Raw genomic sequence first — 72,089 nt, 5'->3', positions numbered from 1 at the left:
AAAGCGAATAGAGTAGTCAGAAGTGCACTCTTCGCTAATTGGTGCATGGTAGAATACATATTTTTCGTAGAGACTCCTGTTATTATCTTGGGATATGCTCTCTATGCTTATTGTAATTTGGGGTTCAGGTATCATGACCCCCCCCCCCCAAATGTATTCTACAGTTTCAGTAATGATCAAGGCGTAAGGGCAGCCGTACTGGCCCTCTTTCAAAAAAAAAATAGATAGACCTTCTCTTTGCCACCTATTCTATAAACCAACTGTTTAACAACATGTCTTCCTCATAATAAATATTTCAGTTTACTTCTTGGACTCTTTCAATCTGCACTAACATTGTGATTGCCATCTTATCATTTCCAAGTCCTCTTTGCCTTCGTAAGCTTTCTCCAATTGAAATTTCTGGTGAGTTTTTTATTGATTGGATTTTGATTGAAGCACTAGCTGCACTTTAATATTGATTAGGTCTCTGGTTTTATTTTTCCAATGATACGAAACATGAATCAATTTCACATATCCTTACTAGTGAATTGTCAATGGGGGTAGCCTCGTATGTGGTTATCTAAACAATTCACCAACAATTTCAAATGGAAGCCTTCAAACACGTTCTTGATGGTGTAAATCCTTTTCTCCTCAAGACTAAAGAATCGGCAACTATTGTCTTCTTGATCAGTGCAAAGCACGAGTCATGGAGTCGATCTGAGGCAAGGATTGTAATATGGGGATGCAACATAAGATTTGCAGCTAACCTCCAAGAAGAGCAAACTGCTTCGAAGCGGAGGATGTCGATGGTTTTGGTTATCTAAACAACATAATTAATAAATTATATCCACATCACCAATTTTCAAAACAAAAACCGATGACATGGCATGTGCTACGTCATTTGGTATTGAAATTTTGTAATATTTTTTGGGGTATGTAGCAGTACTCTAATTTAAAACCCATTTTGGATATAATTTTTATTTCCATATTATTTTGGGTAGCCAGAAAAATAGAATGATCCATTATGTGATCCACTTGCTCTATGGAATATAACAAATTGAAGAGGAAAAAAAAAATGTATCATTACTACACAAATTTTTTATGCTAAACATTTCAAAACAGATTGTCTTGAATTAGTCCAAGCAGTGTTGAGTTCATCTTGGGATTTTCACCTCTGGGGTTGTTGAGAGAAAATTGCACACAGTGAGCGTAAATGTCACCCAACATAATTTCACTCGTATTCATTTAGTGAATAGAGTTTTTATTATTTCGGGTTCGACCCATTCAAGACAGAATGTGTCTCTTAATTACAATCCCTTGTTACAAGGAAACACCCTTTGATTCCATTTATGAAGAAACCAATTGATGGGATGTGTGTTTGTTTGTTTTTGCGGCTGCACCCGGATATTTGAATGGGTTGCCTACGTACCCTTGGAGAGGGATCAAGCCATTCGTAGTTCAAGAGTTCCAATAAGTGAATGACTCATTGGAGGGCTTTGATTTTGGAATGAGAGTAGTGTTTGGGACGAATTTGGTTTAAGTGGACCAGAGATTCGATTTTTGTGTTTAGGACGCGGTTGCATCTAGATAGATTTGGTTCTAGATTGCCTACATACCCTTTGCGGGATCAAACCACATGTAGTTCCGGCATTTGAGATTTAAATGGGTAGATGACCCATTTATTTTGGATTTGTGTTTGGGAGATTTGAAAGGTTTAGAGCCTTTGAATTTTGTGTGATTTGGGAATGATTTGATTTTCTAGTGCTGGGAGAATTTGACTGGAGTCAGTGATTCATTTGGGACTAGCTGAATTTGACTGGTGGAGTCAGGGATTCTGTATGGAGTTGCGGTTGCATCTAGTGGGTCGCTAGACTGCCTACATACCCTGTGAAGGGATCAAACCACTGTAGTTCATCGGAATTGGTATTTCGGTTTTGTACCGACTTTTTATCCGACGGATGTGTGTATATTTTTTTGAACCCGTCAAATGTATTTCTTTGGGACACCCAATTTGGTAGAGTGTCTATTGATTTGACCCAGACCCGATGTACTGAGATTTGCAGTGGGCCTTGTGATTTGGAATGGGCTTTAGGCTGCAAATTAATCGGGCTCGAGCTTTAAAGTGATCTGGACACCCATATTTATCCTCAGGCTTTAGTTTCATCAACGCCAGGTGAAAAAGTGATCTGGGCACCCGAACATGCCGAGCTTCATAATGGGCCTTGGATTTTGCAATGGGCTTTGTGTCGCCTTCTTCACTTATCGGCAAAAAATTTTGATCAGGCCCGAACTTCCGCGAAGTTATGCAACGGGCTCTTTTTTTTTTAAATTAATTTGAGCCCAGCAGCTTGCAACCCATGGATGGACACCCATAAGTTTTGATTTTATATCTGCACCCAATTTGAACCGACTTCATGTCTTGGACAAAATTGAAACCCAAAGAGGCCAGACCGTGGAGTGATTCTGTAATACCCCGAAAAATCCAAATTAATTTCCGTGGATTTTTAGAAATGATTTCACGATAGTGGGAGCGAGTACGAGGCTTGGAGAAGTTATGGAATTAGTTCGAACGATTAATTTTCGAAAACGAACGTTATTTAGGAGGTCTCAAAAAGTGACTTTTTATACATTGGGAATTTGGGAAAACTTCATTCATGAAAGTTGTAGAGCGCGTCGATACGAGTTCGTGGACATATGGAATGCGAAAATCGGAGTTCGTATGAGAAAGTTATAAGCGATTGAAAATCGGGAAAATTCTATAAATACAAAAAAAAGTTCCGGAAAATGCATTGGAGGACAGAAATTTCAGAAACCTATATTTTCTCCCCAATTCTCTCCCGAGCCCAGATTTGTTCCTCTCTCTTCCACCGGCCATATCTCCCTCCACAGACCTCCGATCGACTTGATTCCAAAAGTATTTTCATTCGCCTTGAAGTCAGTTAAAACTTCCTAGAAGACATCAAAGTGAGAAAAGAACCATGGAAGGTGCTAGGAGGCCGAGAAACTGCACAGCTCGAGCTGGAATTCGCCCGATGCTGCTCTTCCTTCACCGGCCGATATCTCTCTCATCCAACCTCGAATCGAGTTGATTCCAAAAGGGATTTTGCTGGGCCTGAGCTATATTACAACTTTGTAGAAGACATCGAGGGGAAATAACCAACGTGGTAGCCGCTACAAGTCGAAGAACACGGTGCAGTCGAGCTGGAAATCACCTTCTTTCCCCACCGTCGTTCTCCCTCCTCCGGCCACCTTTTGCCGTGATTCTTGAGAGGATTCTGCACTTCTGAGGATGTAGATCATTTCCCCTAAGGTGGATTGCATCGATTTCATCTGTGGAGATCGAATTGGAACGAATTCAAAACTAGGGTTCTTCGGGTTTCAAACCTTATAAGGTAAAATTCTACTTTTTGGCTTATAATCTGACTTTGGTGTAGTTATGAAAGTTTCAATTCGAGTTAAGATGAAGAACTTTCGTGTTGGGAGTTTTGTCTAATTTTGACTTTGGATGGGTGGCGGTGCCGCCACTGTGATGGTGGTTTCCGGCGACCTCCGGCCACCCCAAGGACAGTTTCTGTCCATTTTTGTGTTCTACGTGTCGATACGATCGTTTGCATATATAATTCATAATTTTTGGATATCGTATGATTAAGTTATGAATTTTTAAGTTTCGATCGATTTCGATCGTTCGATTTGTGATCTGTGAAGATCAGACCGTCTGATGGAATGGTAGATTCGATATGTTGATCGTATGACTGTCCCGATGACTTTGTGTGGTCACGGGCGAAGATCCGACCGTTGAATCTTCATATAATTGAGAAACAGTGATTAGGGAGGCGATTCGTGAGAATCCGTCCGTCGGATTTTTGTATAAATTTGTGAAGATGTTAGTAAGGACGATTCAGGAAGATCCGACCGTTGAATCTTCGTGATGATTTTTGGAGGTTGATCCTAAAGGCGATCCGTGAGGATCCGACCGTTGGATCATCATTTAATTTCGATCCGACCGTTGGATTGTCGTTTGAGTATGTTTTTGAGTTGTTGGCTAAGTTAAGGTCATGTTTGACTAGGTGATTGACGGTCTTCCTTGGGTGAGCGGTTTCGGTGTGTATTGTGTTGAATTGAAGACGCAGCGGGAATATCGAGGTGAGTAAATCGCACATGGTTCATTCACGAACCGAAATTCGGTGATTTTATTTAATTGGGAAATTGTGGAAATTGTTTTATGAAAATAAATATTTGTTTTAAATTATATGGACTTGATCGACTACGGTCCATAGGTAAGTAAAATGTATTTAAACTATAAAAATGAATTTCTAGATTTTATTGCATGTGAACTATAGTTGGTATTAGTGGTCACTCTTGTGTGGGTGACTACGTATATATATATTTACGTGGAATATATATTGGATGGTGTAATTTACTGAGTTATATTTTGAGCATTACCCTTTGGAATATGTGAATTATCTTAGATGTTGTGTTGTCTATGATAATGGGTAATTGAGTAAAGTGCGATAGTTGAGTCGTTGAGATGAATTAAATGAGGAGTCGAGTGAATTGAGAAAAGCAGTCATTCGTAAGGTGAACCTTGGCCCAGGTGACACTTTACGATACAGTTAGAGCTCTAGTCTGTCTGCCGTCATACTGCTTGGGGGATAAACGAGTTATCATATGCCCTTGGGTATGACATGACATACTGAATGGGGTGATTAATATAATTAATCATAAGCCTGTAAGTATGATATACTGAATGGGGTGATTAATATAATTAATCATAAGCCTGTAAGTATAATATACTGCATGGGATGATTTATATAAATAAATCATAAGCCTGTGAGTATATATTGAGTAAGAAGTTGTTTATTATTGAGTAGTCATGATGAGATGTGAGTTGATTGATGCTTGAAGTGATGTTGTACACTTCAATTCTTATGCAAAACAAAATTAAAATGTGCTTGAGTTGATTGTGTTACTTTAAATCGTGCAATCCTTTCATTTACTCATACGAGCTTTGCAAAAAGCTTACCGGGTTTGTATTGTTGCAATCCCGGTACACTATTCAAACGGTGTAGCGGGTAATCCTGCAGGTCAGGAGAATCAGGACGGTGATCGTGCGGGTTAGAGAATTTGTTTTAGTTTTACAGCAATTGTAATTGTGAGGTGAGTTATGCTCATTTGAGCCTTACAATATAATTTGGTGAGAGTGTGCTGTAATAAACAAATTTGAGATTTGGTTTATGTAATATCGAGCGATGTGAGGTGTGGTTGTTTTGAGAAAAAATTCAGGTTGTATTTATGTGAGTTGTATTAATTCATGTTTCGGATTTGGATTTAATTGTATTTAAAATTCGGGGCGTGACAGTTTGGTATCAGAGCGTAAGGTGCATATTTGGTGATGTGTCAATACTTTCCGAGTGATGGCCCGTCTGCAGCGGATCCCCATCGTGTACTCTTCGGTATTGGCTAAGTCATTGGGTATGCGTAAGTGTGAGAGTTGTTTAGGCCGCTAGGTCGTTTTAAGAACGTGAATACCTTACCTGTAGTATTGACTTGGTTAATATGGACTTGTATTTGACTTATACTGTTAGGTGTTATAGGCGTATTAGCCAAGCATACTATACTTCTTAGGTGATGGATATTCAAAGGGGTTGTATGTAGAACCTTAAAGTTGTCTTGTAGGTTCGTATTGGAATAAGTTCAGTTGCCGCGAGTTACAATCCTTGAGGAATAGGAACCTCCGGATTTAACTCTGTTGAGTCAATGAGAATTGTTTTATGGAAGTGCAGTTCTTTTGGATGTTGAAGTGTTTGGTAATTGGCATGTGATAGGTGTTTAAAGTGACTCTGAGGCAGCTATGCTGACCTTGTGTGAGATTGAATTCTCAGTATGGATTGAGAAGGTTGTGTGGTGATTCTATGTTCACTTGGCGTTGGATTTTTAGACGGAGGAATTATGAGTAAAAGCATGGGTTCCGTTCAGGAGAAGTTCAATTTTGTGGAGGAGGTAGTACAACTTGTTTGGGTTATTGTTGAAACAGTTGATACTACTTAACTATCTAGGCTGAATGTTTCGCTTTTGCATGATGTAACCATTGATAGAACTCACTTTGGTTAGGGTGTTAGCCATTGAACAGGATTCTTGACTCTTTGGTTTGGGAAGAGATTGATGTAAATTTTGAGTGTAGTGAGGTAATTTGGAGATACTTAGGTTACCTATAAGGAGGGTAGTGGAGTTTGTTATCGAGGTGATACCAGGTTAGATACCTATATTAATGTCGCCTTATTGGATGAAACTGAACTTAAGGAGTTGAAGGTTCAAGGTGAGAGTTACTTGAGTAGAGATTCATTAGAGCTAGTATTTTTCCATGATGGTACTGTATTGAGAAAGAAGAAGAATTTGGCTATGTTCCTTCTTTAAGGTGAAGCATGACCATGATTAGATTTGGTACTAAGGATATGAATTATCGATAATGACTTGGAGCGAATTTGTAGCATTCTTTTGAGACATGTACCTTCCTGCCAGTGAATGATATGTTAGTGTTCTAGTTCTAAAGATCACGAGCGTAAGAGGTGTTAAGTTTGACGCTCTATAGGTGTTTCTGAATGGGAAGTGTTTAGCTTTATTAATCCCTGACTCTAGCGACAAAATTGTTTTGTGTTTGGTTTGACTCAGATGATGCTAGCTAGACCTCTGTGTGACTTAATTGATTGTTAGGTTGAATGATTGTTTGTGATACATCATTGTGAAAGATGTGTGTAGCAGAGTTGGCTAAGGTTTTGAAAGAGCAATGGGTGACCAAGGTTCGATCCTTGGTGTCGTCGTAGGATTAACACAAAGGAGACGACATACATTCAATCTTATTGATTTAGTTAATTTACAAAAAAAAAAAAAAAATTTTTTAAAAAAAAAAAAAGGGAACTACACTATACTAAGCCAAGTCACCAGCTCCGGATGGGTTGAGGCTGAGCTCAAGAGAAACGTGAGAGCCACCGTTGTAGCCGCCTGAGCCACCGGAATAGTAGCCATAGCCGCTACCTCCCTCCGAAGTAGTCTTCAGGCCACCAAGGACGTCCTCACCGTGCATGGGGAACAGAGGAAGAGTTTGAACCTCCTGGTGATCTCCTCCTCGTTGTTGCAGGGATGTTTGTCCTCCTGTTGTGCCAAAAGAGTTGTACTGGTATTAGTGTTGAAGTGTGAGGAAGAATATGAAACAAAATTTAAATCAAGAAATCCTTCATTACCAGTAGAATAGGTGGAACCAAAGTTGAGATCAATGGATCTACCATCATCAGTAGAACTAGTGGACCCAAAATTGATGTCAATGGATCCACCAGCTGGCCCAAAATTGATGTCGATGGATCCACCAGCACCAGTAGAACCAGTGGACCCAAAATTGAGATCAATGGATCCACCAGTACCAAGAGAACTAGTTCCCATGGGCACTGGAGCAGCCTGATTACACCTATTCATCTGCTTCTCTCGAGCCCTGACGTTCTGGAACCAAAAGTAAATGTTCTTACCCTCAACATGTCCATACTGGTTCAGCTGGAGGCAGATCTCGTGAATGTGCTCTGTAGTTGGGCACTTAAATCCCTTGACGTAGTAAAGATCCTTGAGGATTCTTATTTGTTCTGGAGTAGGAATCCACCTGGTACGGCTTCGCCAGAAATCCATGTTGGCACTACTTCCAGCTGCTTGGGTGTTTCCTCCCTCCTCTGTTGGTTGCTGTTGTTGTGGTTCCATTTGTTGCGGGGTTTGGAGCTCCATTAGTTGCAGAGTTCGTGGCTCTTGGGTCATGGAGTGAGAGGATGTGAAAATCGAGGAATACATGGTTTAGTGTTTGAGGGAGATTTTGTTAGAAGGATTGGAGTTGTTGAACTGGTGATTGGAGATCTGAGATTCTCAGAGGAAAGATGAGATCGAATCTTCAAATGGAAGAAAAGATCTGAGAAAGAAGGATTGAAGATTTGGAGGAAAAGATTGAAGATCTGAAAGTTCAGAGGAAAGATGGGATTGAATCAACTAGATGGGAGAGAAGATCAGAAGAGAAGGATCGAAATTGATGAAGAAAGGATTTGAGAAGAGAAAGGCTGAAGAGTTGAGAGAGAAAGACTTGAGCTCGGAAGAAAATTTCTTTTCTTTTGGAGTGAACAGTTTTTCTCCAGAATGCACCTATTTATAGAACAAGGTGAGCAGATCTCCACCGTTGGATGAACGATCTCAGAATTTGAATCCACGCGTTGGATTAAAGTCGCCCCGAAACCCGGAAAAGCTGTTGGCGCGTGTTGAGCGTGTAAGGGGACAGGCCGAACCTCGAGACGCTGTGGCAGACAGCTTTAGCCGAAAGTGATTTGCTTTCCGTAAATCACGGAAGAGACGTGTCGTGGCACGTGGAGTGTACCGACAGTTTGTTGTTATTCTATCGCTTATGATAGAATAAATAAAAGAAGTTGCATGGATAGTAACGAGAGCAGCTGGTGCTCTAGTGGTTGAAGAGCAAGGCTCTTGTACAAGAGGTCAGAGGTTCGAACCTTGCCTCTCGTTTATTTTTATTATGTTCGCTTATGACATAATAAGTATAACATTTGTACACATTATATTAAGCACAGCTTGTGCTCCAGTGGCTGGGGACAAAAGTTTTGTGCAGCAGGTTGAGGTTTCGAACCTTGCCTTCCCCGTTATTTTATTTATGTCGCTTATGACATAATAAATATAACACGTGGGCATATATTAATGAAGGCAGCTCTTGCTTCAGTGGTTGGGAGCAAAACCTTCGTGTTCGAGGTCGGGAGTTCGAACCTTACCTCTTACAAATATTTTTGGATCTCGTATATGCTTGATATACGGACGTATATACGGTATGTACGGTATATATACGTATATACGGTATGTATGGTATGCATACGTATATACGGTATACCTACGGTATGTACAATTTCATACCGTAGCCGAGCTAAAAAGTTGTGGGCCAAATAGTAAGCCCAAATGTTAGGCCCGATTTGTAGGCCCAAATAGTAAGCCCAAATGTTAGGCCCGATTTGTAGGCCCAAATGGTAGGCCCAAATGGTAAGCCCAATTGTTCGGCCCGATTAGTAGGCCCAAATGTTAAACCCAAATTGGTTTGGGCCGGTTCGAAATGTGGATGGTCCGATTTCTTCAGGCCCAATTGGCCAGCCCTAGTGCTTAGCCCAGGGATTGAGCAAGCCCAAGTCATCATCATTGGGTGACATAATTTATTGGCGTGCTTTTGGGGATGATTTGTTTTGAGTGATGCATCTCTATGGTTGTGTAGAATAGTGCATGCTTGAGTTTTACTATAGAGATTTACCGTGATGCTAATTGAGTAGCGAAACACTTTGTGGGAGTGTTTACTGTGCTTGTATGCCAGTACAGAGTGATGATCTAAGTGAAGATCTATGTGATGATCTATGTGAGGATCTATGAGATGATCCATGTGACGATTTTGTGTATGTGATGTGGAGTGTTGTTGAGCAGTTGTTGTGTGAGTTTACGTTTGTGATGAAAGGATTTAGTGGCCATAGGAATGTATTTTTATACAAAGAGCTGAGGCTCTGTAGATTACTACAGATTTGGAAAAGATGGAGATTCTATGGTTAGGTCAACCTTAATCGAGAGGAATTGACTTACGCTCAAATTTCGGGACGAAATTTCTTTAAGGAGGGTAGATTGTAATACCCCGAAAAATCCAAATTAATTTCCGTGGATTTTTAGAAATGATTTCACGATAGTGGGAGCGAGTACGAGGCTTGGAGAAGTTATGGAATTAGTTCGAACGATTAATTTTCGAAAACGAACGTTATTTAGGAGGTCTCAAAAAGTGACTTTTTATACATTGGGAATTTGGGAAAACTTCATTCATGAAAGTTGTAGAGCGCGTCGATACGAGTTCGTGGACATATGGAATGCGAAAATCGGAGTTCGTATGAGAAAGTTATAAGCGATTGAAAATCGGGAAAATTCTATAAATACAAAAAAAAGTTCCGGAAAATGCATTGGAGGACAGAAATTTCAGAAACCTATATTTTCTCCCCAATTCTCTCCCGAGCCCAGATTTGTTCCTCTCTCTTCCACCGGCCATATCTCCCTCCACAGACCTCCGATCGACTTGATTCCAAAAGTATTTTCATTCGCCTTGAAGTCAGTTAAAACTTCCTAGAAGACATCAAAGTGAGAAAAGAACCATGGAAGGTGCTAGGAGGCCGAGAAACTGCACAGCTCGAGCTGGAATTCGCCCGATGCTGCTCTTCCTTCACCGGCCGATATCTCTCTCATCCAACCTCGAATCGAGTTGATTCCAAAAGGGATTTTGCTGGGCCTGAGCTATATTACAACTTTGTAGAAGACATCGAGGGGAAATAACCAACGTGGTAGCCGCTACAAGTCGAAGAACACGGTGCAGTCGAGCTGGAAATCACCTCCTTTCCCCACCGTCGTTCTCCCTCCTCCGGCCACCTTTTGCCGTGATTCTTGAGAGGATTCTGCACTTCTGAGGATGTAGATCATTTCCCCTAAGGTGGATTGCATCGATTTCATCTGTGGAGATCGAATTGGAACGAATTCAAAACTAGGGTTCTTCGGGTTTCAAACCTTATAAGGTAAAATTCTACTTTTTGGCTTATAATCTGACTTTGGTGTAGTTATGAAAGTTTCAATTCGAGTTAAGATGAAGAACTTTCGTGTTGGGAGTTTTGTCTAATTTTGACTTTGGATGGGTGGCGGTGCCGCCACTGTGATGGTGGTTTCCGGCGACCTCCGGCCACCCCAAGGACATTTTCTGTCCATTTTTGTGTTCTACGTGTCGATACGATCGTTTGCATATATAATTCATAATTTTTGGATATCGTATGATTAAGTTATGAATTTTTAAGTTTCGATCGATTTCGATCGTTCGATTTGTGATCTGTGAAGATCAGACCGTCTGATGGAATGGTAGATTCGATATGTTGATCGTATGACTGTCCCGATGACTTTGTGTGGTCACGGGCGAAGATCCGACCGTTGGATCTTCATATAATTGAGAAACAGTGATTAGGGAGGCGATTCGTGAGAATCCGTCCGTCGGATTTTTGTATAAATTTGTGAAGATGTTAGTAAGGACGATTCAGGAAGATCCGACCGTTGAATCTTCGTGATGATTTTTGGAGGTTGATCCTAAAGGCGATCCGTGAGGATCCGACCGTTGGATCATCATTTAATTTCGATCCGACCGTTGGATTGTCGTTTGAGTATGTTTTTGAGTTGTTGGCTAAGTTAAGGTCATGTTTGACTAGGTGATTGACGGTCTTCCTTGGGTGAGCGGTTTCGGTGTGTATTGTGTTGAATTGAAGACGCAGCGGGAATATCGAGGTGAGTAAATCGCACATGGTTCATTCACGAACCGAAATTCGGTGATTTTATTTAATTGGGAAATTGTGGAAATTGTTTTATGAAAATAAATATTTGTTTTAAATTATATGGACTTGATCGACTACGGTCCATAGGTAAGTAAAATGTATTTAAACTATAAAAATGAATTTCTAGATTTTATTGCATGTGAACTATAGTTGGTATTAGTGGTCACTCTTGTGTGGGTGACTACGTATATATATATTTACGTGGAATATATATTGGATGGTGTAATTTACTGAGTTATATTTTGAGCATTACCCTTTGGAATATGTGAATTATCTTAGATGTTGTGTTGTCTATGATAATGGGTAATTGAGTAAAGTGCGATAGTTGAGTCGTTGAGATGAATTAAATGAGGAGTCGAGTGAATTGAGAAAAGCAGTCATTCGTAAGGTGAACCTTGGCCCAGGTGACACTTTACGATATAGTTAGAGCTCTAGTCTGTCTGCCGTCATACTGCTTGGGGGATAAACGAGTTATCATATGCCCTTGGGTATGACATGACATACTGAATGGGGTGATTAATATAATTAATCATAAGCCTGTAAGTATGATATACTGAATGGGGTGATTAATATAATTAATCATAAGCCTGTAAGTATAATATACTGCATGGGATGATTTATATAAATAAATCATAAGCCTGTGAGTATATATTGAGTAAGAAGTTGTTTATTATTGAGTAGTCATGATGAGATGTGAGTTGATTGATGCTTGAAGTGATGTTGTACACTTCAATTCTTATGCAAAACAAAATTAAAATGTGCTTGAGTTGATTGTGTTACTTTAAATCGTGCAATCCTTTCATTTACTCATACGAGCTTTGCAAAAAGCTTACCGGGTTTGTATTGTTGCAATCCCGGTACACTATTCAAACGGTGTAGCGGGTAATCCTGCAGGTCAGGAGAATCAGGACGGTGATCGTGCGGGTTAGAGAATTTGTTTTAGTTTTACAGCAATTGTAATTGTGAGGTGAGTTATGCTCATTTGAGCCTTACAATATAATTTGGTGAGAGTGTGCTGTAATAAACAAATTTGAGATTTGGTTTATGTAATATCGAGCGATGTGAGGTGTGGTTGTTTTGAGAAAAAATTCAGGTTGTATTTATGTGAGTTGTATTAATTCATGTTTCGGATTTGGATTTAATTGTATTTAAAATTCGGGGCGTGACAGTTTGGTATCAGAGCGTAAGGTGCATATTTGGTGATGTGTCAATACTTTCCGAGTGATGGCCCGTCTGCAGCGGATCCCCATCGTGTACTCTTCGGTATTGGCTAAGTCATTGGGTATGCGTAAGTGTGAGAGTTGTTTAGGCCGCTAGGTCGTTTTAAGAACGTGAATACCTTACCTGTAGTATTGACTTGGTTAATATGGACTTGTATTTGACTTATACTGTTAGGTGTTATAGGCGTATTAGCCAAGCATACTATACTTCTTAGGTGATGGATATTCAAAGGGGTTGTATGTAGAACCTTAAAGTTGTCTTGTAGGTTCGTATTGGAATAAGTTCAGTTGCCGCGAGTTACAATCCTTGAGGAATAGGAACCTCCGGATTTAACTCTGTTGAGTCAATGAGAATTGTTTTATGGAAGTGCAGTTCTTTTGGATGTTGAAGTGTTTGGTAATTGGCATGTGATAGGTGTTTAAAGTGACTCTGAGGCAGCTATGCTGACCTTGTGTGAGATTGAATTCTCAGTATGGATTGAGAAGGTTGTGTGGTGATTCTATGTTCACTTGGCGTTGGATTTTTAGACGGAGGAATTATGAGTAAAAGCATGGGTTCCGTTCAGGAGAAGTTCAATTTTGTGGAGGAGGTAGTACAACTTGTTTGGGTTATTGTTGAAACAGTTGATACTACTTAACTATCTAGGCTGAATGTTTCGCTTTTGCATGATGTAACCATTGATAGAACTCACTTTGGTTAGGGTGTTAGCCATTGAACAGGATTCTTGACTCTTTGGTTTGGGAAGAGATTGATGTAAATTTTGAGTGTAGTGAGGTAATTTGGAGATACTTAGGTTACCTATAAGGAGGGTAGTGGAGTTTGTTATCGAGGTGATACCAGGTTAGATACCTATATTAATGTCGCCTTATTGGATGAAACTGAACTTAAGGAGTTGAAGGTTCAAGGTGAGAGTTACTTGAGTAGAGATTCATTAGAGCTAGTATTTTTCCATGATGGTACTGTATTGAGAAAGAAGAAGAATTTGGCTATGTTCCTTCTTTAAGGTGAAGCATGACCATGATTAGATTTGGTACTAAGGATATGAATTATCGATAATGACTTGGAGCGAATTTGTAGCATTCTTTTGAGACATGTACCTTCCTGCCAGTGAATGATATGTTAGTGTTCTAGTTCTAAAGATCACGAGCGTAAGAGGTGTTAAGTTTGACGCTCTATAGGTGTTTCTGAATGGGAAGTGTTTAGCTTTATTAATCCCTGACTCTAGCGACAAAATTGTTTTGTGTTTGGTTTGACTCAGATGATGCTAGCTAGACCTCTGTGTGACTTAATTGATTGTTAGGTTGAATGATTGTTTGTGATACATCATTGTGAAAGATGTGTGTAGCAGAGTTGGCTAAGGTTTTGAAAGAGCAATGGGTGACCAAGGTTCGATCCTTGGTGTCGTCGTAGGATTAACACAAAGGAGACGACATACATTCAATCTTATTGATTTAGTTAATTTACAAAAAAAAAAAAAAAAAAATTTTTTAAAAAAAAAAGGGAACTACACTATACTAAGCCAAGTCACCAGCTTCGGATGGGTTGAGGCTGAGCTCAAGAGAAACGTGAGAGCCACCGTTGTAGCCGCCTGAGCCACCGGAATAGTAGCCATAGCCGCTACCTCCCTCCGAAGTAGTCTTCAGGCCACCAAGGACGTCCTCACCGTGCATGGGGAACAGAGGAAGAGTTTGAACCTCCTGGTGATCTCCTCCTCGTTGTTGCAGGGATGTTTGTCCTCCTGTTGTGCCAAAAGAGTTGTACTGGTATTAGTGTTGAAGTGTGAGGAAGAATATGAAACAAAATTTAAATCAAGAAATCCTTCATTACCAGTAGAATAGGTGGAACCAAAGTTGAGATCAATGGATCTACCATCATCAGTAGAACTAGTGGACCCAAAATTGATGTCAATGGATCCACCAGCTGGCCCAAAATTGATGTCGATGGATCCACCAGCACCAGTAGAACCAGTGGACCCAAAATTGAGATCAATGGATCCACCAGTACCAAGAGAACTAGTTCCCATGGGCACTGGAGCAGCCTGATTACACCTATTCATCTGCTTCTCTCGAGCCCTGACGTTCTGGAACCAAAAGTAAATGTTCTTACCCTCAACATGTCCATACTGGTTCAGCTGGAGGCAGATCTCGTGAATGTGCTCTGTAGTTGGGCACTTAAATCCCTTGACGTAGTAAAGATCCTTGAGGATTCTTATTTGTTCTGGAGTAGGAATCCACCTGGTACGGCTTCGCCAGAAATCCATGTTGGCACTACTTCCAGCTGCTTGGGTGTTTCCTCCCTCCTCTGTTGGTTGCTGTTGTTGTGGTTCCATTTGTTGCGGGGTTTGGAGCTCCATTAGTTGCAGAGTTCGTGGCTCTTGGGTCATGGAGTGAGAGGATGTGAAAATCGAGGAATACATGGTTTAGTGTTTGAGGGAGATTTTGTTAGAAGGATTGGAGTTGTTGAACTGGTGATTGGAGATCTGAGATTCTCAGAGGAAAGATGAGATCGAATCTTCAAATGGAAGAAAAGATCTGAGAAAGAAGGATTGAAGATTTGGAGGAAAAGATTGAAGATCTGAAAGTTCAGAGGAAAGATGGGATTGAATCAACTAGATGGGAGAGAAGATCAGAAGAGAAGGATCGAAATTGATGAAGAAAGGATTTGAGAAGAGAAAGGCTGAAGAGTTGAGAGAGAAAGACTTGAGCTCGGAAGAAAATTTCTTTTCTTTTGGAGTGAACAGTTTTTCTCCAGAATGCACCTATTTATAGAACAAGGTGAGCAGATCTCCACCGTTGGATGAACGATCTCAGAATTTGAATCCACGCGTTGGATTAAAGTCGCCCCGAAACCCGGAAAAGCTGTTGGCGCGTGTTGAGCGTGTAAGGGGACAGGCCGAACCTCGAGACGCTGTGGCAGACAGCTTTAGCCGAAAGTGATTTGCTTTCCGTAAATCACGGAAGAGACGTGTCGTGGCACGTGGAGTGTACCGACAGTTTGTTGTTATTCTATCGCTTATGATAGAATAAATAAAAGAAGTTGCATGGATAGTAACGAGAGCAGCTGGTGCTCTAGTGGTTGAAGAGCAAGGCTCTTGTACAAGAGGTCAGAGGTTCGAACCTTGCCTCTCGTTTATTTTTATTATGTTCGCTTATGACATAATAAGTATAACATTTGTACACATTATATTAAGCACAGCTTGTGCTCCAGTGGCTGGGGACAAAAGTTTTGTGCAGCAGGTTGAGGTTTCGAACCTTGCCTTCCCCGTTATTTTATTTATGTCGCTTATGACATAATAAATATAACACGTGGGCATATATTAATGAAGGCAGCTCTTGCTTCAGTGGTTGGGAGCAAAACCTTCGTGTTCGAGGTCGGGAGTTCGAACCTTACCTCTTACAAATATTTTTGGATCTCGTATATGCTTGATATACGGACGTATATACGGTATGTACGGTATATATACGTATATACGGTATGTATGGTATGCATACGTATATACGGTATACCTACGGTATGTACAATTTCATACCGTAGCCGAGCTAAAAAGTTGTGGGCCAAATAGTAAGCCCAAATGTTAGGCCCGATTTGTAGGCCCAAATAGTAAGCCCAAATGTTAGGCCCGATTTGTAGGCCCAAATGGTAGGCCCAAATGGTAAGCCCAATTGTTCGGCCCGATTAGTAGGCCCAAATGTTAAACCCAAATTGGTTTGGGCCGGTTCGAAATGTGGATGGTCCGATTTCTTCAGGCCCAATTGGCCAGCCCTAGTGCTTAGCCCAGGGATTGAGCAAGCCCAAGTCATCATCATTGGGTGACATAATTTATTGGCGTGCTTTTGGGGATGATTTGTTTTGAGTGATGCATCTCTATGGTTGTGTAGAATAGTGCATGCTTGAGTTTTACTATAGAGATTTACCGTGATGCTAATTGAGTAGCGAAACACTTTGTGGGAGTGTTTACTGTGCTTGTATGCCAGTACAGAGTGATGATCTAAGTGAAGATCTATGTGATGATCTATGTGAGGATCTATGAGATGATCCATGTGACGATTTTGTGTATGTGATGTGGAGTGTTGTTGAGCAGTTGTTGTGTGAGTTTACGTTTGTGATGAAAGGATTTAGTGGCCATAGGAATGTATTTTTATACAAAGAGCTGAGGCTCTGTAGATTACTACAGATTTGGAAAAGATGGAGATTCTATGGTTAGGTCAACCTTAATCGAGAGGAATTGACTTACGCTCAAATTTCGGGACGAAATTTCTTTAAGGAGGGTAGATTGTAATACCCCGAAAAATCCAAATTAATTTCCGTGGATTTTTAGAAATGATTTCACGATAGTGGGAGCGAGTACGAGGCTTGGAGAAGTTATGGAATTAGTTCGAACGATTAATTTTCGAAAACGAACGTTATTTAGGAGGTCTCAAAAAGTGACTTTTTATACATTGGGAATTTGGGAAAACTTCATTCATGAAAGTTGTAGAGCGCGTCGATACGAGTTCGTGGACATATGGAATGCGAAAATCGGAGTTCGTATGAGAAAGTTATAAGCGATTGAAAATCGGGAAAATTCTATAAATACAAAAAAAAGTTCCGGAAAATGCATTGGAGGACAGAAATTTCAGAAACCTATATTTTCTCCCCAATTCTCTCCCGAGCCCAGATTTGTTCCTCTCTCTTCCACCGGCCATATCTCCCTCCACAGACCTCCGATCGACTTGATTCCAAAAGTATTTTCATTCGCCTTGAAGTCAGTTAAAACTTCCTAGAAGACATCAAAGTGAGAAAAGAACCATGGAAGGTGCTAGGAGGCCGAGAAACCTATATTTTCTCGAGCTGGAATTCGCCCGACGCTGCTCTTCCTTCACCGGCCGATATCTCTCTCATCCAACCTCGAATCGAGTTGATTCCAAAAGGGATTTTGCTGGGCCTGAGCTATATTACAACTTTGTAGAAGACATCGAGGGGAAATAACCAACGTGGTAGCCGCTACAAGTCGAAGAACACGGTGCAGTCGAGCTGGAAATCACCTCCTTTCCCCACCGTCGTTCTCCCTCCTCCGGCCACCTTTTGCCGTGATTCTTGAGAGGATTCTGCACTTCTGAGGATGTAGATCATTTCCCCTAAGGTGGATTGCATCGATTTCATCTGTGGAGATCGAATTGGAACGAATTCAAAACTAGGGTTCTTCGGGTTTCAAACCTTATAAGGTAAAATTCTACTTTTTGGCTTATAATCTGACTTTGGTGTAGTTATGAAAGTTTCAATTCGAGTTAAGATGAAGAACTTTCGTGTTGGGAGTTTTGTCTAATTTTGACTTTGGATGGGTGGCGGTGCCGCCACTGTGATGGTGGTTTCCGGCGACCTCCGGCCACCCCAAGGACATTTTCTGTCCATTTTTGTGTTCTACGTGTCGATACGATCGTTTGCATATATAATTCATAATTTTTGGATATCGTATGATTAAGTTATGAATTTTTAAGTTTCGATCGATTTCGATCGTTCGATTTGTGATCTGTGAAGATCAGACCGTCTGATGGAATGGTAGATTCGATATGTTGATCGTATGACTGTCCCGATGACTTTGTGTGGTCACGGGCGAAGATCCGACCGTTGGATCTTCATATAATTGAGAAACAGTGATTAGGGAGGCGATTCGTGAGAATCCGTCCGTCGGATTTTTGTATAAATTTGTGAAGATGTTAGTAAGGACGATTCAGGAAGATCCGACCGTTGGATCTTCGTGATGATTTTTGGAGGTTGATCCTAAAGGCGATCCGTGAGGATCCGACCGTTGGATCATCATTTAATTTCGATCCGACCGTTGGATTGTCGTTTGAGTATGTTTTTGAGTTGTTGGCTAAGTTAAGGTCATGTTTGACTAGGTGATTGACGGTCTTCCTTGGGTGAGCGGTTTCGGTGTGTATTGTGTTGAATTGAAGACGCAGCGGGAATATCGAGGTGAGTAAATCGCACATGGTTCATTCACGAACCGAAATTCGGTGATTTTATTTAATTGGGAAATTGTGGAAATTGTTTTATGAAAATAAATATTTGTTTTAAATTATATGGACTTGATCGACTACGGTCCATAGGTAAGTAAAATGTATTTAAACTATAAAAATGAATTTCTAGATTTTATTGCATGTGAACTATAGTTGGTATTAGTGGTCACTCTTGTGTGGGTGACTACGTATATATATATTTACGTGGAATATATATTGGATGGTGTAATTTACTGAGTTATATTTTGAGCATTACCCTTTGGAATATGTGAATTATCTTAGATGTTGTGTTGTCTATGATAATGGGTAATTGAGTAAAGTGCGATAGTTGAGTCGTTGAGATGAATTAAATGAGGAGTCGAGTGAATTGAGAAAAGCAGTCATTCGTAAGGTGAACCTTGGCCCAGGTGACACTTTACGATACAGTTAGAGCTCTAGTCTGTCTGCCGTCATACTGCTTGGGGGATAAACGAGTTATCATATGCCCTTGGGTATGACATGACATACTGAATGGGGTGATTAATATAATTAATCATAAGCCTGTAAGTATGATATACTGAATGGGGTGATTAATATAATTAATCATAAGCCTGTAAGTATAATATACTGCATGGGATGATTTATATAAATAAATCATAAGCCTGTGAGTATATATTGAGTAAGAAGTTGTTTATTATTGAGTAGTCATGATGAGATGTGAGTTGATTGATGCTTGAAGTGATGTTGTACACTTCAATTCTTATGCAAAACAAAATTAAAATGTGCTTGAGTTGATTGTGTTACTTTAAATCGTGCAATCCTTTCATTTACTCATACGAGCTTTGCAAAAAGCTTACCGGGTTTGTATTGTTGCAATCCCGGTACACTATTCAAACGGTGTAGCGGGTAATCCTGCAGGTCAGGAGAATCAGGACGGTGATCGTGCGGGTTAGAGAATTTGTTTTAGTTTTACAGCAATTGTAATTGTGAGGTGAGTTATGCTCATTTGAGCCTTACAATATAATTTGGTGAGAGTGTGCTGTAATAAACAAATTTGAGATTTGGTTTATGTAATATCGAGCGATGTGAGGTGTGGTTGTTTTGAGAAAAAATTCAGGTTGTATTTATGTGAGTTGTATTAATTCATGTTTCGGATTTGGATTTAATTGTATTTAAAATTCGGGGCGTGACAGATTCTCCGTATACAGACTTGATTTGTATATTTTGAAGGCTTTTTTTTTTGTTCAAAGCTACAGTAGCACCATGTTTCGACAATTATGCATATGAGACTTTTTGACCCAGTATGTTGATCAATTTCCCACCGCCAAGCCTCATGGCTGTTAGTTGGTCTTCCACTAGCTGTTCTTTTTTGTCTTCTTACAGATCACATCATGGCCTCAAGAGATTAATTAATTAATCTTGCCATCATTTGTCATATAGCAAGTTCAAGTTTGTCTTTTTCATCAGGCCACCGCTTCAAAAAGAAAGTTTTTCTTTAATTGGTCTCAAGACTTTCTGTCATTTGTATGCAGGAACCATTCTTCAAAAGACTTTGACATGCTATTTGTAATTATCTGCAGATTCTGGACCTCCCTCCACCGCCAAGCTTCGTGGGTAAATGTAATTGCCGCATGCTTTCTTGTATCCTTTATTTTTAGCTTGTTCTCAAAAGAAACTTGCAGCATGGCTGCCATACTCTGTAGCTTCTTCTCTGCTGCAATTTGACGGAGAAACATATGCTTTTGGGTGGCTTGTTTTGCAAGTGATGCAAGGCCATTTGTTTTGTTGCGGTGGAAAGGAAGGCAGGAGGTGGATGGCTTCTGGGCGGTGACCTTGCTGACTTTCAGAACAGATGACATGACATTCCACCGATTGGTCATACACTCGTGGATACACATGTATCATATACGAGATTGCGACCGTTCGGGGATCTCCATAGCTCCATGGTGACACAGGTACAAGAGACGCTGCTTTTTTTGCCAGGAAAGCACCATCATTTGTTGAAGAAGCACCACCATCAGTCCTTCATTAGGAGAGCACCATCATTTGTTGACGTAGTGGTCCTTCACCAGGAGAGCACCTCATGGGGATGGTGTTGTGGTTTTGATGCGTGCCAGAGAGACTATTGTGGGCAGCAACTTGACTTCTCCGTGATTGCCAATGTGGTAATCGCCTTGGTCACCAGCAGGAGATTATGAGGATGGAAGCAACATAGATACTCCAGAGAGATTTTTGGCCCTGCTTCATGGATCTTAACACTTGACAATGTCTGCACCATCAAAGGAAAAGTTCAGTAATTTCAGGTGATAATCATTATATACCTGTGACTTATGGAGCTTCTTCTACTGAAACGCGGTCCTTCGTCCGTGGCTTCTCTTGGAAAGCTTTAAGGATGGAATGCTGTAGGACTCCGGTCTTGTGTGAACTCTCTCTTTTTTTGTTCTCCTTTCTCTTGTGTGCCTCCGTGCTGCTGGCTTCTGCTCTTTAATGTTGCAGAGCTTTCCTTCTTTTTTGTTCTGCTCTCTACCCTCTTTCTCCTCCTGCCCCCCCCCCCCCCCCCCTCGTTGGGTAGAGAGAGAGCCTTATTTATAAGATGAGGCTGGGATCACATAGCTTCTAATCCGATCATTTTTCTTATTTGAATTTGAATAAGATTACCTGATCATGATAGAGTCTTTGACTCAAAAATGAATCTGCATGTGTAGGCGTCTTGAAACGAAGTGGATTTGAATGAAACGGTTTGACCGCCTTTATCTCTTGGTTTTGCATTTTAAACAAAGCCCAAGTTCTCCACGTGAGACACCAGAATGTTTGAATATTATCTTCTTCTTTTTTTGAATATTTTTTTGACCCAGCTTCACTTTGGCAAGTCTATCACTTCCTGTTTCTTTGACTGACTTTGTAACCAACCTTATCAATCTCCAACTTGATTGCCACGTCCTTTGATTGCAGCAACCACATTCTTTAATTGCAACAAAGTTTTATCTTTTTCTTTAAAATTTGAACTGGAGACGTTATTTTTTCTTATTCAACAGGGGTTCTTAATGGAGGATCTTAAATATAGCTTAGAGCAGGCTTCATGCTCTTTACGTCATAGTACTGATATTGGGGGATGAGCTAACAAGGCAGCCTATTCTTTAGCTCAAATGGCTAGTCATTTGCAGTTTCCGTCTTTATTTTTGTTAGAAGCTCTGGGGTTCTTTTGAAAAAAGGGATCAATTAAGTTGCCCCAAAGCTAGACCAATGGGCTGAAAATAGAAACACACAACCAGTCTGTTGGACAGGCCCAAATAGACAGGAAACTAACAAGGAAAATTAATTCCCTCCTAGGCTCTAAAGGAGCCAGTATCAAGAAATTAATCCTTAAAACAATAATAACTAAAGCATAGGCCCAATAAGAGACCCAGCCCACTACTGAAACCCTAGCTACAACCGTCCAAACCGGGCCGCCGCCAGCCACGAACCTTCGCCGAACTAATGCCATAAACAGAGCAACCAGAAATTCGGTAATGGTGAACTGATGCCATCCAAGCCCCAATACACAAATCAAAAGATAAATAACAACCAAAGGGATGAAATGCCTCACAACAACATCATTTCCTCTACCATCAAGACGAAGAAGAAGCCATGGCTGCAAGAGGGCTATTCCGCGAGGACACGTGTAAAAAATGGCAGAAAATGAGCAAGGTTTTCAATCAATATTTGAAATAAAAGGACCACAGAAAACGCTCCCAGAATATGAAGCACGAATGCTAACTCAAACCATGCATGAGTACGATACAAACCATCACCGGACAACTCATAGCAATATTTGGTATGAGTTGGCTATCCATCAATAGTCTTGCATATTATGATGGGAACATAATATTTGGGACGTGCGCCGAAATGGTTGGCGATGAGTTGTACACAGTCATGGGAAGGGACATGATGGGAACGCAAGTAGCGCTCCGCCATGGTCATCCATCCAATGACATCGTCGCCGTTGAAACGGGGGAGTTCGATTTTGGGGTACGGTAATGGCCCTGGTCAGGTAGAAAGTGGTTGGGTGGACGGTGGTTCTGTGGTGGTGATTGAGGCCTGAGGGAACTGCTGAGGTTGGGGGGTGGGTGGCTGCTATGGTGTGGAAGTGATGGTTGAGAAGTGTGGAGTAGTGCTCAGAGGGGGTTGTGAAACAAAAGGGGAGGCTGGTGGAGATGAGTGTGGAAGTGGAGGGAGTGACCCGAAAGTGAGCTGGGTCGTGTATGGTGTGGAGGGAAATTGGGGTTCGGAGTTGTGAGGTGGTGGTGGGGAGGGCGAGGTGAGACAACCCAGAGAGGCGGTGGTGTGGCTCGGACCCGGAGTAGTGGTGTGGGTGGTGGGGGTCTGAGGTTGTCCTTGGGCCATATTGGTGAGCATGTGGTTCTGGAATGCTGCAAATTGATGTGTTAACAAGGTTTGGCTTCGGGCAATTGCTTCCAAGGTGGTATGGAGGTCGTCGTTTTGAGATTGGAGGGACTCATTTTGTGCTTGTACGGTGTCTACCGCAGCTTGAAAGGTGGCTAGGCGGTCTGTTGCGATGGTAGTGGTGGCGGAAGTGGGAGGTGGTGGGGTGTGAGTGGGTGGGTGGAATTGGCGGGACTGCTCCGCCTGAAATAGTCGTGGAAGGCTGTTGGACTTGGTTGCCACGCATCAATGGCTCTGATACCAGATGGTGGGCTCTATAATTAGCAGAAAAGGAAAACAAAGGAATTAAACTTGATTCATTGCATAGATGGCTCAACTGAGCAGTAGCATACATATGTAGTGGTGTCCAATACAACAGGAAGAGGACACGTGGCACAGGACCGCCACTACTAGCAAGAAAACAAGATGCAGCTAATGCATACAAGGAGCAAGGAGCAATCTGCAGAATTGCATATGCAGGTTGTGTGACTTGGTACTATTGTACTAAGATGCAGGTGTTGTCTGATGCAGGTGTTGACTTGGTACTTTAGTGCTTAATGTTAGAGTTTGAATAGAAATCAGTTTCTATTGAGGAGGATTAGATTTGTCTCAAAGGAATCCGTCAAGGATTTTCTTCCTCACTCGGATCCATCTCAAGGGGATATTACCTCTCCAAGATTATCTTCCTCACCCGGATCTGTCTCAATGGGATATTACCTCTCCAAGATCTGTCTAGAGGTGATTTCACCTCACTTGAATCTTCCTCAATGAGATTTCTTCTCACTTGGATTTAGCTCAAGGAGACTTCCAAACGGTGGTGGAATAGAATTCAGTTTTTGATGGTTGAATTCAAAAGCACAAGTCTGATCAACTTACCTTTTGAATTTGAACTAAAGAGGTTATTGAAAGGCAACTTACCTCTTCAATTTAAACTGAAGTGGTGTCTCAAACATTATATAAACCCAACAGGTCTTCCTCTCCAAATACAGATTTTTTTTCCTTCCTTTCCTTCAGAGAGAAAAACACTTAGTACGTTCGCTAGAATCCAATGTCTGGTGCTAGGCTCTTGGATTATCGATAGTTGTATCCTGGTAGTCAGAAGCCTAACGAACTACAAGCACTGAGTAGGGGCGAAATTCTGTCTAAAGGACATTGCCAATCTGCAAGCCTTTATCGAATCACAAGTCAGTCCTTGCAATTACAATTCCTTTATTTCATATGCATGTTGTGTTGTAATTTATATTCCATTGTATAAATCATTGCTGTAATTACTTATATATTGTATAAGCAAATTTTCTATTCACTGATACTGATCCAACAATCTTTAGACAGAATTTTTGATCAAATATCAGTGAATGGCGTCAAAACTCGTGGTGAGAAACCAGAGTCAATTGGAACAATCTGTATGATTTATCTTCATGTTCAAATCAAAGATACAGAGGATGTTGTATTAACAATATCATGAATCCTAGCCAGCGAAAAATATTTGGCAGAGGAATGTGCTCAGATCCTTTGATAGGAGTAATCCTTAGAGTCACTCAACAAAGATTTAAAATATTAAAGGGCTAGATGAGAAGTTATACATCTGATGTATATTTAGTATACATAGAACGTAAGATTGATGAAAGATGTTCTTTTTTTTTTTTTTTTTTTTTTTTTAAAAAAAAACCCCACCCCATTCCCACCCTTGATGGGGCTCGAACTCCTGACCTCTTATATATGAGACCAAAGCCTTATCACCCCACCAAACACACACACCCTGATGAAAGATGTTCTAATTAAGGAAGAGAACAGAAAATTTGTAAGATATATATAATTGTTATTTAACTTAGCATGCAGTGCAGATTTCAGTTTATTGTCCATGACTTTGTGAAGTAATATGCTTGAAGAGTTACAGTACATGCAGTTACGTTGCAGTTACAGGTTATTTTTAGAATTGATTTTCATTAATCAACTTGGTTAGAAGATATATAATTGAAAAGGCATGTTAATTGTGTCTGCATTTTTTGAAAAGTTGCATCAGTTAGCTTTTCTTCACCCAGATATATCTTGATATTTTATTAATGCTTGTTTGAAACTATGGATTAGTTAGTCAAGTTCCATTTATATAGTCATGCTTTAATAAGACTTGACATGATAACCTTGATATCATTGAATTCTTTGTACGTAGAGAGACTAAAGAGATGAGAAGAGCCCGCAGCCCAGTGCAAAGGTCTCTGTGAGTGATATTGAGAAGAAAATTGTTTGAAGAACAATTACATCTTTTGGCTTTTATGCCATGAACATGAACTACATGGTTAGAAAGGTGATCTCACCTTTGATAAGAATCATGTGAATGCCATAACAGAAAAACATAATTGCTGCATATGTGGGCGTCTAGTTCTTGATCCAACTGCATATGGATTATGTTTCCTTATGGGCATCGATTTGTGAAACATATGAATATCATGTCACAAAAGATTGACGTGTTGTATATGTCCTTCCAATTTAATGGACAAGTTTCTCTGCCTCAAGAACCACAATAATATATATTTCAATAATGCATGATATATCACATTGAGAGGAGAGATTAAAGAAGCACTACGCTTAAGTCTTTACAACAGATGGTGGGGAGATGATTGTATATTGCTTGATACAATCATATCAACTTGTTTGATGCATTCCAGATGCATGCTTCAAGTAAGATTGATAAGTTTCTGTATATTAAAATATATTTGAAACAAAAGGGACTGTTAAAAGTAACTGTCATATTTTCTCTCGTGCACTTATTATCATGCTATAATCAATCTAGCATGAATGATGCAGTAAATTCGAGTAGAGTTTTGTATGCCTTTATAGTTAAGCATATGTATGAAGGCACAAAGGTCTACAGTGTTGCACTCTTTTAATTTTTCTGGTATTCTGGTATTCTGGTATGGTATTGCTGCAATGATGATTAACCATATTCCTCATGGTCAGAATTTCATGAAGAATTGAAGATCAATAAAATTGATCTCTAGTGAAACGACGAGAAGTGGTGTCTTTGGTGTCTTAAATGGAAGAGCCAATTTTGATGTTATGGGAGTCCACGGAACTCATAAATTCACTTGAAATTGAAGAACTAATTATATGATCTTTGAAAGATTTCAAGATCTTTATGATCATTTATAAGTGAGAAGCATTTTACAAATTTAAGTGAGACTCTCGCTGTAAGAACCTTGAAAGTTCAAAGGTAAGAGAGATGTTTGAGGAATATTGCCTCAAAATCACTAAAGATAAACCCAAAGTTGGAGAAGTGCATAAAGAAAGATAGAAAATTTATTCCACAGATAATCAGATAGTAACTCCCAAATGAGGAGAATTGTGGGAATACATTACTATCTAATTTGCGTTGCAAAACCAATATTAGTAAGTTTACTCCTCAAATGTGGGGGTTCTCTATAATGTCTAGAAGCTGTAATGAAATCAAAAGTGTACGTTGGTATGCTCTGGCATCTACATCGAAAGGGAATAGCAACTACTCTTAAGTGGAATTTGATTCCTTTGTCAACCGTATGGATCCAATTATAAAGGTTTGACTAGAAAGATAGTTGATGATCGAGGGAAATGGGATAAAGCCAATCTACAATGAATCAACCCGATGGAAACCTAACTTAGTTTATTGGAGATCCCATGGTCTAAGTTCAATAGGCAAACTGGTTGGGTTTGGTTCAATTAGTTGAACACACAACTAACTCATTCCTATGATCAATGTGTGTTATCTGCAGCCGTAATAAGGGTATGTTATTACATTTAATGATACTAACATCTTGTTATCAAGAGGAATATCGCAGAGTATTCTTAATTAGTGATCACCTATACGGGAGTAAATGTGGGGTCGCATTTATGAGAAATACATGGCTAAGTTCTCTAAAGCTCTCATGAATCCGGGATTTGTTCAGGACCAAAATGAACACAAACGTATGAACTGAAAAGTGTCGGAAGTGATACGTGTGATGCTTGTTGTCTTGGCCTACTACAACGGTGAACAGTTCAAGATTTTATATCCACTGCGTCACCAAGTACATCCGATAAGTATTCACTAAGTTAGGTTCAAGTCCAAAAGACACCTCTCCTGATGCGTATCAATTCCAAATTTCTCTCGAAATGTTTCATCATTAGTACAATTCTGCCATAGTTCCTTATATTCATCTTTCTATTCAAATGTGGGGGACTGTTAGAGTTTGAATAGAAATCAGTTTCTATTGAGGAGGATTAGATTTGTCTCAAAGGAATCCGTCAAGGATTTTCTTCCTCACTCGGATCCATCTCAAGGGGATATTACCTCTCCAAGATTATCTTCCTCACCCGGATCTGTCTCAATGAGATATTACCTCTCCAAGATCTGTCTAGAGGAGATTTCACCTCACTTGAATCTTCCTCAATGATATTTCTTCTCACTTGGATTTAGCTCAAGGAGACTTCCAAACGGTGGTGGAATAGAATTCAGTTTTTGATGGTTGAATTCAAAAGCACAAGTCTGATCAACTTACCGGCCTTTTGAATTTGAACTAAAGAGGTTATTGAAAGGCAACTTACCTCTTCAATTTAAACTGAAGTGGTGTCTCAAACATTATATAAACCCAACAGGTCTTCCTCTCCAAATACAGATTTTTTTTCCTTCCTTTCCTTCAGAGAGAAAAACACTTAGTACGTTCGCTAGAATCCAATGTCTGGTGCTAGGCTCTTGGATTATCGATAGTTGTATCCTGGTAGTCAGAAGCCTAACGAACTACAAGCACTGAGTAGGGGCGAAATTCTGTCTAAAGGACATTGCCAATCTGCAAGCCTTTATCGAATCACAAGTCAGTCCTTGCAATTACAATTCCTTTATTTCATATGCATGTTGTGTTGTAATTTATATTCCATTGTATAAATCATTGCTGTAATTACTTATATATTGTATAAGCAAATTTTCTATTCACTGATACTGATCCAACACTTAATTGGGTTAGGTATGGGCTTGATCCCAACAGAAGGTTCCAGGCATCAACAAAAAACTTTATAAGATCTTCCGCCTCTTGTGATAATAAACACTCTATTCAATCTTTTTTCAGGGTAGTGGTACTTATTTCAATCTTCTGCTAATAATTTGCAAGGTCTGTCCTCTTTTTCTAGATAATCATCCCTCCACAGACAGCATATTTCTTCCATTCAATTACTCCCGAGCAAAGACTCAAATATGTGATTAACAAGTTCTCTTCCCGTTAATTTACAGCTTAGCCATGGCGAATGGAGGAAAAGATCATTCTGTCATTATGATTGGAGCAGGGAAAACAGAGTGGCAACTTCACCCATCAGCTGGAAACGAGGCTTGTTGCATCTTCAGAGTTCCCCAATGCCTTGCGGAAATACACCCCAAGACCTACCAGCCTCACGTAGTCTCCATCGGCCCTTACCACTATGGAAAACCACATCTGCAGATGATGCAGGAGCACAAACAGAGATATCTTGGCGATCTGCTTGCTCGAACAGCATCAACTGGCCCGAAACTTGATGAGTACCTGCAGGCTGTTGAATCAAGGGAAAAAGATATAAGAGATTGCTATTCGGAGAACATCAAGTTTGGCAGCGGCGATCTAGTTGAGATAATGGTGCTAGACGGTCTCTTCATTATCGAACTCTTCTGCAAAGAATTCAAAGGACTAGTATCACAACCACAGAGTCATGGTGACGATCCGATTTTTAACTTGGCATGGGTGAAGCCTAATCTCATACGAGATCTCCTCCGGTTGGAGAACCAAATTCCTTTCTTTGTTCTTCAAATCTTGTTTGATAAATCAAAAGCTTTGAGAAACGATAGTCAATTGTCTCTTTCCAAGCTCGCTTTGCAATTCATCAGTTACGCAGTAGAAAGACCGGAAAAGGTCTTAAACCAGCAATTTGAAGCCAAAAATTTGCTTGATTTAGTGCGATTGAGTTTTGCACCTCAACCTCTTGATCATCCATCTCATCCACCTCCAGACAAGAAGCTGAAAAACACTCCTTCCTTACTCCTATCAATCTCACCTGCAAGAACACCTCTGAAAGGCATCAAGTCGAACGCATGGGAGGCGGTGAAAAAGTTACTAGCAGGAATTAAATGGAAGACACAGAAGGCAGACACTGTCCAATCAGAAGAAACACCTCTCGAAGGCGAGTCAGTTCAATTGATTAAATCAGCAAGAAAGCTCTATAAGTCTGGAATTAAGTTCAAGACCGTGGCGGGAAGGAGCTCCTTGGACATCAAATTTCGCAATGGAGTACTCAAAATCCCAAACATATTACTAGATGATCTTCGTGCCGATTTATTTCTAAATTTTGTTGCATTTGAACAGCACCGATACTTCCTTTGCCCATCAAGGCACATAACCAGTTATGCAGCATTCATGAGTTGCCTCATCCGCACACCTGAGGACGCAACATTTCTCCGCGATAAAGACATTATTGACAACTATCTTGGAACCGACGAGGAAGTTGCCAATTTCTTTAGAACCTTAGGTAAAGATGTGACTTTTGATATTGATGAGAGCTATCTATGCAAGTTGTTCAAAGATGTGAACAAGTACCAGAGAAATGTTTTGCACGTGACATGGGGAGAGTTCAAATTCAAGTACTTTGATTCCCCCTGGTCTTTCGTATCTGCTTTAGCTGCTGTCATAGTTCTACTGCTTACCGTACTTCAGACCTTCTATACTGTTTATGAGTATTCCCATCCACAACAGTCTGGCTGAGGTCGGAAGCATGTCGATCACAATCCCCTCCGACCTGTACTATTCCGTTTCAGTAGTCTTTTCTGTCATTTTTGTTCCTGTACTTTTAACTTTTTGATCAGCGTGCTTTGTTTCCAAACTCAGATGTTGGGCTATTAATCTCCTTTGTAAGCGTTTGTCTTGATATTTGACGTTCATGGATTAATGAAGACGATCACTTGACCATCTTTTTCTAGTTTATGTATCTGCATGAAGGATAATAAGCCTCTATTTTTTATGTTTTTTTTTTAGTGAATAGATTGCCAATAAAACAGAAGCTTTGTTCTCCTTATTTTAATTTTGTTAGGAGCTTATTAATTTTCTTTTGTTTTGGGCATAGTCCTGAGTGTTCTAGGAGTGTGTTCTTGTAATTACAATGTACGTGTGTAACTTTATTTTTAATAATTCTTATGGGTAAATCGTTATTACACTATTTGCTAGACTGTATAATAAGTGATATTTTTGACAAATAATATAATGGACGATATTTTCAACAAAAAAAGAAATTCTTTCCTTAATTATTCAATTAATTGTCGATCGAATATATAGAATTCGAGCAACCAAATGCGCATTTAGCCCAGCAAATTAACTTGGAGTACAGAACTGGCTTTGGGATATCCATATATCTCTTGTAATTTTTTTCTTTTAAAATTTTCTTTTGGTTGTGCCAGGAGGCGAAGCTTACTAGTCATTAACGTTTTATCACCGTTTATAATACGCGCATGCACATTCAACTTCTATTTCTACACAAGCTCATGCGCCTAAATGGTTCGGAGATGAACTTGCCATACGACGCTGGAGAAAAATAGTGAAAGCAACATAATGACCACAGTCAAGTCCTACGAATTAATTTTGCCATCAATGAAGAAAGACTATAAACTTATTAATATGAACACTCTCTAAAATCTCTATCAACATGATTACTTGGCTGATCAGATGTCCATCTTTCCTCGATAATAATAGATACAGGTATTGAAGACTGACAGTTAAGAACATGCTTGGAAGAAACAATTTGCCAGCTATGTAGATGCGTGTTTATGTCTGTCTTCGGAGAGCTTCCTTTTCCCATGAATCATTTTGTAGAGAGATTTGAATAAATAAATAATAATAATAAAATCTGTATCAACATGCATGAGCCACGCGTATATATAACTAAGTATTATAAAAAGTAATATAACTGTACTACAGGAATTTGCTTCATATAAAAAGAGAATTAACTTATTTGCTTTGAATCTTGGTATTGACTTCCTGTTACTTGATTACCTGATTATCGATTTATAATTTAGGAAATAATTAATGGATGTATCGTCGTTGGCAATTAGCGTGTCCTAATTTATTAACACGACCTAGAACTGTTGATCTGTATTTTATTTTCTTCTGGCAATCATGTTGATCATCTGAAAACTTTAAACATTTCTCCAAATGCGACACGTTTGTGAAATTTATATATGTTGGTATCCTTGACTTGACAGTTCTCAATATGTGAAATAATAAATTGCTGCAATCTGTTTCACAAAAAACAATTTAATTGATCTTCTTCTCATCCCTGATCCTAGTCCTATGGTATTTGGTCTCCTGCATTGCGTAAAATGCTGTTTCTAATTATTATATAATAACAGAGGATTTGAAGAAATATCTGGGGACGTCCATTTCCATGTTGTCCTGATCATGATATGCATGTCCAACCTAACTCGTCAGTGTGAACTCCTCTCATAATTGCATTCATATTTACATATCGAGAAGACTCAGATTCCAACCGTCTAAATCAATTCTCAGACAAGAATCACAAGATCATAACGTTAATACAGCAAAAATTTCGATGGTAGCATGTGACAACCAGCTAGATATCAAAATTTCCCATTGCAACTAACTTTCAAAGTACCCGGTATCCGGAAATTATCCATCCAATATCCATTTTAGTGAAGGATCGATCTTGGTTCCACTGCCTTCGATTAAAACTATCACTGCACAGCACTCCAAAAAAATTTCATCTAATTGATCTAACTTATATATGGAGTAAAATCATGATCCGCAAACATCGACGAGTAATTAATTCTGTTATGATGTTGGACCACCACATATAAAGTGGTTCGGGCTAATGTAATTAGTTTACAAAGTAAACATCTGATTGATCCACATAAAATAAAATATATATATATATATATATATATATATATATATATATTTTTTTTTCGATATATTCACCTCTGCCCAAGTGCATCATTTCTATTAGCCCAAATCATTGAATAATTACTCCAACTATAGCTAGTTGACTTGACCCCAGGATCGATTACATTCGGTTTTGCACTTATTTAACGACTAAAAGCTTTCCATCTATCCATCAACACCAAGGAAAACAAAAACAACCTAAAACTCTTCCTTATATAGTACTCCCATTACGTCCAGAGGTATTCCCCTAATAGTGTTGACTTTACTTCATCATCATTCACATTTGGTTTTTTGCGCTTGTATTAACGATAACAAGAGCTTTCCATCACCAAACCAAAAACAAACTATAGCCCTTCCTTGAGCTCTCCCATTATCAATGTCGTTTGTATTTCCAAAACCGGTGCTCACCAAGTCCAGAAATAGCTCTTCTTATTCTAGTTATTCTGATCTTGATATGGACGATAATCATTATAAATTGACCACAACCTCAGAACCTGATTATGATGAATTACTGGTTCGCCTTTCACTCTATGCCTTCAACCGACTATCCCCCAGTGATCAGCAAGAGAAAGTGGAAGAAATCAGTCACACTGTCAACGTTGAAGATGTGCAATTCCTCGAGGAAAGTGACGAGGCTTTCAGACTGAGAACATTTGCAGAGCTATTCAAGAAGCTTCCCTTCGCTGATCAGCTCAAGGTTTTTCTATCCAAAGTTATACGGAAATTCAAGCGTGAAAGGCAGTTGGGGGAGTTAATATCTTCATTCAAGCAACTCGACGCAGAGCATCAACAACAACTGATTGAAAAAGTCGTTCATAGTACATCCGAGAATCTCCGGAATCCCGGGGAAACTGAAGAGGAGTTCCGACTCAGAAGATTCACACAGCTGTCCAGAGATTACACCCACCACGTTCACAAGCGTCTTGTTGCCTGGAAAGATACTGAAGTAAGTGAAGAACAAGAAGAGACATCCGACAATGAAAATGGTTCAAATTGGAAGTCCTGTTTTGCTGAATTTTTCTTAGGTTTCTCAATTATTTGGTTCCAGGGTCAAATCGCCAGGCGTCAAGACATGCTCATTGAACAGCTTGCCAAGGAAATTAAAGGTGTTGTGATTGAGAAACGTTTGCAGGATGAAAGTGAAGAGGATTTCAAACTCAGAAGATTTACAGAGCTGTGCAAGAAAGTAGTTGACTTTAGGGTCCAAGAGAAATTTCTTGACAATGCTGAAAAGAAACTAGAAGAATGGGGAAATCATGAATCACGCAGAATGATCGTTGAGCCACAGGATTCTGACTCAATGAACAGTGGTGCTGAACTTCTCTTTCATCTCTCGACTTTCGGGTTTAGCCTACTATCAGCCAAGTACCAACAGCAGAAGATTGATGAAATGTCTGATCAAGTTGAATCAGGTTTTAAAACCAAAAGACGCCTTGCAGCAGCAGCACCAGCAGAGGATCAGACTGGTACTACTGATCATGAGGAAGGTTTCAGAATGAGAAGATTCAAAGAGCTGTTTAATCAAGTTCCCGTCTCTACCCGAATGTATATTTTCCAGGAGTTAAAGAAGATACTGTCCCAGGAAAAGCGCTATTCAGAGTCGATTCGTTTCTTCAGGGGACTAGGCTCCGAGGATCAAACGGAGGTAATCGAGAACATGTTCGATCAGATAATGAAGTCATCCCGATGGGAAAGGGCGTGCGACCCTGCCGAAGTCATAGTTGAGAAATTCTCTGGTGAAAATGAGGAGGATTGCAGGCTTAGAAGATTTAAGAAGATGTGTATTGAACATGTTTCCTCCACTCGAAATGGTGACATCTGGCCTGATAATATGCAACTGCATAGTGCATCTGACGACAAAGAGTACTCTCCTTATGCCAAATTCTTGTTTGGGGAAGCAATTATTTGGTTCAAAGCACGATGCACCGATCATCCAAGAAACCCCATTGAACGTATACTTTTCGGTAAAGTTGAATTCGGTGATATAATCGAGAAACTGCCGGAGGAGAGTGAGGAGAATTTCAGGCTCAGGAGATTCACAGAGTCGTTGAAGCCACTTCAGCTCACTTCCCTAGAGTGTATCCATGACTACATTGAAGAAAGATTATTTTACGATCTAGATCATCGGCATCATCCTATACCGGAGTTTCCTTGCGCAAGAAGGGGTTTGTTTGATCCTGAATTTGTCAAGGTGAGACTTCAAGGTGGAGCGGCAACCAAGCAGGTGGAGCATGCAGCAAGTCAACCGTAGGTAGGTTGATCGATTATTAGAGATACCCTGTAGAAGTTTCTGTGTCTTAATTCTTCAATTTTTTTTCATTTGTTCTGTCAGAACGTCTTTATTTTACTTGCTAATGATTGATTGAGTCTAGAGTCTGGAGTCCGGACTAGTCGTTCTAGTAATATCGAATAAGTCGGTACTTCTGCAGAAGTATTCGAGTGCCTAGCTAGCTACTGTGCCGTTAATTGGTTATTTTGCCGTTACAGGTTTTGTAGATTCTACTAATTGCGCAAATGGCAAATAAATGGTTATCAAAGATTCAAAACCTTTTTTTTTTTTTTTTTAATAACTGATTCAATAAAAGAGCTTTGATGGCAAAACGCCACCAAGACAACCACAACAATTCAGTTCAGCAAGAAATACAAAGAATACGCCCACAAAAATAAATAAACAAACACACAATCTGCAGAACTTGCTCACTAATTTTATTGGTATTACTCTACGAGTCCATCAATTGAATCACTAATTAGGAAAACCAATTCACTTTTACAGCCAAAAGTTAATAAATAATAATTAATAGACTTCGTGTAATCCAGCTTGGCGATATGCCGATATGTGTGTGTGTGTGTGTTTGATGTGATTTATTTACAATTCCGAGCTTTATTCTTTCAAGAATATAAATCATTGTATATTATTGAGTTGATTTTGATACAGAGTAATTGAGTAAAGTGGATGATTGAGTTGTGTGGAATAATTGATTTATAGAGTCGAGTAAAATTATCACATTGATGATTGAAGCAGTCATTCGTAAGGTGAACCTTGGCCTAGGTGACACATTACGATACAGTTAGAGCTCTAGTCTGTCTGCCATCATACTGCTTGGGGGATAAACGAGTTATCATATGCCCTTGGGTATGACATACTGCATGGGGTGATTAATATAATTAATCATAAGCTCGTGAGTATAATATACTGCATGGGATGATTAATATAATTAATCATAAGCCTATGAGTATATATTGAGTAAGCAGTTGTTTGTTTTTTAGTAGTCATGTTGAGACGTGAGTTGATTGATGCTTGAAGTGACGTTGTGCACTTCAATTATTATGCTAAGAGATACTTAAATTGAATTGTTACTTTAAAATCGTGCAATTCCTTGTTTACTCATACGGGCTGTCAAAAGCTTACCGGGTTTGTGTTGTTGCAATCCCGGTACACTATTCAAATTGTGTAGCGGGTAATCCTACAGGTCAAGAGAATCAGGACGGAGATCAAGCTGCGTAGAGTAGCTGCAATTGTGTCATTCTGAATTACTTTGTGAGCCTGTGAGGTGTGTTATGCTCATTTAGAGCTTTACAATATTGCTTGTGAGAGTGAATTGTAATAATGAACTCAAGGTTTCGAGATTTGGAGTTTGTGTATCGTGTGGTGAGGTTGTTTTGAAAAAAAAAAATTCAGAACATTTATTTGATTAAGTGGTGTAATTCATGTTTCGGATTTGAATTTATTATTCAAAATTTGGGGCGTGACACATGTTATTGATGTAATAGGATATTTTTTTAATTTTTTTCCTATTAGACTTGAAAATCTGTAAGTAATAAGAAAATAGGAATCATTAATCATTTTCCTATTAGTAAACAAAAATTAGAAAAGAAAAATATTATATGAATTTATGAAGTTAAAGAAAGTCAAACGTGGGGACAAACAATTCCAACAGAAACAATTAAAGAAGAGCACGTGAAGTACAGATCATAAGATAACATTTTTCTATTATCTAATACTAACCTTATATTAATATAATATTAATACTATATATATATATTATTATTTTTCAAAAACTGTGAGTGGGGCACGGGACCCACTGGGCCCCTGCCTCCCTCCACCCCTGCTAGCTAACATGGCTCATTGATAAGCAAATTGAGATCTGAGATTCAAATGGGAGAGAGGGAAATCGATCATATCAACCATGGCTTGTTTTGGAAAAGCTCAAAGACCATGGATAATTTAGAAATTTCTTATTTTTCTTTCTTTCTTATATATAAATAATAGTGATTTGACAAATTTTCTGTCAAATTAAGGACTTGTAACAGTAAATCTAACGGTAGTGACTAAAGTGATAGACGCTATGTAAGTTGAGTGACTAAAGTGATATTTCCAAACGAAAAAAATAAAGGAGGAATCTTAAACAATGAATTGCTATTAATGTTGAAATGAATTAATGACTCCATGAGAGGAAATGCATAAAGATGATATGATGAGCATGTAATAGTTGAGTGACTAAATTGTCGAACATGTAATAGTTCAGTGACCAATTGTGATATTGGGGAAACTTTTCATACAGCTACCTCGTTTTCTGTTTTTTTTTTTTTTTATTCTTTTTTTTTTATATAATTTACTATATTATCCCTATAGATTAATTATATTTCATGGAAAAAATATCGTTTTAGTCACTCAACTTTCGCTTGATTGACTTTAACTCCGACTATCACTTTAGTCCGCCAGTGAATTTTTTCGATAAAAAAAGTCACATGACGCCTAACATGCCATTTTTTAAGGGTTATTTTCGTCCTATAATTTCAGAAAATTTCAACCTATATTCAAACCAAAGGTCTTATATCTCTTCAACATCTTAAAATAACCCTTGAAAAATGGCATGAGAGACGCCATGTGACTTTTTTTATTGAAAAAATTCACCGGTGGACTAAAGTGATAGTCAGAGTTAAATTTGAGTGACTAAGATGAGATTTTATAAACATGAGTGACCAAAGTATCAATCAAGCGAAAGTTGAGTGACTAAATATTTCATAATTTTTTAATATATGTAAGGGTTAAATTGGTAAAAAGTTTCAGTTTTGGAGAGCAAGTACTCTTCTCTCCGTCTAAATTAATTCTTAAACAAGATTATATATGATCTTGTGATCTTTGTAGTAGGACTGGGCATAAACCGGTTTTTCTAACCGCACCGACCGAACCGAACCGATTTTTCCAGTTCGGTAACCGAATTGTGATCAAAACGACGCCGTTTTGGAAGAGAACCGCACCGAACCGCTTCACTGCGGTGCGGTTTCGGTTCATGGCTGCGAACCGCCCGCATTGAACCGCACCGGACCGAATTATTATTATTATATATATATAATTATTTTTAATGATTTATATATATATATATATATATATATATATATAGATATATATATATAATATCATTAAGTTACCCTAGCTTAGCAGATCGCTGTTTCCTTCATTTTTCATTTTTTCCCTCATCTTTCGATCTCTCCATCATCGCTCACAGTGTGAGCCTCACACAAGTACCACCACCGCCGGTTTTTCAATCGAAACTGACCCATCGAGAAGACCTGAAGATCCGGCGATCGAGAAGGCACGACAGTTACCTAATCGAAAAGAGGACACGACAGTTACCTAATCGAGAAGGCCTGAAGATCCGGCGATCGTGAGCGGCGGAGTTACGGTGGTCTACGGGCCTGCGGTGGCGGTGGTCTCGCATGACTCAGCTTCTCTCGGCGCCTCTCTCTCGAGTATCTCAGCTTCTCTCATGGCTAGAACCCCATCGCCGGTAAGGATCGAGTTCCCTTCTCTTCTCAGTTCTCTCACTTCTCTGTCTCTCTCGATTTTTTTCTTTTTCCAGTTCTTGTGTTCAAAACCAGTTGATACTTTGATGAGATTATGACTTATGAGAGTGTGATGACTGATGTGACTAGTTTGTGTGATAGTTCAACGATGAGTCAGTTCTCTCACTTCTCTGTCTCTCTCGAATTTTTTTCTTTTTCCAATTCTTGTGTCAAAACCAGTTGACACCAGAGTATATAGTAACAGAGAGATAGAATGATAGGTTTACTATCAAGTTATTTGATAGCTATACCCAGCTAAGTGACCGTTGGAAATAGTTATGGAACTATGGAAGATAAGTGTGAAGTCTTGTTTTGGATTTGCTGCAGAGTTGATTGAAACAAATTGTTTTTCATGGCTACTTGCAGATAATGGAAGGGATTTCCTCAACTCCGACATCTTCACCAGCTGGAACTATAGATGTATGAGGAGTTGGAAAAGCTGGAAATTGGTAAGGGTTTCACCGTTTTAATTTTTTGTTTTTGAACTTCCTGATTTGTAAAATAGCTGTGTTTTGCATTGTTAATTCTGCGATCATTTATAAGGATATGAATCTGTAGTTTCTTTGGATTTGTAAGATAGCTTTCTGATTTGGATGGGTTTATTTGTTTTTCTGCTTTGCACTTGTTGGGAATTTGATGGACAGATGGAGGGGAATCTGCTGTTAGTGACACTGAGGAATGAAGTGAAGGAGTTGGATTGCTTGGAGGAAGCTTGAAGTTGGCACTCGGCAACTCTGAGTTTGGCACTTTGGCATTTGTTTGCTTGTTGGACTACCATTTTATTTTGGTATGTAATTTGGCACCATTATGAACTCCCATTCTCAGTTTCCCACTTTCTGCATTTGGTTAATTTGAAGTTTTGAACTTTAACAAATGCTTTGTATTAGTGTAATTCACTAATTTGAATCTATTCAGACCGATTGTATTAGTAGTTCTGTAGTTGGTTTGTCCGTTTGTAGAAGTTTCAGTTTTTAGTTGATTTTTCTATTATTTTCAAGTCTGCAGGTTTTCAAATTTCCAGGTTTTGGTTGCATGCTTTAGTATGCGGTTTGGGTGCAAACCGCACCGCACCGCACCGATAAAACGGTGCAACCGAAAATGCAGTCCAAACAATTTTAAAGCGGTTGCGGTTTGTAAAATAGGCCTACTGAATAATGCGGTGTGGTTGCGGTTTCAGGTCCAAACCGGACCGAACCGCACTGCGCCCAGCCCTACTTTGTAGTATTCTTTTCACATTGGCCTCTGACAACCGGCTAGATGAGATGTAAAATATTGTATCGTAATCTCGCATTCCAGCAAACTTTCCAAGCATTATCGACCAATGATCACTTATAAGCACTCCGAAATTTCCTCAACTCTAGTTGACTTACGAGAAACCTCAGGATCGTTCACATTCGGCTTTTGTACTGGTATTTAACGACCACGAGCTTTCCTCAATCCATCTACACCAAACTTCTAAAACCTACCAATGTCGTTTGTATTTCCAAAACCTCTCACCAAGTCCAGAAATAGCTCTTCATATTCTAGTTATTCTAATTTTGATTTGGACGAAAATCATTACAAATTGATCAGAAACCCTGAATCTGATTATGATGAATTACTCGTTCGTCTTTCACTATATGCCTTCAACCGACTATCCCCCAGTGATCAACGAGAGCAAGTAGCAAAAATCAGTCACACTGTCAACGATAAAGATGTGCAATTCCTCGAGGAAAGCGATGAGGCTATCAGACTGACATCAACATTTGCAGAGCAATTCAAGAAACTAAACTTTGCTGATCAGAAGAAGCTTTTCCTATCCAAAGTTATACAGAAATTCAAGCGTGAAAGGCAGTTCGGGGAGTTGATATCTTCATTCAAGCAACTAGATGCAGATCATCAACAACAACTGATTGACAAAATCGTTCCTATTACATCAGAGAATCTCCGGAATCCTGGGGAAATTGAAGAGGAGTTCAGACTCAGAAGATTCACACAGCTGTCTAGAGATTATACCCACCATGTTTACAAGCGTCTTGTTTCCCGGAAAGATACTAAAATAAGTAAAGAACAAGAAGAGACATCCGACGATGATAATTGTTGGGATTGGAATTCCTGTTTTGGAGAGTTTTTCTCAACTATCTGGTTGCAGGAACAAATCGCCGGTGCTCAAGACATGCTCAATGAACAACTCTCCGACGGAGACACAGCTGTTGTGGTTGAGAGAAGTGAAGAACAAGAGACCTCCTCCAACAATGAAGATGGTTCGAATTGGAAGTCCTGTTTTGCTGAATTTTTCTTGGGTTTCTCAGTAATTTGGTTCCAGGGACAAAGCGCCGGTGGTCAAGACATGCTCATTGAACAGCTCGTCAAGGGAACTAGAGGTGTTGTGATTGAGAAACGTCTGCCGGAAGAAAGTGAGGGGGATTTCAAACTGAGAAGATTTACAGAGCTATGCAAGAATGTAGTTGACTTCGGGGTCCAAAAGAAATTTCTTAACAATGCTGAATGGAAACTACGAAGATGGAGAAACGATTATAGTTCCAGGTTGATCGGTGAGCCGCAGGATTCTCACAGTGCTGCTGAACTACTCTCTCATCTCTGGACTTTTGGGGTTAGCCTACTATCACCAAAGTATCAACAGCAGAAGATTGATGAAATGTCTACTCAAGTCAAATCCGGTGTTAAAATCAAAATACCCCTTGCAGCAGCAGCAGAGGATCAGACTAGTACTACTGATCATGAGGAAGCTATGAGAATTAGAAGATTGACAGAGCTGTTTAATCAAGTTCCGGTCCCTACCCGAATTGATTTATTCAAGGAGTTGAGGGAAACGTTGTTGAAGGCAAAACGCTACTCTGAGGCTGTTCGTGTCTTCAGGGGACTAAGCTCCAAGTATCAAACGGAGATAATCGAGAACATGTTCTATCGGATAACGGAGTCCTGGTGGGAAAGTGGCGACCCTGCCGAAGTCATAGTTGAGAAATTCTCGAGTGAAAGTGAGGAGAATTTCAGGCTTAGAAGATTTATTAAGATGTGTATTAAACATCTTTCCACTTGGAACTATATTATCTGGCCGAAAGCTTACAGACTGGAACTGCATAGTGCATCAGATCCTTATGACGAGTTCTTGTTTGGTCTAGCAGTTACTTGGTTCAAAGCAAAATGCGCCAATATTCGAAGAAACCCCATTCAACTTATACATTTCGGCAAATATGAATTCCGTGATATAATTGAGAAACTGCCGGAGGAGACTGAGGAGGATTTCAAGCTCAGGAGATTCACAGAGTCGTTTAAGCGACTTGAGTTCACTTCCCAAGAGTGTATCCTTGACTACATTCAAGATGCAATATCTACCGAGCTAGGCTATCCTGAACCGAAGATGGTACCTCATTCCGCGCATATACCGTCTGAAGGAAGGGGTTTGTTTGATCCTGAATGGTTCCACTACAAAATTACAAATCCAAGAAATCAAGTAGCAGCAACTACTCAAGGGCAAGGAGCAGGTGGAGCAACTACTCAAGCAGCAGTAGGGCAGGGAACGAGTCAACAATAGGTTGACCGAAAATCAGAGAATACTCTGTTGCTAAGTGGGTTTTTGAGTATTGTCGAATAAGTGGGTGCTCTTGTAGTCCTGTGCAAGAGTAATTTCCCTGAGTGTGGTAATTCCTAGCTAGGTTGGTACGTATTTGAGTGCCCTCGAGAGACTAGCCAATTTATTTTGTTGTGTTTCTTAATTTGTCTAATGTTGATCACTTGTAGCCCTACGCCCATTGAATAAATATGGACTACTGCAATTCTTTTATTTCTCTGTCGTATGTAGGCTCCAATGATCAGACAAACTGAAGCAGCTATATATATAGTTCAGGACTGAGCTGGGAAATATTTACTTCAGTAGTAGTCTCTGCCACCGTGGTGTTTCGGCTTGATATCTATCTAGTTTCATTGAATAAATGGATTTCATATTTTCATCCAATGGAATCACTCAGATCCATTGCCACAAGCCCATAACAAAAGCTTAGTATATAGTTAGTGGTTGATCTAGTATAAATGTGACTCATGTTCGGTGTACGTACGTACTTGCAGATCGAAGTAAAAGAACTTCTGTTTGACACAAAAACCAGTTGGCTTGCAAACTGTCTCTTTTGAGCGTGTGCGCAGGCGTGCCAGCACCGTGGGGTGCAGTCGTCGGGGTAGTCCCTTGACCTGACTTCTTCTTCAAGCGTTTGTGGACGAGGAGAGCACCAACCTCGCGACAAGGTTCTTCTCTAGCCTTCCGGGAAAGGACTTTCAGCCTTACGGATAAGGACTTTGGGTGTGATCTCTTCGCGTCACCGAATCGATACTTAGTATTGTAGACTAAGCAGAGCAATCACTGGGAAATTTGGAGAAAGCACGGGTTGCGCTAAAGCGTGACTTTAGCTTCGCTGGATTGCGAGGGCGTTACCCTTGCTTCGCTGGTAGTAACGGTGGCGGTTGCGCTCGCAGTCGGCTCCTGAGGAGACTGGGACTGGAAGTACGGTCGCCGGGTTGATCTGGTGATGCTGACAGTCGGCTCTTGGAGAGACTAGGACTGGCGGGCGGTCACCGGGTTTCAACGAGTTTGAAGGTTTGCTCCGGGGAGGCTTTGTAATCGCTGGGATTGATTGATTTGAGAGAGGTCCATATTCGTCCTTGAAACCTGGTATATATACCTAGGGTTTCGATTGTTCCTTGTCATAGAAGGGATATTGATTGAAGTTTCCTATTCAATACCCGCTACCCGACTCCAATAAGGTTTCGTTTTCCTCATGGACCACGGAATGGGTGAAGCTGTAACCCAAACTCGAGTAGGCTTATTTTTGGGCCGCAGGTATCGGCCCGCTGTGCTAAATCCACTAAAGGATCTTGCCAAAATTACTTTTGGGCTCAAACAACTTCATCCATTCAAAGTGATTTTGTGATTGTGTGGGAGCTGCTGTACGTCTGTGGTGTTTGGCTAGCTAAACACAGCTCCAAACAAGGTTTTAAATATTACTTTTTACTTATATCCTTTCTATTATTGATCAGTTGATTGTTTTGATTATGTTAGAATTCCAGCATCAGACATTACTAATATACGAAAGTTGAGTTCCACTGTTACTACTGTTCATCAAGGGGTGGAGAAGATTTTTTCGTCCTTGCTTTTTTGTTAAATTCAGGACTAATCGATGTTTCAGATGATATTCTCTGGACATATGCGTCTCTCGACAGCGGTTGACGTTTTTGCCCTTGCTTTGCTATTATAATTTCAGTTTTGTAGTGGTGTCCGACATGATATCGGCTGAGGATTTAGGTATGGGAGAATGTCATGGGGTTTAGAAAAGTAGAGGAGCAGGAGAGCCATTAGTTTGGGTTTGTGTTGGAAAATTACCGAGCGATCGAAGGTTTGCAGATTTTCTTTTGCTGAATTTGTTTTTCTAGCTTCATTAAGATGCTTGGAAATTTTTTTTCACATTCTGGTTAGATTGATCTTTTTGTTTTATGTGATACAAGGGATTGTGGTGTTTTGATAGAAAGAGAAGTAAAGAGTGTTTGGTTTCGATAGTCTTCAATCTGTTGTGTTGGTGGGTTTCGGGAGAGTGAGGATTGCAGGTTTGGAACTTTTCTCTTGCTACGGTTTTTGTTAGTTTTGTCGTTTTCGCTGATTGGGTGTTTTCGGTGTTGTTGGTTTTGGATTAATATGGTCTTTTATGTTTTGGGGGGTTTTCTTTGTCTTTGGATTTGGAATCTGGGTAATTGATTGAAAGGGTTTCAGGTTGTAGTTTTATTGTTACATGGCGATTCACTTGATTTCATGGATTTGTTTTGTGAGCTTTGGTTGTATTGGTTGCTATTAATTTTTGATCAAATTCTGCAGCAATTTGTAGTTTATGTAAAGGGATGAGTTTAGGCGGTTAATTAATTACATATTAATGTATAATTGTATATAGAGCTCGATCAATTAAGGGAAATGAGAGATTTAGGTAGGGGAGACTATAGAGATTGTAGCAGGTTATGCCGGGTGCAACTTATGTATATGAAATTTTCTGTTTCTTGGTTTCTGCATTTTGGGTGAGTTTCTTTACCTCTTCTTCCTTTTCTTGCGTTTTCCTTTTGCTGCAATTGTGGCCATGTATAGTTGTTTTAGAGTAAAGGGGTATCTCATTGGGTTAATGGGCTAATTGAGTAGGTACGTTATGGTCAGCTCCTTTGGTAAAATAGCAATGTGAAAATCAGGAAAGCAACGAAAGAGAAAATGAAGCACAAGTAATCAAAGTGTTAGAATTGAGTTTAGTAATTTCGTTATTATTGCTTCTGAGCTTTGAGTTCATGCTTCTTCGGGTTTTACTGCTTTCGCTTCAAGTTTGTTTCTTTCTTTTATCACTTTGCTTATCATTTGCCAAACGATGATTCATCACACTTCTTATATCACATTGGTAGTGTCAAAATGACAAAAGTAATTTCGTTAGCTGCAAGTCTTTACTGACTTCTAAACAAATGGGTTCATTTAATGATTGTTGACACCCAAAAATCCAGCTAACAAGCTCAATTTATGCTTTAAGCCCAATTCATATTTCGAGGCAAATTACACCCGCGAACATCACGCCACGCACGTGGACCCAAGCCACATTCACGCACTTGGGGCTACAAGAATGGGTGTGGTATGGAAGGTAACAGAATTGCATGAGGCCCGTTATTAGTTTTAGGCTCGTTGATAATTTTGGACTTGGGACCAAAATTCATGCCCAACGGCCTAACTCTTAATACGGGTAAGTGAATAAGAGAGAGAGCCCAAAAACCCAAGCCCAAATCCTTTAGAAACAAACAAAATAGTAAATGCTAAACATAGGATTCTTGATCCTAGCCGCATAACATAATCCCATAATCCCAGCAGCACATAATCCCAGCAACACAGCAGAAATCTTGGGATTGCAATCCTAGCAGCAAATCCTGCCTAAATTATGGCAGAAAATTTGCCCAAAATCTCATAGCCCTAGACACAACTTGACAAACCAAAACACATTGCAAAATCTAGTACATGCATTTAACCCAAGCTATCTCTTTACCCAGCAGTAAAGACATTCCACCGAGATTCCTTTAGCTGCTGGAATTGCATATAAATAGCTATGTTACTAACCAAGCAGAGGCAGGACAGAGTGTGCTAGCAAGCTCCCTAGCACTCTTCTTCTCTCATGCTTCCTCTCTCCCACATCCATCCATAGTTTTCCATCCTTTCAAACTCACCTTCTATCCAAACCCCCTTATCTCACAAACCTCAACCAGTATACAACACTGCTGGAACCTCTTCTTCTCAAACTCATGCTTTTCTAGCTCCCACGCCACACACATCTTGCCAAGCCTCTTTTGAAATGATCAATTCACTGCCATGCATATATATAGGAACTGCCGTGAAGAACACAACAGCAACCTTCCTAGGATTTTTAATCCTTCGAAGTTTGCTGGGCCTAGTCTTCGCTAACTCAGACAAATGGGCAAAGTTTTGGGTCCTTACCCATGAATATCCACTGCCGTACAACTCCGATCAAAGTGCCCCCTACATTTTGGCGACTTCACTGGGGACCAGGCTGTGTTTCCACCTCCGCTTCCTTAACAACAACATTTTTCTCCATAAATTTACCATGCTCACTTCAAACCAGTCATGCTTTACCACTGACAATATGTATCAGATGCAATCAATGGGAGCTCTCTTGATGAACATGCCAATACTCATTGAAACAAAAGCTTGTTGCTTATTGTATTGACTATGAGACTTCAATCCATGAGTTTCTGTAACAGGAATCATGAAAGCTGTCAAAATCAAATTTATTCACTCATTATTCAAGCTTCAATATTGAGTGAACAAATTAAGAGTCCTATTATAAAAGCTATCTCACCTTGAGGCTTCAACAAAACCAAACAAGCCACCACAAATAACCTCATCATCAGCTGATGCATTTCTTCCAGATCTGATAAGGTCTGAACCTTCTGCCTGAGAACTAGGCCATGATTCCAGCGGCTTTCACGCTGAATCTTGACTACCACTGCTGGGAGCAATATATAAACATCCTGCAAGCATCATAACCATTCGTGCCACAAAACTAACTTACTTTTGTTTAGCCATTTTTCAAGCATTTCGAGCCTATTTACCATATTTTTCATAAACCTTACAAACCACATGGAAGACAAAATATCAGTCCTTATTTGTGCTAATCCCAGGCCTAAATCAGCTCAGTATACTCAAACTCAAAGTTATCCTTTTTCTTTCAAGCATCATGCAAGAATACTTGGGGGCTTTGCTTAATGAATTTCAAAAACATGCTGTGATTTAACCATGGCTCCCTCCATTTCATAGCAGTGCTCTATGCTTCGAAAAAAAAAAAATCATGCTCTTATTCCATGGTAGGATGATAATTTTCTTGAAACTACCCATGCTTTTGTTGTCATAACACCGCCAGATACAGTCAAGCAAAACAGCAGCAAAAGGTCAAAGTGATGCAAACAAGCTTAGTAAGAAGAGACTTTTTTTTGTTCTTCACTTTTGAAAAAACCCAGATTCAATTTCATACTTACTTACTCTTTTGTGAACCTCTGATTTACATCAGAAAATGATATCAGTGAAAGTAAGTTTTGTTTTTCTCCTCAAAAGGCCAAATCTAGCTATTGAAAATTAAAGAAATCACATTTTTTTCCCTCTTCCTCTCATACTCTAACACTACCTCTTTCCTGAAAATATTTATCTTTTATCTCAAATCATCATGTCCTTACAAGGTTGAACCGTTTACCTGAGGACTAGGCTATGATTCCAGCAGCTAGCTTCCCCCTTGTTGCAACATATATTAAGCTAATCTATGTTCTTGATCTTTACAATCACTGCTGGGAGCAGTTTATTAACGCCCCTGCAAGCATTACAACCATTAAAGCTACATGCATAACAATCTTACTATTGTTTAGCCACTTCTTGAGCATTTAAAGCCTATTTGAACATACCCTTTCACTGAATCTTACCAGGAAGCATAAAAGATAACCTCTTCATTGTTGATGCTTATACCAGGCAATAATGATATTCTAGATATCTTATACCTATATCAATCTATATGTCTAGCTAACATAAATGTGAAGCTACAATTCTAGAGAGAAATACTCTTACAAAAGCAACATGCATATGTTTTCTAATCTAAAACCCAAGCACACAGCAATGGTCATAAGCACAAGCCCCTCACACTTCTCAAGCGATATTCATTGCCGGAGAACACGCAAGCAAAAGTTAAATCTTATACTTTTAATCAGGCTACTACACTTGGGGGCTGATGAGTTGGTTCATGTTGATTACCTTAACAACAGCTCATCCATCCTAAACTTTTTAGCCTCATATTCATGCATCAAGCTGATCCATCTGAAAGCAAAAAATATTCAAATCAGGCAAAATCATTCCCTTTACATACCATAACCAGCACCAAATTACATTGATATCCAAATCTTGACAACACCACAAACAAATCCACTCTCCACAATCAGTCATACCATTTCAATTCATTGCATAGCTCAAGCGTACTGATTTAAACCAGAATCAATACATCACGCATAGGCACTCTTATAATCAGGCTTTTACCATTTGCATCACTCAAGAGCACCTTTCCAGATCCATACGCCAAACCAACCAGCAACAAGCAAGTTGAAGAAAAGAAGAACTACTATATTATTGACGGATCTCATGCATATTCGTATCAGGCACACACATTCAAAATTTACAATCTTATTTTGAAACTAAAGTCTTTCAAGCATGCAGAAGAAAAAGAATTCATGCATGAAGACAGGAGCAACCAAGCAAAATGGATTGAGCATCATGCAACTCAAGCAATGGCCCAAGCAATTTAAGTTGTTCAAGGTGCTCAAATGTCCTGACAACTTCAAGAGAAAAAGAAATTTCATTGCTGGAACAAAGCCAAGACTGTAACGTTGCTTATTCATGATCAAGTTGCTAGTAAATCATGCAAGTCACCACTCACCGCCATGCTAAAAGGAGCTCGAAAAAAAAAAAAAACAAGCCATTATAACTCAAATATTCTAAGCTGTTCTAGCGCCAATATTACGGTATTCACTACCTTGCAGGCCTGAAGCTCTGAGATCAACAACTCAACCCATTTTACTGCTGGGAATAAAGATGACGTCCAAATACATCCAAAAAGAAACTGAACTTTTAGCATGCTAATCCTATCTGACCACAGAAGAAAAACAATTCAATTCAAAGAATTTGAGCAAGCAAGCCAAAACAGCTCACCATCATAATCAACCGAGCATACATACATGTCATTAAAGCTTGTACTAAAGCAATTCCAGCAGAAGTTCATGCAGCAGCTGCATTTCCTACTAAATCCTAATTCAACAATTTCAAGCCATGCCAAGCCGGTGATTAGTCGACAAGTAATTAATCGACATAAGAGTATAGCCGGAACATGCTAGCTATATCAAATTAGACCTGAGCTTAAATCTCTATTATATAACTCAAGCATGAATCACGACCTGCAAGCAAACATGACAGCCTTTATGCATGTATATTTGTGGTATTGTGTCACTGCCGTGCTACGTGCAAAAGATTGGTTTTGCTCGAAGTAAGGTATACGTGGGGGCTTGGTGAAAGATGATTCATGATGAAAAGCACATGCCTATAGTCTATTGATTCATTGGAAAATGCGAACTAGAATTTAAGGCTTCCAAGCACCCTACTGCTGGATCAGTTCTAATCACTTTCTGCCCATTCAAGGGAACATGATTTAAAAAAAAAAAAAAGGAAAGAGTCAAAGTTCTTATGATGTTTGAATAATCAAAGATTCATCTACACAATGCCAAACTCATGCTCATGCCACTCATACTCATGCCAAGCTCCTTGTCAAGCCAAGCGGATTCATGACCAAGAGTAACAATTCAATACTTAAACAAGCTTATGTCAAGCAAAATATTTTAAGCATATAAGCATACAAACACCAATCATGTCAAGCTTCTCTCTAAGGTCATGCATCCAACAGCGAACTAACAAGCATACAAAGGCAAGTCATTCCAAGCTCGAATCTTGCAAGATCCTATATGCATCGAAAACCAAGTGAGAATCACGCCAAGCCATTACATCCAAGCACATGCTTTCCAACACTAATGCACTCTCATTTGACCATTAAATAAACTTGAGGAAGTCACAAGCTTATACCATCAAGCACATGCCTACGACGTGCCCAAGCATAATGGTCACTAATTGAATCTATTCAAACCGAAACAAGCAAGGCGGACATCATACAAGCTCATGCTCTTACCAAGCCAAATTCCTTACATGACAACAAATTAATCTAGACATGTATACCTGGAGAGTCAAGCAAGACAATGCGAAAAACCAAATTGCCAAACGCTGCTGTAAAAGCAACACGAACCACTGCCATGCCATATAATTCAAATCAATAGTCTTTTCCAAACCATTTTGTGATAATCTTACTTCGTTAAACCAACATGCTAACCTATTTTTAACCTTATCCATACTAATTTTTTTCTAAACAATCTCTTGCTGTTGTGACAACCTCTTATCATGCTAGCTAGACCAAATCTCGATTCTTCCTAAAATGACCAGACCTAGTTTCAATAACCAAAAGCACCTTCCTATCAAGCAACAAATGTTTCTAACCCTTTAAACAACCATCATGCCAAGCTAATACCTAGAACACCTCATGCATATGTCAATCGGATCATAACCAAGACAGCCATGCCAAGCATACAAACTCCTCTCTTTCAAATGAGTGCGTCCACCAAGTAACCATCTGCTAGCTCAAGCCATCAAAAGCTCATGCCTAGAATATGCCCAAGCATGACTATCACAAGTTCAATCGAAACAAAAGTCAAGCCAAGCAAAGATATTTTTTGTTTTACAATATCAAAGCTAATCAAGCAAGACCATGCCATGCAAACCATCGCAAATTCAAGCCAAGCAAATTACTGATAAAGTGTCAGTAACATGATCAAGCCAAGCTAAGAAAGTTACATATACCAAGCCAAACAACGCCATGCTATATCATTCCTTTTCACAATTATAGCAGTAAAATAGGAAAGGCTCACAAACGGCTAGCAAAAAAGGGCTCACAAAGGCAGGTTACATCACAGTCCCAGCAACAAAACAAAGTATGTTATGTGATAACTGCAACAATTAAAACAAGCCACAGCAAAACATGCCATGCAAATTCATGCTATTAACTTCAATTCTTGACAAGCAATATCCATATTCATATATTATCAATCAATCGTTGTGATTATTGAGCAAATTCAAATCCCAGCAGCAAGCATAAAGAGTTCACCACCAGAGAAAAGATCGACCAATGTTTCAATTGCATTCAAGAATACAACTTTGAATAATCAAATGTAAGCATATTTCACGAGAACACTCTTGTATGGATGCTCACTTGGATATCGTGACGACCACAATGCAGCGATTTAGCCCAGTAAGCTAATTCCCAGCAGCCAATCAAAGCAACGACAAAGCTAGCACCACTGCAATAAAGTCAAGGTTGGGTGTGGTCAATGTGTTACCACAGCTACCATAAGTCATACAAATCCACAGAGAACATGCTAAAATAAGTAAGCAAGCCAAAGCCAAGCCACAAAGAAATCCTATACAAATGAAAATCCTACATGAAAGCATTTATTGACCTAGAAGATAACACCAAGCAAGATATAGCAAAAAGAATGTATATGACTCAGATATGCTAGTCAGGCACATGATCATGCAAATCTGTGACAATGAAGGAAAGCAAGCTAAGCAATTCAAGCAAAAAAAATTCAGTTACTGTGATCAAGTTAAAGCTCACTTCATTGCTGTGTTCAAAGCTTCCACCGTTTACTGACATCTAGTTTATCATCGGAATTGATACTCTCATATCCTGTGTCATTGGCCTCTACTACTCCACTGCTGAAACAAAAGCTGCCGTAATCAATTTTGTGAAATCAGAATTCAAGCACAGGGTATCTCATCTGAAGCAAAAAATGTGGAGAAGTCATAAGCACAAGCATTTATGATCCAGCAAGCATTAATTATACAAGCTTTCACATGTTATGATTTCAACATCAGGCATATACCTACTCTTAATTCAAATTCCAACCTATCATAGATTTTCGCTCCAACACCATTACATATACAGATCCAAATATTGCTACCCATACACAATTCAGCAACCAAAGTCATACTCTGAGTCTTCACTACTCTACACAAGCATCTACAGCCATACTTCAACATCAAGCATTTACATATCCGGTCTATCACCAAATTTAGTGCCCATTCTTCACATCAAATATTATCATTTAAATGTCCCGTACATATATCATTAAAAGCCCAAAATCTTGAACCCAAGTTATTAACTTCTCCCTCAAAGCAAAAATCATTGTTGAGATGGATCTATAAGGTGTAGAGGCAAACAAGAAATCAATGAAATTTGAGCCCAAATATGTCTAAACCCTATATAAGGTGGCAATCACGAGAAATTTCATGCTTAATACATGGCATATTAGCCTAACTCTATGAACCAATATATCATGCCAAGTCCATGCTAATACCAAGCTTGTGCTCATGCCACTCGAACATCATGCCAAACACATGTTCGTGCTAAGATCATGCTCAAGCCAAGCAGATCCACGACCAAGAGGAACACGCCAATACTTAAACAAGCTTACGCCAAGCAAAAGTAATTTAAGCATACAAGCATCCGACATGCATACACAAGCCATGCCAAACTCCTCTCTTAAGGTCGTGCTTCTACCATAGAACATATGAGGGCCATGCCAAGCAACCAAGCTCATTCTTTTTAATGCTGACTCCCTTTAAAAATACTTAAGATGACCACAAGCTCAAGCTACCAAAGCACACACCCAAGCAAAGCTACTACATGCCGTTCACACTCCAAGCAAGAAACCAAGCAAAACTAAAACCATTGAATTAATATGGCCAAGCCAAGCTAAGAAACATGATTTACATGGTAAATAAAGCCAATTAATACCATGCTGCATCATGCTTTATTGCAATCACGGCAACAAATTGATGCAAAAACCAAAATACGCGAAACCCAGCAAATCAATCACAACAACAAATCAATGTCGCTGAAGCAACAAGCAATCATTGCAGCAAATTGATGCAAAAACCAAAATACGAGAAACACAGCAAATCAACCACAGCAACAAATCAATGTCGCTAAGCAACAAGCAATCACGACAACAAATTGATGCAAAAACCAAAATACGCGAAACGCAGCAAATCAATCACAGCAACAAATCAATGTCGCTGAAGCAACAAGCAATCACAGTAGCAAATTGATAACGCGAGAACCAAAATACGCTATAACACAGCTATTATCATCGCTAAAATAGAGAAGGGGGAAAGATAGAGATAGCAGAGGAATAAGAAGCCTATACCCAGCAGAAGGAAGTTCGACCCAGCAAGCCTATAGAGCAATCTTCATTCCATTCCTTTCTTCCAGGCGCAAAATCTGATCAAGAAGCCTAAAGATACTCTACCACATGCTTGACGCAATAAATCTATTCTGTAAGAGGCTAAGGAGGTCGTGAACATGATTTCTCATATCAAAAGACTGTGAAGGAAGACAAGCTCATTTCCCTCAAAATTAAAAAACTGACTTTTGAGGAGAAAGACGTCTTGTGAAACAAAAAGATGAGAAAAGCCTAATGGATTTCACGGGCCAAGACCACTTTCCTAAAAGAAAGGTGATTGGAGGCTGAACTCTTTCCTTCTAGGAGTTCGATGATGACTAGCATTTGTTTTTCAAGCTGAATAAGTCGTAGCTCATATTTGGAGGATTTGCAAGCCAACATATCTTTCAAGCCAATATATCATGCAATGAGTCTTCGGATTTGATTATGTAGCCCGCAACATGCTTGCACGACCTACATAATCAAGGGGGCTAATGTTGACACCCAAAAATCCAGCTAACAAGCTCAATTTATGCTTTAAGCCCAATTCATATTTCGAGGCAAATTACACCCGCAAACATCACGCCACGCACGTGGACCCAAGCCACATTCACGCACTTGGGGCTTACAAGAATGGGTGTGGTATGGAAGGTAACGGAATTGCATGAGGCCCGTTATTAGTTTTAGGCTCGTTGATAATTTTGGACTTGGGACCAAAATTCATGCCCAACGGCCTAACTCTTAATACGGGTAAGTGAATAAGAGAGAGAGCCCAAAAACCCAAGCCCAAATCCTTTAGAAACAAACAAAATAGTAAATGCTAAACATAGGATTCTTGATCCTAGCCGCATAACATAATCCCATAATCCCAGCAGCACATAATCCCAGCAACACAGCAGAAATCTTGGGATTGCAATCCTAGCAGCAAATCCTGCCTACATTATGGCAGAAAATCTGCCCAAAATCTCATAGCCCTAGACACAACTTGACAAACCAAAACACATTGCAAAATCTAGTACATGCATTTAACCCAAGCTATCTCTTTACCCAGCAGTAAAGACCTTCCAACGAGATTCCTTTGGTTGCTGGAATTGCATATAAATAGCTATGTTACTAACCAAGCAGAGGCAGGACAGAGTGTGCTAGCAAGCTCCCTAGCACTCTTCTTCTCTCATGCTTCCTCTCTCCCACATCCATCCATAGTTTTCCATCATTTCAAACTCACCTTCTATCCAAACCCCCCCTATCTCACAAACCTCAACCAGTATACAACACTGCTGGAACCTCTTCTTCTCAAACTCATGCTTTTCTAGCTCCCACGCCACACGCATCTTGCCAAGCCTCTTTTGAAATGATCAATTCACTGCCATGCATATATATAGGAACTGCCGGGAAGAACACAACAGCAACCTTCCTAGGATTTTTAATCCTTCGAAGTTTGCTGGGCCTAGTCTTCGCTAACTCAGACAAAGGGGCAAAGTTTTGGGTCCTTACCCATGAATATCCACTGCCGTACAACTCCGATCAAAGTGCCCCCTACAATGATATTAAGGTCATGAAATTGATTCATGGTATAAATCTTTATTTCAGGTTAACGAGCAAGTACCACTAACGAACGAGGCGCAGAAAACGTCAACAAACATCAAGCAAAGACGCGTCTCTTTGAAGAGGCTTCCTTCTTTAAATTGTTTTTCTTTTCTTATCAAAAAAAAAAAAAAAAAAGACGCGTCTCTTTGGATTACTCTCAAATAACACTCATACTTTATATATCAGTTCATTTAAAAAGAAAACAATTGATGCATTTATACTACCCGCTGCAAACCACGAGCTTTGTAATTGCTCATATCTTTCTACAACTGCAACAATTAGACGTTCAAGCTTAGCATACTCACTACCTACACAAATGAAATCATCAAATATACATTGCAGGAACTACATCAATATTCACTCATTATTGTCTTTCATTTATTGCTTTATTAGACAATACATACCAAACTTCATTTGAAGTTAATAATTCCAATAAAAAATTAGTCAAAATATAACAAGAAACAAGAGACAATTTTGGCTGAATAATTCGATATCTCATTCACCTTACAAGAAGGAATTATATACAAATTACAATTGTGCCTAATAAGACAAGTACTACTCCTAAGGCAAGTAGTAAATCTAATAATACAACAGATATTACAGATCACAGAATATTACAGAATATCTACATAAATAAGGTAAGTATGACTCACGCCAACACTCCCCCTCAAGTTGGCGCATACAGATCACGAATGCCCAACTTGTCAAGTGAGTCATGAAATGCCTTACTCGATACTGCCTTAGTGAGAACATCAGCCAACTGTTCTTCTGTGTGGACAAATGGAAAAGAGATAAGTTTAGCATCAAGCTTCTCTTTAATGAAATGTCTGTCAACCTCAACATGCTTAGTTCTATCATGTTGTACTGGGTTGTGAGCAATATCCACCGCTGCCTTATTATCACAATACAAATCCATGGCTCGTTTGGGTTTAAATCCCAAATCACGAAGTAAATTTCTCAACCAAAGTAACTCACAAACTCCATGAGCCATACCTCTATATTCTGCTTTAGCACTCGACCTGGCCACAACCTTTTGTTTCTTACTTCTCCAAGTAACAAGATTACCACCTACAAAAGTGAAGTAACCAGAAGTGGATTTTCTATCCGTAACACAACCTGCCCAGTCTGCATCTGTATAACCACTAACATCCAAATGATTATGCTTTGAAAACATCAAGCCTTTTCCAGGTGCAGACTTTAAATACCTTAGAATATGGATCACAGCTTCCATATGAGTTTCACTTGGATTATGCATGAATTGACTCACAACACTAACTGCATATGCAATATCTGGCCGAGTATGTGAGAGATAGATTAATCTGCCAACTAACCTCTGATAGCGAGCCTTATCTGTAAGAGTTTGATTAGGGTACTCAGCCAGTTTATGATTCTGCTCAATAGGAGTACCAGCATGTCTACAACCTAGCATTCCTGTCTCTGTCAACAAGTCAAGCACATATTTTCTCTGACACAAGAAAATTCCTGAACTCCCCCTGGCGACCTCAATCCCAAAAAAATATTTAAGAGCACCAAGATCTTTCATTTCAAACTCTGATGCAAGCAGGTCTTTTAACCTTTCAACCTCCTCTGAATTATCACCAGTAATTATCATATCATCAACATAAATAATCAAGGCAGTTAATTTACCTTCACAGCGTTTCAGAAACAATGTATGATCAGAGTTACTCTGTTTGTACCCAAAACGACGCATAGCTTGAGAGAATCTACCAAACCAAGCTCGTGGTGATTGTTTGAGTCCATACAAGGACTTATTCAACTTACACACAAATCTTCCTCTTGTGCTTGCCTCATATCCTGGTGGTAGATCCATGTAGACTTCTTCAGATAGCTCTCCATGTAAAAAGGCATTCTTCACATCAAACTGTTGCAAAGGCCAATCTAGATTAGCTGCTAGAGACATCAACACTCGAACAGTATTAATCTTTGCTACTGGAGCAAAGGTCTCCTCATAATCCACGCCATATGTTTGAGTATATCCCTTTGCAACAAGTCTTGCCTTATATCTGTTCACTGAGCCATCTGCATTATGTTTGATAGTGAACACCCATCTACATCCAACAACTTTCTTTCCTTGTGGAGGTGGCACCAACTCCCAAGTATTACTCTTCTCCAATGCCTCCATCTCTTCATTCATCGCTTGACACCATTTAGGATCCTTGAGAGCATCCTGCACTTTACTGGGAACACATACAGAGGATATTTGATTCACAAATGAAGCATGGGATTTGGATAACCGATGGGTGGATACAAAGTTAGCTATGGCATACTTAGACTTAACATCTAAACTTGGTTCATATTGACGAGGTGGTTTACCACGGGTAGACCTAGGAGGCAAAACATACACACTATCACTATTATTAGAGTTAGAAGAAACACCACTAACCTCAAGATTGGGACGCTCCTCAGGGATTGGTTGACAAGGGTTATCTGTATCTGAGAGGGGTGCAGGAGCTTGGCCTTATTGGACTGCTAAATTTCGGTCATCGTGTTCTAGTTCTGCTGGCGATCGATTGTCAGGAATGGAAGGATCGATCGTTTTGCTACTGGGAGCTTCTGCCTCCCTGAATGATTGATCGCCAGGAATGGGACGATCGATCGTTTGGCTACTGTCTTCTTCAATCGTTTGGCTACTGTCTTCTTCAATTACCATGTCTGGTGATCGATCGCTGGCATTCTGGTGATCGAGCATTTGACCCGAAATTACATGACCATCATCTTCAATTGGCTGAATATTAATCCCACAAGACTTCTCTTCCAAAAAAGTGTGTTTCTCCCCCTGAAGTGAAGGATTGGTGGAAGAAAAATAACATGCATCCTCATAAAAGGTGACATCCATGGTAACATAAACTTTCTGTGTAGGAGGATGAAAACACTTGTAGCCCTTCTGATGAACGCCATAGCCCACAAATACACACTTTAATGCCCTGGCATCGAGTTTGGACCGTTGATTCTTAGGAACATGGACGAACATAACACACCCAAATACACGAGCAGGGAGATTAGAAAACGAAGGGACAGACACATGATTTGAAAGGGCAGCATAGGGGGTTTGACCATTGAGAACAGAGGAATGTAGCCTATTGATGAGATGACAAGCAGTGAGAATTGCATCTCCCCAAAGATACTTAGGCATATGAGCACTAAATAGAATAGACCGAGCTATGTCAAGAACATGACGATTCTTTCTTTCTGACACCCCATTTTGTTCAGGGGTTTGAGGGCAAGTAGTTTGATGAATAATCCCATGAGAATGAAAGAATTGGTGAAACTGAGAATTGACAAACTCCCCCCCCCATTATCAGAACGAAAGACTTTAATATTGGCTCCAAATTGATTTTGAACAAGAGCAAAAAATTCTTGGAAAGCAGAGAAGACTTCATATTTGTGTTTCAATAAAGCTACCTAAGTAAGACGGGTATAATCATCAATAAATAAAACAAACCAATGTTTGCCAGACAAGGTTGACTCACGGGAAGGTCCCCAGACATCAGAATGAATAAGCTCAAAAGGAAAAGAACTCCTAGTAGTACTCAAAGGATAACTAGTACGATGACTTTTAGCTAAGACACATGACTCACAATGCAACTTAGACTCATCAATGCCCAGAAACAAGGATGGCATAGATTTTTTCATGACACTAAATGAAGGATGTCCTAATCTCCGATGCCATAGCCATAATTCTTCAACTTGATTAGTAACCCCAGTCGAAATCAAAGCTGCTTGGACTGCCTTCTCCGGCTTCATTCCAGCAAACATGCAATCCAGATGGAATAGTCGACCCCTCAGATAACCCCTGCCGATTATTTCCCTGGTGAGGAGGTCCTGAAAAATCACATACAAAGGAAAAAATGTTACAGAACACCGAGATTGAGTATTAAGCTGAGGCACAGATATAAGATGATGAGAGAGATCAGGGACATAAAGAACATCATGTAGTGTCAAAGAAGGGGTGAGACGAACAGACCCTATTCCTAAAACAGGAAAAGAATCACCATTGGCATTGACAACAGAGGAAATAGAGGGTGGATTGAGAAAAAGAAAGAAACTACGATCATAGGTCATATGGTCAGATGCTCCAGAATCAATTATCCAGGTATTGCCACCAGTAAAGCCAGAAATTTTTAAAGCAACTCCAATCTTACCATTACCACCGCAACTTACGGATGCGGTATCCTTACCAGCAAAGTTGGTGTGATCTGATTTTGTCACCGCATAGTAATCTTGGTCTTGAACAAGACGACCAGCAGCCTTTCCCTTAGGTTTGTTGTCCTGAGGTCGTGGCCTATCAAAGTAGCCTGCTGGAAAACCAACCAACCTGTAACAGTTTGCTTTGATGTGGCCTGGATTCTTGCAGTAGTTACAAGTCAGACTTGAGGAGAACACGAGGGAAGAAGGAGCTTTCACCATGGTGAATATGCAGCGGAAGGAAAAACAACAAAGTACTTGGAAATATAAGTACGAAGGCAACGGTGATGAAAGGATCAAAGGACAAGGAACAAATCCAAGCACAAAGAACAAGAGTCAAGGATCAAAGAACAATGAGTCAGAGTCCAGGATCGGATCTCTGCTCTGATACCAAGTCAAAATATAACAAGAAACAAGAGACAATTTTGGCTGAATAATTCGATATCTCATTCACCTTACAAGAAGGAATTATATACAAATTACAATTGTGTCTAATAAGACAAGTACTACTCGTAAGGCAAGTAGTAAATCTAATAATACAACAGATATTACAGATCACAGAATATTACAGAATATCTACATAAATAAGGTAAGTATGACTCACGCCAACAAAATTCGTGTAAATAACATACAACAATAACTCCCGCAGCAAAGCGCGGGCATAATTTCTAGTAAAATTAATGAGCCAAAGAGACCAACTATGCGTTCAACCCAAAATCAACACAGTAACTAGTCTTCTTCTTTTCGTTTTTTTTTTTTAATTTAACCTAAGAAGAAACGTTTTTTAAATTACAAAGGGGTACATGACCAAAAATACCTCACCAAAAAGCAGAAAAGCAATGAACCAATTAATGCTTGCCAAAGCTACAAAGAAAGATTATATATATAGGCTTGCTCTGCTATAATTATTCTTCTGTATATTTTATTTTTTTCTAGGAATCAATTTCATCCGAAAATTTAAAAATTTCGTTAAAGGTGACACGTACGTTTGTGAAATTCATATGTTGGTATCTTAAACTTGATCGACTTCTCACTATGGGAGATAATTTAATCAATGCAATCAGTTTCATAATCAATAATTTAATTGATCTTCTTCTCATCCCCGATCCAAGTCCTATTTTAAATAGGCACCTCTCATGTATAAAATAAGGGAGGATTTGAAAAAATATCTGGGGAGCTGGCCTCATGATATGCATGTCCAGTCTGCAGTATGAAGTATGAACATTAGTTTTTGATTAGTTTAAGGATTTGCGTTCATATTTTCGACAACCACTCATTCAAATTATTTCATTTAGCTGTCATCTCAAGATTAACCAATCATTGCATTCATATTTTTCATTAGGTTCACTTTTTTTTTTCCCTGTATTTTTCATTTATTTTCTTTTTAGTTATTTTTTTTGGAAGAATTTGGATTTATATCTCCTCCTTGCTCTTGTATTTTTATTTTCCCTTTCTTTTTCTTTGAAATAAAATTCAATAGGAGATGAATTGGATCCATACTATTTCTCTGTTTTATTAAAAAAAAAAAAAAAGGAATCTATATGCTCACCTTTGTATGCTCCCTAATATGCATATGAGGGATCGCAAATATATTAAGCAAACAATGTGGGTATGGAGAGTGGCAGAGAGAGAAATAGTGGACGATTACTTGCAACTTTAAAGAAAGAAAAAATAGACGAAGGTTAAATTTCATTAAATTTCTGTTGTTACTGTATTCCTTCAAATCTTATGTATGAATTACAGTAAATATTTTATTAAAAAGTTTCAATATGTGATTGATGAAGGCCATGTTATAACTTCCTTAAAACTACGTTACAATGTCTCAGATGTATTATATCAATCACGTGGAGAACACTTTATAGAAACCACAACCTAAAATCATCTTATTCAATACCATAAAACTTGACAATACTGAAAATAAAAATAAAAATACATCTAACGCCACCAAAACCAACATACCTTTGATGTGAGAAGCCTAAAATGCCAGAAAACAACTTCACCAAGATGCACTAGAATGGAGCTTCGTCACTCCGGTTTTGGACCTTGTCTAAAAGACTAAAAGCCATTTGAATTCTTCCTTCTTTGAGCCTATATTAATGCAGTATTCTTAACCCAAACTGGGCCTATATTGAACTGACCCACTGAAAAAGGTTCAAATGTGGTTTTCGGCTTGTAAACATAATTAACACCGTAATCCGTGTAAAACAAATTTCCCTTAATGGAAGCAATTAATAAAGGTTAATGATTGTGGCACTCTACTTGTATGTTAAAAAAGAAGCGAAAGTGTTAAAATTGAGTGGCAAAATCACTCATTTTAAGATATCATTTCATTTGCATTTGTCATTGAGCTCTTGCACTTGCAGTACCTTAAATGGCAAGGCAATCCCTACATCCTAAATGTCAGCCTCAAATCCTCCACTTTCTTGGCGACCCCAAGTATAAGATGCAATGGATGATGCAGCTTCAGTTTACAGTTTACTTTAAATGCAATTCCAAACATGACTAGATACTACAAGACTATAAGACTTGATTAGCTCATTACACGAATAAAGAAACATGGAGCATTGTATAGTAAGGTGTGGTGACGTAGTCCCATTTTGGTAAGGGATTGAGGATGATTCACTGGCTTGGTCGAGGTTTCATTAAGAAAAAAAAAAAGGATTAAGGATGATTGTATTTGATTTAGTTGGTCAGTGATCAGCACGATAAGAAGAAAAAAATCTGTAACAAGTAGAAAATATTATAATTGAGTGACAGTGTGACACGCCTGAGGAGAGTGATGAGGATTTCAGACTCAGAACATTTACAGAGCTATGCCTGAGCCCTGAGCTGCATCCTTTCATGTAAGAAAATTCAAGCTTTTATGGCTTTTAGTTTGGGCTTGAAATGCTTGATATCTAACAAGTTACCTATAAAATGGAGTTTATGGCTTTATGCTAAGGAATCACTCGAATCAATTTCAAAGAAGAATTCAGGCCCGTAAGAATCAAATTTGTTTTTAGTTTTTAACACTTTATAAGGTCCTCCAGCTCTTGTGATTGAAGTTTACAGGCCCATCATGATACTTATTTCAGTCTTCTCCTAATACTCATTTATTCCTTCTCCTTCTCCTTCTCCTTCTCCTTCTCCTTACTTGAATTTATTAAAAAAGTAAAAAGAAAAGAAGGAACTTAGGAGGGGGACCACACCAAACCTCCTTACAAAAGCAACAAAAAAGAAACAAGCTATCGTAACTGAAATTAGGAAATACTCAATTGGTCACTCTGACAATGCGATAAAATAAAAGATGGTGGAGCATCTCACCACTCCATATTAAGAGAAGTCGTACCATAATTCCCCAAAACATCAGCTACCTTATTACCTTCACGAAAAATATGTGATACACGAAAAGTCATTTGAGAAATCTTGTACAAGCAATTAAGCCAGCTAATATGAAATTGTCAGGGGACCAACAAAGGAGACTTAATAAAATCCAAAATAAGAGAAGAGTCAACTTCTAACCATATGTGCTTCCAATCATGAACCCAGGCCAGCTCAATTGCTTTAATCACAGCCATCACCTCTACCGCAATGGAACTAGGAATCTTAAGATTAGAAGCAAAAGCTCCAAGAAAACATCCCATATGATCCCTAAACACAGCTCCATAACCTCCAACCCCCACATCATGTTTCCAAGCTCTATTAGAATTAATTTTAACCCAACCAATCAATGGGGGATGCCAATTCACCTCTATCACTCTAGGGGCACAACGCAATCTGCATTGGGCCCCAAAGGCTTTCAAAATGAGAAGATCTTGGATGGAACTGTGCATGGTACCTGTTGCCAAACGACTAGCTACTTGAATATAACAAGAGATAAGTCTACAAATAGTAGCAACTGAAAACACCTTGCCCTCATGTCTCATTTTGTTTCTAGCATTCCATACAAACCACAATATTGAAGTGAAACAAATCAACCATAAGTCTTTGAGCTGGGAACTTCTTCCGACAGCCATACCTACTTGTAAACCCTCCAAAATTGAGGGAGGAATGCCACCCAACTCAAAGAGAGAAGTAAAATGACTCCATAGTGTAGCCGTAAAAGAGCAATTAAGAAAAATGTGATCAAAAGATTCAGAATTGATACCACAAAGATCACAACGAGAGACCAAAGCTACTCCCTTTCGTTGTAAAAAATCATCAGAAATTACTTTACCTCTTAGAACCTTCCAAGCTAGCAGAGACATTCGAGGCAAGATAAATTTAGACCATAATGATTTGCCCCATGCTACTGAAGGAGAAGGCTGCCGCAAAAATATGTAAGCATGCTTTGCAGTTAACTCACCAGAAGAGGAAGCGGTCTAAATGAGTTTGTCTTCTGCTGAAGGATCTGCGGCAATTGGAATGTGACTAATCCAATGACACAAGGCTGGAAAATAGAAGTGTAGAAGTTGAGGCAAATCCCATGAACCATTACTAATAAAACTTGAAACCATATCTGGAAGATTGTCTTGTAATGTAACACAGACATCGAAGAAATCACTAATGGGCCTGCCCAAGAAGTTATCTCTCCAAAAAGAAATCTTATCTCCTGAACCAATTAATGTGACGTCCCGAACCCGAATTTACCAGTTTACAAGTCTTTCGATGGGTAAACGACATTTACATTTACTTTTTGGCTCCGTTTCGACATTTTAGGGGGCCCTAAAAGTTGACTTATTGTTTGGATCAAAATTTGTGAAAATGTTCTTCATGAAAGTTGTAGAGGACGTTAAACCGAGCACGTGCATATGTGGTACGTAAAAATCGAAGTTCGTATGCGAAAGTTATAAGCGAAATATGAAAATTACTGTTTATAGTAAGAAGTATATATTTGAATTTTTTTTACTGTTGAGCCGGGTAAGTTTTCTTTTTCCTTCTCTCTTCTCCCTCCCGTGGTTTTCTATCTTTCTCTCCTCTGCAACTCTCTTTCCCTCCAGCATATCTCCTCCTCCAGACCACCAAATGGCGAGCTGCTGGCCTAGATAGACTCGTCTCCTCCTCCTTAACCTGCATGTGGGAGTTGTTTACCGCGATTTGGCCGGAAATGTGGAGATCTAAACCAACATTTTTACTGTAGCAAAATGGTCAACGCCGATTTCCGGTCACCTTCGGCCACAAAACCAGGTCCATTAGAAGCGCCTTGAGCCACTCTTCATGCTCTCCAAACCTCTTGCAGCGATTTGAAGCGTGGGGGAAGAAAGCATAATTGGAAAATTTCACTATACTTCGGATTGCTTAATTGTTCGGCCACTTCAAGGTATTTTCTGACTTTGTCACAGTTGAGAAAGTTATTGGAAATGTTGAGATGATGCTGTGGTTGAAATTTGGTGGCCGGAGGAGGAGTTGGCCGCCTCATGAACAGTGTCACCGCATGAATAGTGCGATGGTGAATAGTGCGGTGTATGAACAGTGCTTTATATTATGTTTTTATTAGCTAGTTAAATCCTATAATTTTGGTAGAGGTTGAATATGTGAATTTGGTTGGAATTAGAGAAGTTTTTAATTGATTATGAATTTCTGGGAATTTAGGATTTCGATTATCGATTTACGAGAATCCGACCGTCGGATATCTCTTGGTTTTGACTTGGAACCTTTAAGATAACGAATTGGTATTAGATGTAAAATTTGAGTTGAATCAGAGAAGAAGTGGAGAGATGATTTATGAGGATTTGATTTTGAGAATCGTATTTAATTGTTGAATAGTTATTCACGAATTATAATTGTGTACAGGGCGATATACCGAGTTATTGCTCGACGAAAGAACTTGTATGCGTGATCGCCTCAATAGTACTGTGAGTGGACATTTATTTTAAATTAATTGTGCATGCAGTATATTAGCATTTTTCCGATTGAGATTTAATTTATAATTTGAATTATTGAGTTTTATGACTTTGAGATTTAGTTTATCGAGATTTATTTATGAATTACGAGATTAGTATTGAAATTCCTTCCCGAGGGCTTTTAGTAGATTTTTGAGATAGTCATTCATGAGTTATTGAATTGAGGAATGATTTTCGGTAAGTGATTGATTCAGAAAATATTATGAGAATTTTGGATTTCGAATATCGGTTTTTATGAGGATTCACGAGTACGAATGTTTCATTGAATATTTGAGCATGATTGATTTATCGAGATTTATTGAGCTTTGAGCTCCGTACTTATCATCCTTGAAGTTAGATTGAGATTTCTTTCCGAAAGCATTTATTGATTTACAGAGTATTTGACTTATGCTTTCGAGGATTTATTGAGATATTGAGATTTGGTTAGCGAGATAATCCTGAGTTATGCTTTCGGTGAATTAATAATGTTTTATTGAAGTAACAGCGAGTTTCTTTCCGAAAGCAAGTAACTGAAAGAGGTTGTTTCCAGTTTATTAAGGAGGCTATTCAGTTTATTGAGGAGACTATTTACGGCGCATGCGCATATTACCTAGTTGGCAGTCCCTTCTAGGTAATAATCTGGTTGGCAGTCTCTTCCAGACTATATTCCGGTTGGCAGTCCCTTCCGATGCGTCATTTGGGTGGCAGTCCCTCCCAAATGGCATGAGATGGTTAGTTGGCAGTCCCTTCTATCCAACGCCTCCTATTCCGGTTGGCAGTCCCTTCCGATGCGTTATCTGGGTGGCAGTCCCTTCCAGATGACATGAGGTAGTTAGTCGGCAGTCCCGTCTACTACCTGTGGTTAGTTGGCAGTCCCTTCTATCCACCGCCTCCTATTCCGGTTGGCAGTCCCTTCCGATGCGTCATCTGGGTGGCAGTCCCTCCCAGATGGCATGAGATGACTAGACAGCAGTCCTTTCGAGTTATCAAGCAAGCCTCTTGAAAATGATGTTTTTATAAGGATTTGAGGATGAGATTTTAAGAGATTTCAAGATGTTTTATTTCTACGCGATTAAGATTGCAGTAAAGATGATGATTAAAAGTATTTTTCAAGATTGTTACTGCATGCGAGATTTTAGAGAATAACTTGGGAAAGCATTAAGTTTTACTTATTCATTCGAAATTACTTATTTTTCGTCCACTCACTCGAACGGATTTTAAATGTTTTCCCCTGGGCCCTTCGGTTTTAAATGCCCAGTTTGCAGGCCAGTTTAGCTTGAGGTCGAGCGTACTTGGGATTGAGGCATAGCTGTCATAGCTTCCGCATTATAAAAGCATCGGTCATTTATCTTGTTTTCTATTCTCTTGTACGCCTGTACATTAGATTGCTCTGATAACCTATGAGATTAATATTCTTAAATTCAGAATTATTTATGAAATGAGAGATGTTGTGATATAGGGAGCAGTGTGGCTCCAGGAGAATAAGGATGGATGATTTAGAAGTGTGGATGTTTTTCTACAGGTTTTGGGTTGTCTATTTTTAGGGGAAGTTCTGTTAAATTTTTGGTAGAATTTCTTCTAAAGTGGTCCCCGCAGGGCCTCTTCGGATTTCAGAGTGAAATCCGGGGCGGGTCCTGTCAATTAACCATCGAGCATTATCTTGAACAACAACCCAAAAATGCCGAACACCAGTCCAGATAGAAGAAGAAGCATAAGAACGACGCCGAACAAACCTGTTTCGAATGAATGAACAACCTTCAGATTGAGAAGAAAAAACCTCCCAGCAATGCTTTAATAATAAGGAACGATTCAAGAGCACAAGCTGCTTAAGCCCTAAACCACCCTCATCAACCGGAGTGCAGCATGACCGCCATGCAACTAGAGGAATCCCACGCCGATCAATAGAACTCGACCATAGAAAATTACGACACCATACCTCAACTCGTCTAAGTAAAGACACAGACCATTCATACACTTGAAAAGTGTAAACAAACATGTTGTAAATGACAGATTCAATGAGTTGGAGTCTCCCGGCCATTGACAAAAAAGAACCCATCCAACTTGACAATCGTAGCCTTATTTTATCCATAATCGGCTGAAAGTATGATCCGCGAGGCTTGCCCTGAAAAATAGGGGCACCCAAGTATATAAAAGGAGCAAAGCCCAAAGGAATACCCAAGAAGCTGGAAACAGAGTGACGGCGTCGCTACATATGCTTACCAATAAAGACTTATGACTTCTCTTTGTTGATTATTTACCTAGAAGCATCACCATACTCTGAAAAAAAAAAAAAAAAAAAAAAAAAAAAAAAAAAAAAACTTCATAATTTTTGCTAAATTTCTCTGATCACCTCGGCAAAAAATAATTACATCATCGACAAATAATACATGAGACGGAGCCAGAGTACCTCGGGGAGAACTAATACGCTGTAACCCACCTGAAGATATAAGCCTTGAAATACCTCGACAGCTCGACTGAGGAAATATTCCTTGACTATTTCCTTGATTCACTTTTAAGGCAATGACTCAAAAGTATATGATTAACAAGTTCTCTTCCGGTCCCTTAATTTACAGCTATTGAAAAAACAAAACAAAAGGCTAGTTATCGATCTATAATAATCCATCTTATGGAAATACTAAGCAAAGAAAGTCTTGTTCTATGCAATTTCAGAGAAGGTTCAGTCGTCCCTTAAGGGAACAGATTTTCTTGTTCACCTGTCGTTAAGGTTCTGAATTTCTGTGTGCTTGCACTCCTTCATTCAGTCTTATGATTAAGAAACAAGCTATCTTCATCATCAGAGGATTTAGAATTCCCTTTTCAAAGTCATCGGTACTAACGTGGACCTTTTGCTAGTAACTTACAAGGTTTGTCCTCATCTTCTTTCTAAAAATTATCCCTCATATTTGCCATTCAACTTTGCATCATGATTAAGAATTTCTCCTCCCTCCCTATCAAGCTCACCAATGGCAAATGGTGGAGGAGATCACTGTGAATATTCCAATTGCAGATGCAAACAATATTCGATCAGATGACATAATTAAGAAATTCTTATTAAGAATCACCAAGATGCCACCAGGGAGCTTCACACTGTTTACACCTTGTACATATACTAATTTGGGCCTCATATTGAATAGTAAGTGGGTTTTCTTCACTGTTCTTAACAAAAATTGGGCCTATATTGAATTGACCCACTAAAAGAAGATTTCTCAAATCATCAAGTATAAGATCATTAAGATGTAATCGATTTTATAAATTGAGTTGTACTTCCTACCGTATAAGTCTATAAGCCTATAGGCTTAGGGGGGTGTATTCAATTTAGATTTTGAATGATTCTAACTGACTTTTTATAATCCGTGGATTCTCGTAGATTATGCAGAATCCACGGATTGTTTTAATTCCACATAGATTTGAACAGATTCTATTGTATTGTCTTATCAAGATTTGTTTGGATTTTAACAAGTACATGGATTGTCCTAATAATAATAATAGAATAAAAATGAAAATAAAATAACACAATAAATTTATTTTTTGGGAACAGAAACATAACTGTGATGAGTAGTTTTGAGCAACAGACCAAAACATTCAAGATTCAACCATCTGATGGAAAGGCAACCAAGCAAATAAAACTATATCAAACTCGGCCAATAATTAACGTTTTTTGCAAAAGGAAAAGAAAGAATTTCATATAAATCACTGGGTATTGAATTACAACAGTTTCCACCAGTAAGCACAAGATCTTGAGACATTATTCAGTGCTACCGATCTTTACAACACAAAAAAAAAAAAAAAAAAAAAAAAAAAAAGAACCTAGCTCGTGCAGGCAACACATGAACATGGTATTCTGGTCTGCTGAATGAGCATACTTCAATTGAAAATACTTGTTCATATTATAATGGCAGATGACTAGAAATAGTTCACAATAAATAGTACAGGTACATGTTGAGTTTATATAAGGCAAACCACATTCTTGCTATAGCTGTTCAGTTTGAAAGGGAGGATATTGCTTGGAGATTAGAACCATGAACAGATTTACGTGGTGAGGAGAAGAGTCTGATTTCCCGGTTCATTACCAAGTTAATACACTAAATGCCATAGATAAAGTAACTTAACATGGCCATAGCAAAGCAGGATCCTGAAGAAAACATGAGGGAAGCTGTTGTGCCACAGCACACGGTTCTATACTTTTTCTGGGCTGCAGCAAACATTGTCTCATCATGCAAGAATACCACATCACATGCAGGACCTGAGAAGAAAATTTGCAACTAGCCAATCAGTCCATATGCCACTCAAACGTTGAGGTACAAACAAACCCCATCCAATTTTCCTGTACATCATTGGAAAAACATAAAACAATTCTCCTACTAATGACCCAACTGCATATTCAGAAACTATTCACAGCATTGCTTACGTACGGTCATGTTCACCTATCTAGAATCAAAAGGACTACTATCACATTCAGAGAGCGGAAAACTATAATCATATTAAACTAAGAACTTAACTCTATACTGACCTCAAGATTTGCATAACCAAACTCTTAAACATAAACCTTAGAAAGCAAGAGGTTTGCATAACCAAAGTCTTGGACATAAACCTTAGAAAACAAAAGGTGGAAAACCAACTTACTAAGAGTCAAAGTTTAGATTATGCAAATTCTACTTGCATAATGCCTTCCAACTTCCCTCTCCCAGAAAACTGATGTACAGTATAAAGTAAATGGTTCCAAGTACTGATGTACAATATAAAGTAAATGGTTCCCAAGTTTAAACAAACAATTATGATTCATTGGTTTTGTTTCTAAACTTGTCATCATTAGTATAACTAAACTTCGCATATGAAGTATAGAACATGTGAAGATGGTTGCAGAAGCGCAGTAGTATTGAAGCACGTACAGTAAAATACAGTATCAGACCAAAAAGGTATCACTTTTCAGTATCATAGAATACCTGAGATTCTTTAATCAGGCTCATTTGCTTCATGTCTACAATAGCTAGATGACCCTTGTGTCCACCAACCATCGACCACTTGGCGTGAAATCCAACCTGTACGGACCGAGATCTGCAGATCGATGAGTTCAGATTCAGGATATTTGAGTTTGATACGGAGTCTTCTTGTCTTATAGAGTTTCTTGGCTTCTTGTGTCTTCTACAGTTTTCTTAGGTCATGTTTGAGATTTTCTAATGCATTTTTTGTCAACCATTAATATCCTAGAAGTGTTAAATATAGTGATCAAGTGTTAGATCTATTTAGCGTATCTTCTGTAGCTTAGTAAAGGGGGCCAATATGAATTGCTGGAAATTAGTGGAATGAGATTGCTAGTGTTTTGTTTCAAACAATAACCCTCAAGTGATTTGTGAGAAATCTGGTGTGATTCCAGATTTCCCTATTTTCTCTTCCTTACTCTTCAATCCCAGTTCTTTAACCACAACGCCTATTATCCCCACAATTCTATGATTTTAAACTAGATCCAGTAAACTGGAAAAAGGTAGTCCCAAGAAAAATAAACAGTATTAAGATCAATCAAAGAATGAAGCCATAAAGTGATAAAACTATACATTATTATTACAAAATCCAATGTACTGTTAAGAATATGAGTAATTCTAAGACTTCTCTTGTTAATGGTTATAAGTTCATTACAGATTGACATATCATTGAAGGAAACTCACCTTCTCAGCGTTGGCAGCAGCTTGGCAATTTTCAGATGCAATTCTTCTCTAACAGCTAGTTAACCCTTCAACTTTTTATCTTTCAATACCTGCAAACATGAAATCAAGATGCAGTGAAAATTCAAAACAAACCAAAATAAACAAGTAAAAAAGTTTCATGAACGCCTGAATCCCACATGCTATACCTCCAGATTAGCTTCTCCACCTCTAATACTTCTTCTTTGTTATCTCCATATATCTCATCAAATAAAAAATGAATAGAGAATTTTAACTATACAAAGATGAGAGCCTTCGTTAGTAGATAATAAAGAAAGGTTGAGGTCAGTTTCATCTTCTATTTGAGGCCTTTTCATCTTCTGAGCGAGAGAAGAAAAAAAACGTCAAAATCTCAGCTCTAGAGGCTGGATTTCTGATAGGGTTTGGTATTTATACCAAGCACCCTAAAATCCTACAGAATCAATCATTTAATAAAATCCTTGAAAATCGTTTGGTTTTTGAATACCACTAGATTTGGAATGACTTTTAAAAATTTTAATTGAATACCACAAGATTTTAAAGGATTTTTTAAAATCTTAATTGAATACCACAAGAATTTAAAGGACTTTTAAAATACAAAACAATCCAATAGACTCCTGATTGAATACACCCCCCTTAGTCATGTATATAGAATTCCGTTCCTTTAGAGCATTTCAAAAGCTTACATGCATATCTTCTCTACGTTTCACGAATATTTAGAATCTATTTTGTGGATTATTGAAACTTAATCTGTGAAGACTTAATTTGGAAGGTGATCCTCACTAAGAACATTCCCAAACTCTAGGTAAACCGCGGATTTTGCTCAATTTTATTTGTCTCTACTGTCCATCAAAGCTTGTATCTGGCACGCATGAAAATAATAGAGTAAATATCATAAACAGTACCAAAATTTTGAGTCATTAGACACTTTAGTTTTCAATATTCTAAAATGGGTTTTTATCACCCATAAGGTCTAAACTTTTGAGCACCAGACAGAATGATACCAAACTTTTAAAAGTGATTAAAAAAATATCTGGACTTTCAAAAACACATCAACAGAATACCTCCGTCAACTTTCCGTTAGTCATCCGTTAATATTGATCACGTGCCATACATGTGTAGTGACTTTCAGGGATAAGATTGTCTTTTCACCCCAACTTGATTTTTTTTTTTAAATGATTTTTATCACCCACAGGGTCTAAACTTTTAAGCACCGGACAGAATGGTACCTAATTTTTAAAAAGTGATAAAAAAGATACATAGACTTTCAAAAACACATCAAAAGAATACCTCTGTCAACTTTCCGTCAGTCATCCGTTAATATTGATCACGTGCCATGCATGTGTAGTGACTTTCAGGGATAACATATGTTAGCTTATGTTAGCAAAAAAACATAAGTGTAATAATGAAGATTTCGGAAAATGGTGTTAACATAAGTGTTAGCCAAAAAAAAAAAAAAACATAACCGAAGTCTTCATTATTATTTCCAGCAGCATTTATGTTAGCAAAAAAACATAAGTGTTAACATGGGAAAGAATGATAATTTAGGTCGTAAATGCATAATTATATAATGAACTAAGGAAGAGATAGATTAATAATGCAGAAGAAGAAATTAAAGTTTCAAACCCTTCAAGGGTAAACAAGTAATTTTAAATCAAAATTGGGTTAAATGACTGATATACCCTTACATTTAACGGCTTATTGACGGAAAGTTAAAAGAGGTATTATGTTGATGTGTTTTTGATAGTCCAGGTTCATTTTTGATCACTTTTAAAAGTTGGGTACCATTCTGTCCCGTGCTCAAAAGTTTAGACCCTGTGGGTGATAAAAACTCTTCTAAAATTATTATATTAGTACCGCAAAATTAATTTTGACATACTTTTAGTACCCTCCATTAATAATACCGTTAACTCCTCCATTTTTTTCAAGGGTATGTTCGTCTTGTCCTATGCTTTCTCTCCCCACTACTAAATTCATCATCGTCTTGATCGTGATAATTAGTCACCGATCACTAACCAAAAATAATAATAATAAATGCAAATGATAAATAGTACTTGTATATGCAAAATGAGAAGCAATTAGGATAACTACTAATTAACTAACATGAGAGATGAAAAGACGAAAATTGCCTTGAAAAAAGGAAGGAGTTAATGGATTGTTAACAGAGAGTACTAAAGTATGTGAGGGTTAATTTTGAGGTACCAATGTGATAGTTTTAGAATGTCGGAAATCAAAATGTTGAATGATCTAAACTTTAGGAACTGTTTGTGATAAAAACTCAAAATAATATATTGCCGAGTTCTTTTGGTCCAAATTTGGGAAATTTACATTGACAGAAGCTTTAGACTCCCTAACTTGATATCACCGGCTGTGTCGGGAGGCCAAACAGACAACCTAACCAAAACCCATGGTGTGGGTTGTTGGTGCAGTACTTCAGCCACCCATTTAAGCAAATCATCAATAAAAACACTCGTTCAGTTCAAGTATCGCAACAGGGTAAGCATTGTAGGCATGCATACAGATTTCTGGTACAAATATTCCTTAGTATTGTAAAAGCAATGATATCACTAATCAG

General features: G+C 38.9%; 2 protein-coding genes and 4 long non-coding RNA genes across 7 annotated transcripts; 3 read left to right on the top strand and 3 right to left on the bottom strand.

The window, feature by feature from the left end:
• Positions 1 to 27,706: 27,706 nt before the first annotated feature.
• On the top strand, positions 27,707 to 29,946 carry LOC133727277 (UPF0481 protein At3g47200-like). The gene is made up of 2 exons (XM_062154880.1): positions 27,707 to 28,128; positions 28,248 to 29,946. Exon 2 carries the CDS (start codon positions 28,255 to 28,257, stop codon positions 29,740 to 29,742), a length of 1,488 nt encoding a protein of 495 aa, XP_062010864.1. The 5' UTR covers positions 27,707 to 28,128; positions 28,248 to 28,254; the 3' UTR covers positions 29,743 to 29,946.
• A 2,136-nt stretch (positions 29,947 to 32,082) lies between these two features.
• On the top strand, positions 32,083 to 35,634 carry LOC133727276 (uncharacterized). 2 transcript variants are annotated; one of them, XM_062154879.1, is made up of 2 exons: positions 32,083 to 32,875; positions 32,978 to 34,443. In XM_062154879.1, exons 1-2 carry the CDS (start codon positions 32,306 to 32,308, stop codon positions 34,178 to 34,180), a joined length of 1,773 nt encoding a protein of 590 aa, XP_062010863.1. In that variant the 5' UTR covers positions 32,083 to 32,305; the 3' UTR covers positions 34,181 to 34,443. The 2 variants fall into 2 exon arrangements, with proteins under 2 accessions (XP_062010863.1, XP_062010862.1); XM_062154878.1 differs by adding an exon at positions 35,385 to 35,634 and having other exon boundaries at positions 32,084 to 34,180.
• A 10,145-nt stretch (positions 35,635 to 45,779) lies between these two features.
• Positions 45,780 to 47,256, bottom strand: LOC133724574 (uncharacterized). The gene is made up of 3 exons (XR_009853775.1): positions 47,087 to 47,256; positions 46,539 to 46,652; positions 45,780 to 45,822 (listed from the first exon to the last, which is right to left on the bottom strand). It is a non-coding gene; the product is annotated as an uncharacterized LOC133724574 (long non-coding RNA).
• A 2,844-nt stretch (positions 47,257 to 50,100) lies between these two features.
• Positions 50,101 to 52,355, bottom strand: LOC133741383 (uncharacterized). The gene is made up of 3 exons (XR_009861863.1): positions 52,189 to 52,355; positions 50,595 to 50,757; positions 50,101 to 50,277 (listed from the first exon to the last, which is right to left on the bottom strand). It is a non-coding gene; the product is annotated as an uncharacterized LOC133741383 (long non-coding RNA).
• A 10,557-nt stretch (positions 52,356 to 62,912) lies between these two features.
• Positions 62,913 to 65,256, top strand: LOC133738439 (uncharacterized). The gene is made up of 3 exons (XR_009860130.1): positions 62,913 to 63,274; positions 63,748 to 63,809; positions 65,095 to 65,256. It is a non-coding gene; the product is annotated as an uncharacterized LOC133738439 (long non-coding RNA).
• A 2,256-nt stretch (positions 65,257 to 67,512) lies between these two features.
• Positions 67,513 to 70,144, bottom strand: LOC133727275 (uncharacterized). Its single transcript, XR_009855086.1, has 4 exons — positions 69,685 to 70,144; positions 69,500 to 69,588; positions 68,780 to 68,891; positions 67,513 to 68,079 (listed from the first exon to the last, which is right to left on the bottom strand). It is a non-coding gene; the product is annotated as an uncharacterized LOC133727275 (long non-coding RNA).
• Positions 70,145 to 72,089: the final 1,945 nt, after the last annotated feature.

The sequence above is a fragment of the Rosa rugosa genome, chromosome 1, assembly GCF_958449725.1.
Source record: "Rosa rugosa chromosome 1, drRosRugo1.1, whole genome shotgun sequence".
In the NCBI taxonomy this organism is placed as follows: Eukaryota; Viridiplantae; Streptophyta; class Magnoliopsida; order Rosales; family Rosaceae; genus Rosa; species Rosa rugosa.
The sequence above is the reverse complement of the archived record's forward strand: the minus strand, read 5'-3'. Positions and strand labels throughout refer to the sequence as shown.

Excerpts from the sequence above, each read along its gene's own strand:
- LOC133727277 (XM_062154880.1), top strand. The coding sequence starts at position 28,255 with ATGGCGAATGGAGGAAAAGATCATTCTGTCATTATGATTGGAGCAGGG.
- LOC133727276 (XM_062154878.1), top strand. The coding sequence starts at position 32,306 with ATGTCGTTTGTATTTCCAAAACCGGTGCTCACCAAGTCCAGAAATAGC.